This window comes from Drosophila takahashii, chromosome 2R (genome assembly GCF_030179915.1).
Source record: "Drosophila takahashii strain IR98-3 E-12201 chromosome 2R, DtakHiC1v2, whole genome shotgun sequence".
Taxonomy (NCBI): Eukaryota; Metazoa; Arthropoda; class Insecta; order Diptera; family Drosophilidae; genus Drosophila; species Drosophila takahashii.
In genome coordinates this window covers 11,166,907-11,238,995 of record NC_091679.1, presented here as the reverse complement: position 1 = coordinate 11,238,995, position 72,089 = coordinate 11,166,907, and the positions used below count along the sequence as shown (strand labels likewise).

Genomic DNA, 72,089 nt, shown 5'->3' with positions numbered 1-72,089 from the left:
ACTATTCAATGACCCAAAAAATAAAACAACAAAATACATGAAAAATTCAGAAAATAGTGAAATACTATTTTTCTGTGTTAATTTTACATAGTTTTTTTTTGTGTGTACTATAAATAGATCTAAGCGCGTGCGTTTCCGCTGTCTTCTTTTGTTTTCTCTTCTCGTGCGCTTTCGGCCTAAGATAAGCTTTATCACATTGATCATTGTTTTAGTAATTGTGTATATCTTCTGCTGCTGCTCTGTACACACAAAAAAAAAAACTATGTAAAATCAACTATTTAATAGTGAAAACTGCCCCAACAAACACAGGTAAAATACGTTTTGTTGTTGTTGTTGTTGTCAATTGTTGCTCTAGGGTCCCTTTATAAGGACATAGGACAATATTGGCAATATCCTTAAAGGATTAAAAGTTGTTGCTTGGTGAGTTTTATTTTGAGCGAAAAAAATAAAAATCACAAATAATCATTATTTTTGAGTTTTATTTTGTTTGCTCAAAAATAATGATTGTTTGTGATTTTTATTTTTTTTGCTCAAAAATAATGATTATTTGTGATTTTTATTTTTTTTGCTCAAAAATAATGTGTAACAATAGAAGAATAAATATAACAATTAAAAATTTAAAATCATCAAGGATATTCATAGTGTAGCCTTAAAGGATAAAAACGTGCTAGTCATGCTTGTTCTATGTTGATTGGAAGTGTATGATTTATTCATTTAAAAATAGTGAAAATAATCATTATTTACGGTCCCTGGTTCCTGCATACATAAATATGTTGGCTGGAACTTGATTTGTAGCATTATGTTTTGTTTTATGATTATCACTATGGACGGCAGTCCATGTAGTGACGAAGCGCACCAGGAGAGTGTGCGAAGGCGACTACTATTATATAGCCGCAAAATTGAAAATCTGCTGTGATAGTCCGATCGTAATGAGTAATACACCAATCGAAAGGTATTGCAAAAACTTAAAGGATTGCAAGAAAATTAAGAAGATTAAGAAAATCAATTGGCTTGGGAGAGAGAGCAGTTAAAGTGAAAAAGTGCAAATTACGAAATTTGGAGCTGTTGGGGCCGGTGGGGATAAATGCCCCCTCGCAACGTTTTTTTTTGTGTTCCTATTGATCACCCGTCGAATGAGGGGTCATATGATAAAATCCGACGCTCCGTTCAAAAGTTATAGCCAAAATAAGATTTTCTACGTCTTCCCAAAATGAAAATTTAATTCTGTTTGTCAGTTTGTCAGCTTGTCAGTCTGTCAGTTTGTCCAAAACATGTTTTTTAAGTTTTGAAAATTTGATATGACGTTCATCACATCGATATAAAAAACTTTTGTTCTACCACTTTTGGAAAAACTCGCTAGTTTAGCGGGAACACAGCTATAAATAGCTAAAATTCGGAAAGCCGTAACTTCTATACTACTAAGGCTACAGACTTGTGCTGCATCTCGTTTGAAAGGTATTTTAAAATGCTATAAACGCCTTCTATATGCAATCAAATAAAAACACCTCTTAACGAGGTAAAAAACTAGTGACGATCGCACCTTCAACGTACAAAAGTTCTGATATCAACTTTTGTGACGAAAAATGATTATAGATGCGACTAAATAAGTACGCTACCTAAAATTTACTCGTTCGACAAAAATTTTTTAAAACTTTTTTTAAGCTTTTTTTATTTTTCTCAAAAACGGCTCTAACGATTTTCTTGAAAACTTTAAACTGTATAGCCCTTGAGATTCCTTAAATTTTGGTATATAACACATTACTGTAAAAAGTCACGTTTAAGTTATTTTTATACGAAAATTGCCACTTTTGAAAGCTCGAACTACTAATGTTCCCTGAGTATTGAATTTTGTGTGAGGGTATCCGAACTGTATTTTACATGGAATCAGTAAATTTGCACTTAAGAGTTCCATATAGGAATCTTTTGTTCTACGACTTTTGGAAAAAGCCGCTACTGTAGCGGGAAAAAGTTAAAAATAGCTACATTTCGTTAGTTTGTAAGTTCTACACTACTAAAGGTACAGACATGTACTATACCTCGTTTAAAAGGTATTTTGAAATACTTCAACGCCTTTTTAACTTAATTCGTTAAAATACAATAGTTTAAAAATTATGATTTATGACCAATTTAAATTTTAATGTTTATATTAGCACCTATGAGAGCAAAAGTAAACAAACAAAAACTTCTGATATCAAATACAACAGAAAACTTTCGTGTAGATATTAAATGTTTGCTAAAGCGGGCCGAACGAGTAAATTTTAGGTAGCGTACTTATTTAGTCGCTTCTAAAATCATTTTTCGTCACAAAAGTTGATATCAGAACTTTTGTACGTTGAAGGTGCGATCGTCACTAGTTTTTTACCTCGTTTAGAGGTGTTTTTATTTGATCATACATACTCCTCATATCATCAATCATTTAAAGCAAATGATGAAATACGTATTTGTATTCAAAATCAGGACTTGTATGTACTCCCTCACGAAAGCTATCTTAATTTTCAAGGAGTTGTTAAGAGAGTAGCAGTCGATGGTACAAGCACCACTGATAATATCGATGTTACGTTTCGCAATAATTGTATGGCAAATTTTATTGATGAAATTAGATATGAAATAAATGGTTACGAAATTGATAGAACACGGTTTGTTGGCATGAGCAGCACACTTAAAAATTATCTATCGGAAAGTCATCAGGATAGTCGCAAACTTTTAAATGCTGGATGGAGTGGTGGAAATGATATTATTACAAAAGGTAATTTTAATTTCTCGCTACCCTTAAAAAATGTAATGGGGTTTGCTAAGGATTATAGAAAAGTTTTACTGAATTGTAAGCATGAACTTGTACTTTTGCTGACAAAAAATCTGGATGATGTATATGTTAAAAACAAAGCAAACCATACATATGTTTTGGAAATGACTAATATTAGCTGGAAAATCCCTCATGTAACACCCAGTGATGCTGCAAAAATTAAAATGTACGATATAATAAAGAGTGGCGTAAATTTACCGATAGCTTTCCGTATTTGGGATACATACATTAACTTAAAACTGATACAGGGCAATCAACACGTCTGGAACTTAAAGATAGGAAGTAATAGAGAACGACCGAGATTTGCCATTATAGCCTTTATGTTGAATGGAGAACTAATTACAAATAATTTATCCAACCTGAAAGTCCACTTGAATTCAGAAACGTATCCATATGATGACTTAAATGTAAACTTTGAAAATGATAAATATGCTCACCTTTATGATATGTATGCAATGTTTCAAAAGAGTTATTACAACCGCCCAGCAGAACCATTTTTATCACCGGCAGAACTTAAAAGTAAACCTATTATTGTAGTTGACCTTTCATATCAAAATGACACAGTTAAATCGGGACCTATCGACGTGAGAATTTCAATCGATTTGAAAAAAGCAAACAATGAAAACACTCAAGCATATTGTCTCCTTATTCACGATCGTTTAGTTGAGTATAGTCCTTTAAGTGGGTTAGTTCAAAGAATTGTCTAACAATATATCAATCACATAAAATGGAGAAAGATCTAGTTGCAATTGATGTACAAGTATTTTTTGATAACAACGACAAGTTCATTCTAAAGGAAATTGGAGTTGTGTTTAGCAAAGAAAATAAGTTTAACAATAATTTCGTTATACAACCTCCATTTGATTTCACTCGTCTTAATAACAAGTCCTGAAAAACTGCTCTCTGGTTTACCAAAAACCATCATACAATTTTTTGGAACGATGGAATAAACAACTTTAAGCAAACAAGAAAATATATTAAACAAATCACTTCGGGAAAGGTGGTTTTATGCAAGGGAATTGAAAAGAAACGTTTTCTAGAAATCTTTCTCAGATCACCGCACATAAGAGATGTTGAGGAATTGGGTTGCCCACCATTAAACACCGTAAACATAAACCAATTCCCATTTTGCTCAATACATATTAAAAGCGGTATTTGCGCTCTGAATAATGCGCACAATATTTTAAATTTTTGCAATGGAACTATGGTCTAACACATACATATACAATGGATAACAGACAAAGTGGATTAATAAACCGAATTAATAATTTCACATCCCAATTTGGTGAGGAAATTTTTAAAGAAGATTTAAAATATGTCATTGATACGAGGAATATGTTCATGGATAAAGGAGAAGACGATCTTAACAAAACGGTATATGGTAATCATTTTACGTTTTGTAATAATGGATTTGGCGAAGATACGTGTGCCTGCTTTTTCTATAAAAATCATCGAGACGGAGCCTTAAAACTAATGTCATCATATTTAGTGTATAAGAAAAGCCTGTTACAAATTTCCAAATAAACATGAGCTAAATTCATGACCTAAATTCAAATTTGTATCATCTTTTGTTTGAGGGATGGGTGATTTTTTCAGCTATTTCTTTCAGGTCAAAAAGTTAAAAAAATAAAAAAAATATACTTGAATTTAAAATTTACATATTCTTTTTGTTATTGGGGTGTGAGTTTGTTTCTCAGTGGCAAGCAAAGGGATCCCCTTTCAAGGGTGCTTGCTTTCAGCTGTTTCTTTGGGAGTTTGTTTCTCAGTGGCAAGCAAAGGGATCCCTTTTCAAGGGTGCTTGCTTTCAGATGTTTCTTTTGGACGTGACAACAGCCCGTGACATTCTATCACGTACCCGTGTGAGCACCACACTTTCTTAATCTAAGCAAAGGAAACCCGGCACACCCCAGTAATTTTTCCCCCATTAACTAGGATAACCCAAATATATCGCTATGATCACCTGACACACCCAGTAATTCTCCCCGTTTAACTAGGATAACCCAGATAAGCAAAGGACACACGCCACACCCCAGTAATGTCTCCCCCATTAACTAGGATAAGCCGAATATATCGCTATGATCACCTGCTACACCCCAGTAACTTCTCACCCGCTTAACTAGATTCCCTCCCCTCGTTTCACCCCATTTTTCTAACTTCTCCCACGTTCGATCCCGTCAACCTACTCGTCAACCACTTAAGCAGAATGCCTTCCTAGATACAAAAGCTGGATATAACTATTGTGGACCCTAATTTACGATCACCCGTCTCACCCCAGTAACTTCTTCCCGCTTAATAAGAGTCCCGATTTCTTAAACGAAATTCGGGGGGAGCGAATTCCTGAATACAATTCCTAGATATAAGCAACTTATCACCCTAATTAACGATCACCCGTCACACCCCAGTATCTCCCCCGATTAATTACAGTCCCGATTTCTGGACCGAATTTCAGGATTCCTGATTCCTGAATACAAATCCTAGATACAAAAGCTGGATATAACTATTGTGGACCCTAATTAACGATCACTCGTCACGCCCCAGTAATATCTCCCCCGATTAATTAGAGTCCCGATTTCTGGACCGAATTTCGGGATTCCTGATTCCTGAATAGAAATCCTAGATACAAAAGCTGGATATAACTATTGTGGACCCTAATTAACGATCACTCGTCACGCATCCATTAACTTTAATTACCCCCCACACCTGTCACATTGTCCTGATTTATTACCCTAATTAGCATAATTAATTACCTCCCCCTCCACTTTTGTATCCAGCCTTTGTATCCAGAACCCCCATTTATACACTACTCAACTCTCCCGCAAGTCTCCGCTGCTCTCTGGAGCCCTTAAGCTAAGTTAGGCTTAGGGAGTTCCTATTTTCAAGTGCACTAATAAACAGCCGCACGTCGCGCAAAACCCCGAAGTTTTTCCACCGTGTTTTTCGTTAACATTCTACGCGGATTTCCACCGCTTTTGCTGGGACGTCATCATTTCTTCAATCAAGCCACTCCCGCCCCAACAGGCGTCGAGTTTCAAAGACATGGGTAATGGTTGACAGGAATGTCGTGATGTATTGAGAGTAAATTTCAGCGATAATAAAAAAGGTTAGTCCAATTATATAGGCCACATTGTGTCGGCAAACATCGGTTTTTTTATTCTTAGCTATACCGCGGAACCTGTAGCTAATGGGACATAAGTTTGTATGGGACTTTTACTCAGGAGCACCCAATTATCATTGGAAATAATGCGTGGAAATTTTTGGCTATGTACCTGTGTATTCTCAGGTGTAGCCCTGTCAATCTTTCTATGGTATTTAGAAGGCCTAAATCTTTCGGTGTTGTGTGTGAGCCTTGGGCCTTGGGTATAAAAACTACTTTGGACGTTAGCCAAGAATCGGAAATTTTTTTGAGATAGCCCAGATTCGAGGATGACTTTGAGAGTACCTTTCGTAATCTTGCAGCTTCCGAAGAGGATTCAATTCTCGAGGAGAATTTTTTCCAATCCTAGTTTCCTAGCTTTTTGCCTGCCTAATGAGCTTTTTGAATTGAGCTAGACTGACAAGATTTGTTCACAACTTAGTCTTTTTTCTCTGTTGGTTTCCACCAGGGTGGCTTCCATTTGCCACTCGGCTTGCTGATTGGACAGGATGCTTTGTATGCATTTTTTGTCTCATGGTAGATTCGCAATTAGATTGAAAATTTTGAAAGTTATGCCGGTCCATAAAGGAGGTTGTAAATCTGATATTTCTAATTATAGGCCGATTGCTAAAATCAGCAACATTGCTAAATTGTTCGAAAGATCTATTTTTAAAAAAGTACAAAAAAGCTATAGCGATTAAACTTTCCCAAAAGTCTTCTTTCTATTGTAGGTGGTACATATGTCGGAACGATCCGGATCAGACCACAATATCTTATGGCTCCCATGGGAATAATCCATTTGATTTATGGCAATTTAAAAACCACATTTTAAATAGGCAATAATATATATGGAATTCCTGTTCATCCACTTATCACATCAATAACAACGCTCTTTTCTTGTTTTGAACGAAATAGTTGATCTGTGGGTATTATTTGATGACAAACATCTGAATTTCATATTACCAAAGGCATATGCTATGTTCGGCTTTGTTTAGCAAAACACTTTCTTATTGAAAGATCCATTCCAGATGGCCTGTATAATCTGAAACGGACAAACGTTCCAGGGTTGAATATGCTTCCCTTATGTGGAACCACTTAGGAAGTGTCTAGATCAATAGGATTGAGAGGTTGCAGAAAAAGCTTTTGAAATTAGCATTGCAGTCTTTGCATTTTACTAAACCCGCTCCGCCTTATGCTAGCCATTGTTCCCTGCTTTACACCTGTTCCTTTGAGGATCGCCGTGACATTAGGAAATATTGATTGTGATCGCCTGGTGGGAGGCATTAGTTTTAATGCTCTTGCCAGGGATCACCAAATATTTTTAAATTAGTTCGTAGTAATACCTATATATAACTATATCAATTGTAGCCAGATAAGGATTTATCCATTGGCAATAGACAAATAAATAAATTCATATTTATAAAATCAGTTGACGTTTTGGCTCCGCGGAGTTTAAACGTACTTTCGGCAACGTATTGCAAGTGATCGCAATACACAAGTCTTGTTTAAAAACAATGTTATTGTTATTATTTGATCAAAACAAAATCCAACACAATTACTGCACAGAACCCGTTAGAATAATATTAGACCACGGAGGGCTGCAACAAGCCTGAGGTGAAATGAACCGATCGCCGGACCTAAGCTACGAACCCAAACTTATTGTAATATCCAAATCCGAGGAGAACAGTTTTAAAAAAGTATACCCGCAGACTTAACTCAACAATTAAAGTAGTTTGTTCAAGCGACTTGCGAGCAGAGACCGTGACTTTAATGAGTTTTATGTTAAAAATCACATCTTAACAGTTATTATCGGATTCGTAAAGTAAAACTCAAAAAATAACCGTTATTTTTTGAGTTTTATAATAAAAGTTGACAAATAACAGTTATTCGTCGTACTCAAAAATAAAACTCAAACGTGATGTATGGCGATTTTGTGGGTAAAACAAATCAAAAAAAATATAGTTATACAAACTGCACGGCTGGCTTTTTTTTTAAAGATTTTTAGTAAGTTATATAAAACACGGTTAGCATGTTTTTTTTATTTATTTAATTTTTTTAAATGTCAAGGGAATAACTATTATACATAAAAATCAACAAATAAAAGTTATTTGTTGAGTTTTATTATAAAAATCAAATAAATAAAAATCATAACGAATTTGTAAACTACAATGGCTAAACAAAATAATGGTGTATTTAAAAAAATTTTAGGATTCTTCTAAGTGCATCATTTTTTTGGTAAGAAAAATTTACATTAACAGTTATTTTCGGTCCCTGGTTTGAAATACTACAAAAATACTAAAAAGTTGAATTTGATTTTATGGTGATGTCAGCATACAAGTATATTGAGGCTTAAAAATTCGCGTATAGATTTTGTTGATCTTCGTTTGGCCCAATACCCAATACGCCGAAGAACTCGCGGTTTAAACAAATTTTTTGTGAAACCAAAAAAGAATGACTAAAATATAAGTAATTAACTTTAATGTCCGTCCTCATCCACTTAACGCATAAAAAGTCGCGTATTTCTCATATAAAGTAAAAAGGGTGCCATTTTTATGTTAAAGAGTCATTTTTATTTTAGGCAAAGCCTCCCTTGCATTTTTTTCTCTCAAAAATCATCATGTTATACCAAACCAAATAAGTTAGCCTTTTCTTGTACGTTAATAAAGCGTGTTTCAAAACTATACGACACCATAAATTTCTTAAATAATTTATTTATTAAAAGTCGTATTAAGGTGATTGTGTTTATATTTAATCGTTATAACAAAACAAAGAATTTCATGTGATAACAATATAATATTTGCCTCTGAATTCTATTCAGTGCATTTCGTGCACCTCCAAAATCATTTTTTAAAGAACTGCCCGTTTCGAAAAAATCTTATTTATTCCAAAAATATTAGATTTTGGTCGATACTACGTCTTAAAATGAAGGAATTTGTTCTTCAAAACCTTAATTAACTTTTCACATTTAATGCTGGAACATTACAAAACGGGATGCCCTTTAGCTGAGTGACGGGTATTAGATAGCCGGGACATCAACCCGACTACACCGTTCTCTCTTGTTTTAACATTTATTTATTGTGCTTACAACTTTAAATATTAAGCATACTGCTGGTTAATGCTATGGCTTGTAACTGCCTTCGTATTTTTATTTTTCTAATAAAATTTACAGATAATATAATTATTATTACAATTGCTAAAATTAGGGATGCTTGTCCACTTAAATGGTGAAAATCTAATTCCCTCAATTCTAGCTTGTGAGTTTTTTTAAATATTGAATTTGCTTTGATAAACGATTGATTTCGTAATTGTTATTGATTGTAAGACAAAGCTAATGTTCCCTGATCTTCTAACTGAATACTGTGTTGAGCAACTAATATGACTTACTCTCTACAATCGATTTATACCTGCAGTTCGATGCCTTATTGGTTTTAGAGGTTTAATCTGTTATCTGTCTCCTTCAATTTATTTGATAGAGAAACATGTACGACGTACATGTACGTAGAAAAACATCAACGAATCTTGAGGCAAAGGGAGAGGGGCAATTGACCCGTTGACTCTCCGAAACAAGCAAAGGAATGTTCAATTTGAAGATCTTTTCGTTCAGAACAACGACCGCGATCAACCTACGAGTAACCCTACACCAGTAGCTGGCAATGTGCATCAGTCGGGCATTGACACCACCGATAGGGGAAATCATAGGTGGGAACACTTAAACAACCCAATCTATCACGGGGGCTCAGAAAAAGCTCTATACTGGTATAAAATATAAAAGACCGCAGCTGGATAGGGAAGGCAGGCAGGCGGACACCGCCGCCAATATCACCAAAACCGTGGAGAAGATCGGACATAAGGACGACATCTGGCAAGCGAACAATACTCCCATGTAAATTTCCGCAACACTCGCGATCCCCACGCTACTGAATTTGAAAAAGACGTTGCAGATATCCGCTTCGAGGCGTAGTGACCATTGCCACTTTGGAAAGAGTAGTGTCCGGTACCAAATGTGTTAAAACAGTGAAGCCCAAAACGAGTCAATGAAAATCAATGGCGAACTAGTGAAAATCAAGAGATCAGAATCATGATCCGTCAGCGCAAGTTTATTTCAGCCGAACGCCACGCCCCCTCTAACGCCCACAATCACCCACTAACGATTTTATAATGTGTCTGGCTCTCACACCTTTAACGATTTCCGAGAAGTATAAATGCAATTTTGTTGTGTATATTTATACCTATCGAATTGTAGAAGACATTTTTCAAATCGGACCATTCATTAAAAAGTTATACGCAAACAAAAAATCTTTTAAATATCCATCTCCCTCACACTCCCTTCCGCCAGTGACGGGATAGTCGGGACACCAACCCGACTATAGCGTTCTCTCTTGTTTTTTGTGAAGGTACATCTTTCTGACTAAGAAAAGTTCACTTACAATTTTTTGAATGGTACCAATTCTTTAAAGTGAAAAAACGTTTTTGACACTTTTTTAAATTCTAATTTGAGTTGTAATAAACTGATTTCCGCCATCAAAGACTCATTTTACAGGTAATAGAATACACAGCATTGAGATCCACTCATTAGTCATAAAACTAATTTCGATTTTTAGGCGTGTATTTTTAACGAAGCCATTAATGTTGAAGTTTACAAGTTATATCGTTCTACTTGCACATCTCTAAGCGATAGTTTCTCCTATTCCTTTATCTTCTTGTTTTCTCCCGCTCTATGATGCTTTGTACCTCTCACTCAATAAAATACGTTTGTCGTGTGCGCACGTAAATTCGGCGTTCTTTCTTGGTATTTGGTATCGGCTCGATTTCAGCATTAACATTGGTTATGGGCCCAGTCTCGCGAAACTAAGATGAGTGCGTATCAAATAGAAAAGTTAAGTGATCAGAATTACGATGTGTGGAGTATTCAGATGCGAAGTGTTCTGGTACACCAAGAACTTTGAGGCATCGTTAGTGGCAAGCTGAAGTTGACTAACGAGTCAACATCCGAGGAAGCTGCCAAATGGAACTTAATGGACGAAAAGGCATTGGCATGCATAATTCTTAATGTGAATGTGTCGCAGTTAAGTTATGTGAAAAATGCAACCTCAGCGCTAGCAGCATGGGCCAAGTTGCGCGAGGTGTATGTCTCAAGAGGACCACTTCGAAAAGTGTTGTTGTTTAAAAAACTGTTAAATTCGAAATACTCGGCAGATCAAAGCATGGTTCAATACTTGAACAATTTCGAGGAAATAATTGACAAATTGAACGAAGTGAACGTCGAAATACCCGAGGAGTTAAAAGTGATAATTCTAATGTCAAGTTTAAGTGCGGAGTATGAACATTTTGTTGTTGCTATGGAAACAAGAGATTCGCTACCGGTCTTTGAATCACTCAAGATCAAACTTTTGGCAGAGGCCGAAAGAATGAACGAGAAAAGTGAGAAGGATAGCAAGCAACACGCGTATTATGCTGGTTCGAGAAGCGAAAAACAAAACGCACATGCAAAGGAAAACGGTAAATTTAACGGAAAGTGTTTCGTGTGTGGCAAACGTGGCCACAAAGCAACGCAGTGTAGAGACAGAGGAAAAGACGGTAAAGGCAAATTTCAAAGCGAAGAGAGAAGCAATGAAAGATTATCGTTTTCGGTTTTTGCTGCTGTGAATCAGGAGAACATAACAAAACAGACTTGGTGCCTGGACAGTGGGGCAACTTCTCATATGTGCTGTGTGAAAAGTGCGTTTGTTTCGTTGGTCGAAGAAAAAGACAAAGTTATGTTAGCAGCGGACAAAATAATTGAATCGCCTGGCAAAGGAAACATCAAAATAAAAACCAGCGATTGTGAAATAACATTGCAAGACGTGTTGTATGTGCCAGATTTACAAATGAATTTCTTTTCCGTTAGCAAAGCAATGCAGTATGGGCATACCGTGTATTTTAAAGAAAATCGAGCGACAGTAACGGCAAAAGATGGAGCTGTTATATTAAGGGCGCAACTGCAAAACAATTTATTTTTGTTCAGTGACTTAAACGTGAACCGATTGTTCTCAGTGCAACAAAAGGCGGTCGTGTGGCATAATCGATATGGTCACCTTAATTATCGAAACCTTAAGGAACTGATAGTAAATCAACGTGTAAAAGGCATTGACGTTAATAACATTCCGGTTGAAATAAATTGCAACACCTGCAACAAATCCAAGATTTGTGTTTTGCCATTCCCTAAAAAAAGTCACGCGCGAGCAAATAACATTTTGGAACTAGTTCATTCGGACGTGTGCGGACCGATAAATGTGAAATCGATAAGTGGCGCAAAGTACTTTATAACCTTTATCGATGATTTTTCAAAGCGAGTGTTTGTTTACTTTATGCAAACCAAGGATCAGGCATTTGAAAAGTTCAAAATGTTCAAACAGCTAGTTGAAAATCAAACACAAAAGCGAATTAAAGCGATTCGCAGTGACAATGGCGGGGAGTATATAAACCACAAGTTCGACGAATATCTGCGTGAGTGTGGAATTAAGAGACAATTAACCGTGCCATACACCCCGCAACAAAACGGTGTGGCCGAAAGAGCGAATAGAACGCTTGTTGAGATGGCGCGCAGTATGATGCTGCACAAAAACATTGAGGAGCCATTGTGGGCAGAAGCTGTTGCAACTGCAAGCTACTTACGAAATAGATCTCCATCGCAGGCGCTCGACGGGATCAACCCTATGGAAAAGTGGAGCGGCAAGAAGCCTTCGGTCGCGCATCTACGGATTTTTGGTTCACCCGTATATGCACTGGATAAGATGCATCACCACAAGTTTCGTGCTAAGGGCAAGGAGTACACGTTCGTCGGCTACTCGCTCACCGCCAAGGCATATCGACTATTCGACAATGAGGCTCGACAAATCGTAGAAAAGCGGGACGTCAAATTTGTTGAAGGCGAAGAAGTATCGGGTAATCAACAGGCAAGCACTAACGATTTTACTTCATTTATCTTAGAGTTTCCACAAGCCGCAACAGATTCAGAAGAAGTCGGTGCAGCAGAGGGCGAAGTTGGAGAAGAAGCAGCTTCAGAAGAAGTCGGTGCAGCAGAGGGCGAAATAGCACAAGCAGCTCCAGAAGAAGTCAACGCGGAGAACTCAGTTCCAGAAGGCGAGCATCCAGATCCAGATGAGCAAAACTCTGATGGCGACGAGTTCGAGAGTTTTGAAGAAGATAATGCCAGTCCGCCAAGCAGCCCCGTTGATGGTGTACGTGCTCACCGTGGTCCAGGTAGGCCCAAGATTATACGCACTGGCCAGCGAGGTAGGCCAAGAAAAGAGTACAATATGGTCAACAATATTGTAAGCTATCATGACATTGAGACGCCCGACACAGTAAAACAGGCACTAACGGGCACGCATTCGTCTGAGTGGCAAAATTCTATGGAACGTGAATATGAGGCCCTTATCGAAAACAAGACTTGGTCTTTGGTAGATCTTCCTTCAGGTGCAAAAGCTATAGGATCCATGTGGGTGTTCCGAGTTAAGCGAGATGTTGAAGGAAATATCATAAGGTTTAAGAGCAGACTTGTAGCCAAGGGGTGCAGCCAGCAATATGGAATAAATTACTACGAAACCTTTTCACCCGTCATTCGATATGAGAATATAAGGCTTTTGTTGGCAGTAGCAGCAGAAAAGGAGCTATACCTTCATCAAATGGATGTTTCAAATGCATATTTGAACAGTAAATTGAACGAAATAGTATATATGAAGCAGCCAGAGAATTTCGTCAGCGATCAACATCCCAACCACGTGTTAAAGCTTAACAAAGCTATATATGGCCTCAAACAGTCTGGCAGGGCCTGGAATAGCACACTGGATGACACTTTAAAAGGATTGGGCTTTGAGGCTACTACAAGCGAGCCGTGTCTGTATTAGAAAATAAGTCAGAATTCGTACAATTTGATAGCCATATACGTCGATGACATCATATTAGCTTGTTCGCAAAAGAGTGATCTGGATAGTATCAAAAAGAAGTTGCACGAAAGTTTTAATATTCATGACAATGGTCCATTGCATCACTTTCTTGGAATGGAGATACAGCGACAGGGTGAGCGTGGTACAATTTCTGTGTGTCAGAAGCAGTACATTAAATCTCTACTTGAGAAGTACAACATGAATCAGTGCCGACCTGTTTCAACGCCGTTAAACCCTGGATTTCAAATTCGCTGCGATAGTGACAACTGTGCCGAAGTAGATACAACTGACTGTCAGTCACTTATCGGATCTATAATGTACCTGGCTATTTCAACGCGTCCTGACATCATGCACTCTATAAGCAAGTTAGCACAGCGAAACTCCAACCCACATGTCGAGCATGAGTCTGGCGCAAAACACATTTTGCGATATCTGTCGAAGACGATCGACTTAAAGCTACACTATCGCAAGACCGGTCAACGATTGCATGCGTTTGTCGATGCAGACTGGGCAAACGATAGTCTGGATAGAAAATCGTACTCTGGGTACTGTTTTTACCTGGGTGGATCAGCTTTCTCCTGGGAATCCAAAAAGCAAGGATTAGTCGCGCTCAGCAGCACCGAGACTGAATACATTGCTTTATCCACTGCATCCAGAGAAGCAATCTACTTGCGTCGTCTACTAAAAGAAATAGCATTTCATCCGAAAGCAGAGCCCATCGAGATAAACGGCGACAACTTAAGCGCACAGCAGATTGCATCGAATCCTGTGCATCACAAAAGGACCAAGCATGTCGACATCAAGTATCATCATATTCGCGAGTATCATCATATTACAGAAAGAAAAGCATAATAATTTTGTAAAGTCGCTTGGTTTAAATCAAAAATTGTAAGGAACAATCTAACTTGAGAAGAAGTGTTGAAGTTTACAAGTTATATCGTTCTACTTGCACATCTCTAAGCGATAGTTTCTCCTATTCCTTTATCTTCTTGTTTTCTCCCGCTCTATGATGCTTTGTACCTCTCACTCAATAAAATACGTTTGTCGTGTGCGCACGTAAATTCGGCGTTCTTTCTTGGTATTTGGTATCGGCTCGATTTCAGCATTAACAATTAATGCCAGCATTTTTGCATTTTTAGCTTTTTAAACTTTGACGAAGTGTAGCTTCTAAACTAATGAACTAAACTAAACTAATGGCTGCACATTTGTAATTGTTTTTAATTTTATCATACCCGGCATTAATTTTTAGGAAGGCAATTTTATATAAATTTATAGACGCAGTTATGTCTTTATTTAGAAATATGAGCGTTATTTTTAGTAGTTAGGCCTCTAAAATAATTTTGTATTGTTCATATTTGTTTATAGCACCGTATTAGTCGCAAAAGAATTGACAATTCAACAAAAAGAATCAAATCAATTTTAATTATTGATCCCATTTTACAGTATCTCTAATAAATGAGCAAAATTGAATTTATTAGATTCAATTTTGCTTCATTGCTCATCGGTCAAGGTAGTACCACATTGAGGCATTTTAAAATACCAAAAAAGTACCAAAAGTGCCCATCGCACAGTGGTAGAAATGACTGATTTAGCAGTAGTCGCTGCTAGTCGGTATCTGATGAGGAATCATTAGATAAGTCTTCCTTTACATCCTCATTTAAAAGGAGACTGATAACATTATTGCCTACTATTTCATTGCTTTTGTAAGGGGAAACTAAGCCTTTTGATAGCATGGTAATAAATGGATACGATGAAATAAACAATGCATTGGCCAAGTCTTCCATAGTGCTTTTTCGCGAATTTTTTCGAGTGTGATGTTAACGATGTTTACGCAAATATTTATTTCTGGCCTCGAGAGCTTCTTCTGACATCATACCTATCGGAAGGGCAAAATATTGTATTATTTCTGCACCATGCATTAAAATTTTATTGACAGATGTAGGCATGTAAAACCATGGATACAAGTCCACAAATATTATTGCGGTTTGATCAAAGCGCAAGCAAGCAAGTCGCGCGTCTGAGAAGCTCCGCCTTAAAACCGAATAAAACTTAAAACTCGGCTGAAAAAAAAACAAAAACTGCTAACTGCAGAAACATAAAAATCATTAAAATAATCTAAACTTATTTTTTGCCCGGAATAAATCGGTTTAAACTATTAAATCACTTAAAAAAAAAGGCGACAATCAGAAGTGCAACAACAAATATCCAAATTGAACTGTTACACTGCAACGAACACTCAAACTAGCCACAAAAACAGTGCCAAGCATAACACAAAGCATAGAGACAAAAAACACTCAACACAACAAAACGCTCAACCAAAAACACTCATTACCAATACCACTATGGCTTCAGCAGCAAAACGACTGAGGAAGGAAACTCACTCCGAACTGAAGGGAACCCGTGACTCCGATGTTCAGCTGCTGCAAACGATCGACCTCAAATTTTCCGAGCTCAAGGAGAGTCTTGCGGGGGAGATCCGAGATGGGGAGGCACGCATAACCGGCAGCCTGGAGGAAAAATTCAAGTTGATAGCGCTGATTGCAACAAGCTCTCTCTGCGAGTCACTCAATTGGAGAACGAGGTGAGAGAGATATGCACGTTGAAGCAACGGATCCAAGAACTGGAGGTGAAGCTGGCCAAAGACTGCCATACCCAGCGCGTCGAAGAGTTGGAGGCAAAGTGAGTCTGAAGTTGTCTGTGAATTGCGCTGGCATGGTGTCCCACAAGTCCAGGGGGAGAACGTGAGAGCACTTTTCAACGCACTGTGTTTCTTACTTCAACTGACCCCGCCGCCGAAAATACGATCCATTTTTCGAATGCGACTGCGACAGTCGGGGCATACAATTTTGGATCCAATTATTTTTATAAAAATGGAACACGTGCACGATAAAACAGCACTGCTGCGTGCGGTCGGGGCGTACCGGAGAGAGAAGAAAACGCAACTGAGCTTTAAGCTTATCGGCCTAGACTCGCCAGCGTTTATATATATAAACGAACAGCTGACGAAACCAAAACATAAAATTTTTAAGCGGGCGATGCATCTCAAGAGGCAAAAGCGACTAACATCTGTTTTCTCTAGGCGTGGAGATATTTACGTAAAGGAGAGAGTAGGAGGAGAGGCGATTTGCGTGCAGAGCTTGACTGAACTAGCTCAAATGGAAATTTGCACACCCGATGAACTGGTTGCCCTGGACACTGCTAGTTCTGGGGCTTTAACAGAAAATACTTATCGCGCCTAAAAGCTGTTTATATTTATATCCAACACACAAAATATTATCATTAACATTATTATATTTATTTAGGCATAGAATCAGTCGCTCTAATTTTAGTTTGTTTATCAATATGGTGTATCTTAGTTTCATGTCTATTTGTAAACAGCGTGCGCAGCTAAATTCTCAGATGAACAATTCAAAATGGGTGACAGCTATAATATAAATTCAAATCGATCAAACAGCCATGCGATGTTAAGGATTTTCGGAAAGAATAGATCAGGTCTAAGCATCTGTAATTTAAACGCCCAAAGCCTCACACGAAAAATTGAAGAATTTAGATACCTCTCTATCAATTCAAGCGTCGATGTTATGTGTGTGTCTGAAACTTGGTTTGTCCCAAAGTTATGTGATGTCTTAGTTGAATGTGATGGCTATAATTTGCATCGCTCTGACCGTGATAGTCAGGGGTGTGGGGTTGCAATATATGTGAGTAAAAAGTTAAGTTCCACGTTTGTTTGTAAACATCCGACTAGCAGTGTAATTGAATACTTGTTTGTAGAAATTATATGTCGAAGAAATGCCGATAAACTGCTAATTGTGTGTATATACCGACCAAATTGCCGGATTAACTATGAGCAGTTTTTAAATATTTTCCCAGACGTGTCATTAAATTATTCAGACGTAATTATAACAGGAGATTTTAATAGCGACATTATAAGGGAGTCCCACCTTGCAGAAAACATGAAATCGCTGGGCATGAAGTTAGTAAATTCCGTATCCCCAACACATTTTACCAAAACTCGCAACTCGCTCCTAGACCTATTTTTTGTGTCTGACACAGATAGAATAGCTAAATATGACCAACTTGTTGTCCCGTCCTTTTCAAAACATGACTTAATATTCTTGACTTATGCACTTGACCTACAATATTTTGACCATGCAATAGCTTTTAGGGATTTTAGAGGCATCAATTACGACCTTTTGGACTTAGCCTTTAACTTGTGCAATTGGAATAACATATATTTCCTTTCCGAAGTTGACGAACAAGTTAACCTATTACAACACAATATTTGTTATTTATATAACTGTCTTGTTCCTGTCCGTCAAAAAGTTATTCGTCCTTCTGAAAAACCATGGATCCATAAAATCATAAAAGACACAATACTACAGCGTGACGAAGCGTACAATAAATGGAAGAGATACAGGACACCTCAAGCCTACGCGGTGTTTAAGGCATTGAGACAAAAAGTGACCAAACTTTCTCAAACCGCCAAGAAAAATTTCTATTCCCGTAAATTCAATAATGCTTCTACTACTCAGACATGGAAAATAATCAAAAACCTTGGAATATGCAAATCCAAACCACGAGCTGAGCAAGAAATAGATGTTAATGATCTTAATAAAAAGTTCTTAAGCTGCACAGTACCTGAAATCTCTGAAAATAAGTACCTGAACCCACAATTTGTACCTGGAATAGGCTGTGATATTAGGTTTAGGTTTATGTGTGTTAACCAGTGTGATGTCCTACAAAGTATACTTAGAATTAAGAGTGACGCTACTGGGCTCGACAACATAAACCCAAAGTTTATAAAAATATTGCTGCCAAAAATCCTCCCATACATAACGCATACTTTCAATAGTGCATTGACAGCCTTCACATTCCCGGATTGTTGGAAAACGGCTAAAATAATTCCAATTCCAAAATCAAACAATGATTATAGGCCCATCTCCATTTTACCCTATCTTTCAAAAGTCTTTGAGAATTTAATGTCTGGTCAGATTAATAAGTTTATGTCTGACAATGCAATGCTAAACAATTGTCAGTCAGGTTTTAGGAAAAACTGAAGCTGTACCTCAGCTATTTTAAAAATTGCAGATGATCTAAGGGAACAAATAGACGACAATAATATTACACTCTTAGTTTTACTGGACTATAGTAAAGCCTTCGATACTGTAAACCATAATGTCCTTTGTGCCAAGTTACGTAACATGTTCATGTTTTCTAAAGCTTCTGTCAAACTTGTGTCTTCGTACCTACAAAATCGTCGTCAATCCGTTGTACTGTCTAGCGTCTCTTCTACGTTTGAAAATGTGAATCGTGGTGTACCCCAAGGGGTGTTCTTGGTCCCTTATTGTTTTCCTTATATGTTAATGACCTTCCCAATGCGCTGTCTGAATGCAATGTCCACTTGTATACGGATGATGTCCAAATGTATGTGAGTCGTCCATTAAACAGAATAAATGAGTGTATAGATGCATGAAGAGAACATGCATTGCGATGCGCAGGCGTTAAGAGCCATCGCCAGACAGTAATACTGGATTATCAATGATAAAATAAAATAATAAAATTCTAAAATCAAGCAATGATTATAGGCCCATCTCCATTTTACCCTATCTTTCAAAAGTCTTTGAGAATTTAATGGCTGATCAGATTAATAAGTTTATGTCTGACAATGCAATGCTGAACAATTGTCAGTCAGGTTTTAGAAAAAAAGGGGCTGCACCTCAGCTATTTTAAAATTGCAGATGATCTAAGGGAACAAATAGACGACAATAATATTACACTCTTAGTTTTACTGGACTATAGTAAAGCCTTCGATACTGTAAACCATAATGTCCTTTGTGCCAAGTTACGTAACATGTTCATGTTTTCTAAAGCTTCTGTCAAACTTGTGTCTTCGTACCTACAAAATCGTCGTCAATCCGTTGTACTGTCTATTGTTTTTATATGTTAATGACCTTCCCAATGCGCTGTCTGAATGCAATGTCCACTTGTATGCGGATGATGTCCAAATGTATGTGAGTCGTCTATTAAACAGAATAAATGAGTGTATAGATGTTTGTAACAGGGATCTTGCACGTGTAAGTGAGTGGGCCGGCAACAATGGACTTGGGATCAACCCATTAAAATCTAAATGTCTTATCATAAGTAAAAGGAAAATAGCTCTTAATAATTTAAAGCCTCTGAGCATAAATAACGCGCCACTTGAATATGTTGAAACAGCCATAAACGTAGGTTTCACTTTCAACAGGACCCTTACCTGGAATGATCACATAACAAAGGCTGTGGGAAAAACATATGGCATATTAAGAACATTATCCGTAACCAAAAATTGCCTGCCCACTCATATACGTTTAATGATGGCCAAAAAATTTATTGCTCCAGTGCTTTGCTATGGAATAGAAGTTTTTTCAAATTGTGACACGATCAGCCAAAACAAAATTAAGGTGGTATTCAATTGCATAGCAAGGTACATATTCAACCTACCACCAAGAAATCATGTCTCGGAATTTTCACAAAAAATATTTAATGTCGACCTTAATGAATGGATAAAGATGCGTATCTTAATTTATCTCCATAAAATTATTTTCGAAAAAGAACTTTCGTATCTATTTGAAAAACTCCAATTTACAGCCTCTAGAAGAGCAAACAACCTAACTTGCATAAGACCTAGATCATTGACAGCCGAGAGACAATTTGTAATAAATGCTATTCGATCATGGAATCAGCTCCCCAGCCATATAAAGAATATTAGCAGTGCTATGCAATTCAAAACAAAGCTACTCTCACACCTTAAAAACACTATTAGGTAAATTAAAGTAAAATTAGAAAGCGACTTAGGTTAGTTTTTCTTTTATATATAAAATTAGTTTTAAGTCATTTAATAAGTAAATATTTGCACCTATCTGTGACTAGCGCATTAATTTATAAGTTCCAAACTTGTAGCGTTAGGATGACACGTAATAATAAAATACAAATACAAAAATACAAAAAAAAAAAAATGCATAATGTCGAAAGGCTTCTGTATCAATTTTATATCCACATGCTAAGGTGCGTAAGATTACGCTGAATCGATAAATTAATACAGAGCTTACTCCTGTAATTTTGGCAGCCTTTTTTGGTTCTTGGAAATATCTTCTAGCTGTCTTGCCGTTATTAGTATCACCAGGCTTGGGAACATCCACCAATATGCCCATTTCCTTTCGCAAATTATCTTGTATTTCCTTTTTTCTAGCATCAACAGCTGATTTTTCCGCACTGCGAACTTGCCATTTTTTAAGAATAATTCTATAGCTAATATGTAGAATGCAATCAAGAAAACGAATTGTTACGTACGCCCTCTCCTTCAATTTATTTGATGGAGAAAGATGCACGTAGAAACCAACAACGAATCTCAAGGCAAAGGGAGAGGGGCAATCGACCCGTTGACTCACCGAAACAAGCAAAGGAATGTGCAATTTGACGATCTTTTCGGTCAGAACAACGACCGCGATCGACCTACTGGTAACCCTACACCAGCAGCTGGCAAAGTGCATCAGTCGGGCATTGACACCACCGATAGGGGAAATCATAGGTGGGAACACCTAAATAACCGAATCTATCACGGGGGCTGAGAAAAAGCTCTATACTGGTAATAAAGACCGTAGCCGGATAGAGAAGGCAGGCAGAATCTATTCTGGTCTCATACTGACGGTAGCCACTAGCTCCGAAGGAGGAGGATTTTCCTCACGGGCTTCGGGCATCTGCTCACGAAGTCCAATGCAACCAGGACACAGGACCCGTTACCCTCTTCAATTGTCCTCGATAAGGACACGCATTTTGATTAGCAAGGATCGGAAGAGACGAACACCGCCGCCAATATCACCAAAACCGTGGAGAAAATCGGACATAGGGACTTCATCGGACAATATACTCTGATGTAAATTTCCGCAGCGCTTGTGATCCCCACGCTACTGAATTTGAAGAAGACATAGCAGCGAGCTGTTCCGAGGCTCACTACTGGTCACTACCATTGCCCAATTTAAAAAAAATGAGTGTCCGGTACCAAATGTATTAAAAGAGTGAAGCCCAAAACGATCCAATGAAAATTAATAGTGAACAAGTGAAAATCAGGAGATCAGAAAAATGATCCGTCAATGAAGATAACCACGATAATAACTGAACGAATTGTGAAACAAGTTTGAATGCAAATTAACTGAACCGAATTAAAATGGCATGGAGGGCACCGTGATGAGTAATTTAAGAACCGATTCTCTCCACCAGCCGTTGAAGTCGACGCATGGAGCTAAAATAGTTTATATGTTTGTGTTTAAGTGAAAATCTTTCGCTCTTTCAGTGAACTGTCGTGTTTTTGTCTTGCGCTCCGAATTTTTGTTCTTTTTGTCCATAAACCATCGGGTATTAATTCATATTTTCTTACATTTATAAAGCTTTTTATGTCCCTAACAACATCCGTTCGCTTCGCGAGTGCATAGTGATTGTTTTGTGTTTAAATTAAAAAAATTAGTTTGCACGCTCACTCCCGCTCTCTTACTCTCGTAGCTTTTTTCTCTGTGTACTGTGGTTTAAAATATCGCGAATATCGGCTGTCTGTTGTTCGAAGAAATGCAAGTCATTCATTTTGCTGGACAGCAGAGCATTCCGTGCCATTTGTGCGATAGTATTTTTCATGCTAAATGCCTTGGCTATTCGGGCCTGGTTCGCGATGCAATCGACATGAGAAGTGGCTTGCGCTACTATTGTGAAGAATGTGTTGCTTATGAAACGCAGGCAATCTTTATAAGACGGCTCACAAAAACGGAATTAATACGTTACAGCCGTAGAAATACGGATCTTCTTGTGGCGCTTGATAGCCGTATGCTATCTGAGACCGATTCTCCGGTAGTCGCTAGTGAAACTCTCTCTGGCGATCCGGGGTCTGCAGCACAGCAGTCGACCTCAGCTGCCGCACAAATGGTACTCAGGTCGAAAGCTAAAAAAGATTCGGGTTCCGAATGCAAGGGACGTGAGATTTTGCCGCATGAGACACCCGAAAAATCTGTTGAAAAAAATACAGAAATGATTCCAACGCCGCATGTTGACTTAACGTCTGAAGTAGCGACTGCAACTCGTACTGCAGCCATAAATGCTGTAGTACCAAAACCTGTCACATGCGTGGTACCTAAAACAGTCACCTGTGTACCGCAACGGAAACAAATTTTTGTTTCTCGGCTGAATCCTGACCTTTCATCCTTGGACATTACGGCCTATTTCCGTAACAAAGTTCAGATTGATGATTTAAAGGTTGAACGATTTAATTTTTGCAACGATGTGCTCAGCCAATTTTTGGCCTGCAGGCATTTTTGTTAAAGTGTACGAAGTTAGAAAAAAGAAAATTCGTTCAAAGGAAGTTGGAAATCCCTTAAAAGAGCCATCCACATCTTCATCTTTATCTATCTCAAAACTTTTTTCCACTTTTCTATCAGAATACAAGAGGTTTACAAAGTAAGTTGACCAAATTGTATACCGATAGTTTTTCCTTGGCTTCCCATGTTACTGTGTTTACAGAAACTTGGTTAAAACCGGAAATTCTTAGTTCCGAAGTCTTTCCAAGTAAGTTCACAACGTATAGACTTGAACGTCCCTCCCGACGTGGAGGTGGAGTTATAATTGCAGTTGACTCAGAATTAGCGTCTGAAGAAATAACGTCCCACGAAATAATGGACATTAAATTTCTGTGCATATAACTATCCCTTCCGGACATTTCTATATACATAACATGTTCTTATATTCCGCCGTCAACTGAATTCCTAATATATGCAAATCATCTGTCCGATATCCAGTTTATTTTAAATAAACTACACTGTGCAACATTTTTAGGGTTATAAAATGTAACCGCAATTCTGATTTCATTGGCGGAAAGAACTCATCGAAATAAGCTAAAACCCATTTTGGTTTCTTTGGCTTAGCTCGCGTTTACCTTTTATAGCGAGTTAAAGTTTTACATACAAAATTTATTTGTAACGGCCATATCTTGTGAACCGATTAAAATTTTACTATCAAGTCTTCAGTGATTATGTAGCTATGAACCCAAGGAACAAAATTGACAAATGACTCTTGCGAAGACGTACACCTAGCGCGTTAAAAATTGAAAAATTAGGCAAATTTGTTTTTTAACGCGCTAGGTGCACTAGGTGCTAAGTGCGCAATAGTCATTTGTCAATTTAGTTCCTTGGGTTCATAGCTACATAATCACTGAAGACTTGATAGTGAAATTTTAATCGGTTCACAAGATATGGCCGTTACAAATAAATTTTGTATGTAAAACTTTAACTCGCTATAATAGGTAAACGCGAGCTAATCCAGAGAAACCCAAATGGGTTTTAGCTTGTTTCGATGAGTTCTTTCCGCCCATTAAATCAGAATTGCGGTTACATTTTTCATGTTGCACTGTGCTATCAGATAGGGATCAGTTAATTGTTTTAGGTGATTTTAATATACCGAGGGCGACATGGTCCACCGTTGAGACATCGAATATATTGTTACCTTCAACGTAGAATGATTTTCTTGATGTTTTGCTTGATATCTCATTGTCTCAAAAAAACCATGTTCAAAATTTGTTAGGACGATTACTGGATCTATGCTTTGTTTCAAATCCAGATTGTTAGTTAGAACCTCTGCAATTATTGTGCCAGAAGATCCATATCACACAACGCTGGAGCTGACTGTTGACACGGGTACAAAATTAATTGAAATATGTGAAAAGTCAGCTAAACGCATCAATAGCCTTATCGCTTGCTGGGATTGGTCTAATCTGCACTTATGTACTAATATGACTGAAGCTGTTAATATATTTTATAATGTACGAAACGCAGTTTTTGATACATGCGTTCCTACGTATTATCCTAACCAATCTAAGTGGTTTAGTAAAGAGTTGTCACGACTTAAAAATGTGAAGTTTCCGTATCACAAGCTGCCTTTTCCCGATTCTTAAGCTCTCTGTCGGATTTTACCGTGCTTAACGCTCAGTGTTACAAAAATTATTTAGCTCGCTGAAAGACGCAGTTTACACTGGATCCAAAACAGTTTTATAATTTTGTTAACAGAAAGCGTAAGTCTTCAAGTTACCCATCAACCTTTAAATTTTAAAATTCTGCCGCAAACACTGATAGCACATAGCCGATCTTTTTGCACAGTTTTTCCTAACCACCTGTTCAACATCAAGTCCGTCAGATCAGTCTTACCCATTTGACATTCCTAAGTCAAACTTTATTTTTTGTCCTGTGATAAGTGAAAGCTCATTTCTTTTGGATCTGCTAAGGGTCAAACCAGTCTACTCTCCGGGTCCTGACGGAGTCCCTGGATGTCTGCTCAAGTATTGCGCAGGGGCTTTGTGTATACCATTGCATAAACTTTTTACTTTGTCTTTAGAAAGAAGAAATCGTTTGTTATCCCGCTTCATAAAAAATTGAACGCATGTAACTACAGAGGTATTTCAAAGCTATCAGCTATTCCGAAGCTCTTTGAAAACATTATTACTCCCCATTTGCACCACAGTTGTAGGTCTCTTATTTCCTCTTGTCAGCACGGATTTATAACACGTAGGTCAACAACAACCAACCTTTTGAAGTTTACTTCATTTGTGCTAAATGATTTTAGAAAAAATTGTCAGACTGATGTGGATTACACTGATTTCAGTAAGGCGTTTGATTCTGTAAACCATACGATTTTAGTTCGGGAATTGGACCTCTTAGGGTTTCCTGATGATCTCCTCAGGTGGTTATTAAGTTATCTTAAGTTATCAAATCTTATCAATGGGTCATTTTTAAAACAAAATCACTAATCCGAGTTACGTCCGGTGTACCACAAGGAAGTCATCTTGGTCCGCTCCTGTTTACATTATTTATAAATGACTTTGCTCTAGCCCTTAGGAACTCACGTGTACTTATGTACGCAGATGACGTTAAGTTGTGCCTGCAATTTAATAATCCCGCACAAAGTTTAGCTTTACAATCAGATCTCAATGCATTTCAAACATGGAATTATTAGGAAAATTATTCATGGTAATGTGGAGAGCCCCGAATTACTGGGTCGCCTGCATTTTAATGTGCCTAATAGATTCACAAGAAACCATATTTTTTATATATTTGGGAGCGTGTGTTGATCGAGTGTATATATAGTTTATTTAACCACGAGTATTACCAAGATAGATGTGTTCTACATGAGAGTGTGTAGGGGAGAGTGGGGTAAATTCGTCACAGGGGCAATTTCGTCACCTGCAATATCTCGGAATCCATAAGTCTTAAAAATATATATTTTTTTTTTGTTTTAGTCCCTCAAGACGGCATGACACAACCAATGCATTTTTTTTGCACAGAAGGCCAGGATAATTAAGCTATAATATTAAATGTGTTTTAACAGTTCAAAAGCTACATTTAGTTCTCGACGAAATTTTTTCTGTATGCCACAATTCAAAAGGAATAAGATACACGATTATTTATTATTTATATATTTTATATATTTCTGCGTTAGTGATTTGTAACTTCGCGCCTAATTTCGGAAGAAAAATAATTATTTCTAAAAAAGTACTGTCTGGGGAAATTTCGCCACCCTATGCTTGGGGTAAATTCGCACCTATTTTAAATACTTATTTTTTTATTTGACGAGCTGGCTAACGAACAGACTACCGGCAGCAGCAACAAATATAGGACGTCAACAAAAATGGTACGCTTGATTAGTGTAGCATACTTACAGGCGTAAAGTTCCCTACATTTTTCAGGTGACGAAATTGCCCCAGTTGTGTGGCAATTTTACCCTCCAATGTGGCGAGATTGCCCCAGTATATTGGTTTTACTTTTTAATTTTTTATAAATCACAAAGGTAATTAAAAAAACAGGGGAATGTCACATTTTAAAGCTAGGTGCTAACCGCATTCAACAATAAAAATAGAAATATGATAACGTGTCTCAAGATGGACAAAAAATAGCTTTGAAAAAATGTTGACGAAATTACCCAACTCTCCCCTATATGAAAAATCCTGGAAAGCTTAAGGCTTAACGCCAGCAGGAGTATGTACGCATTTATGAGTACTGCCTAATGCCAAGATCAGAGCTGCCAACTTTGGCCGCGGCAAATACATAACAATTTTACTCTAGTTTTAAATAGTTGTATCTCTAATTATGCAATGCATGAACCTTTTAGAGTACTCTGCAATGACTATAACAGACTATACCACCAAATATCTACTACCGACTCACTGCCTATCTTTAAATCAATAATATTATCCTACTTACTTTTACTTTATGTATCTTTACTATTCGTATTTTGACCTGAATGTATTTTTTATTGTCTATTGTGAATTTGTCTTTTCTTTGTCCGCGATTTCGTTTACTCGCCCAAAACGGTGTAGGGCTCCGCGCGTAACAAGCATTGCTTGGTGTAGTAAGAGCCACTTTTTCTGTACTGACCATAGTGCATCAACGTCTAGAAATTATAAAAAAAAAATAATAATGGAGTAATTTGTAATGTAATGTAGAGCAACAGTGGTTTATATATATTTTTTATATATTTGGGAGCGTGTGTTGATCGAGTGTATATATAGTTTATTTAACCACGAGTATTACCAAGATAGATGTGTTCTACATGAGAGTGTGTAGGGGAGAGTGGGGTAAATTCGTCACAGGGGCAATTTCGTCACCTGCAATATCTCGGAATCCATAAGTCTTAAAAATATATATTTTTTTTTTGTTTTAGTCCCTCAAGACGGCATGACACAACCAATGCATTTTTTTTGCACAGAAGGCCAGGATAATTAAGCTATAATATTAAATGTGTTTTAACAGTTCAAAAGCTACATTTAGTTCTCGACGAAATTTTTTCTGTATGCCACAATTCAAAAGGAATAAGATACACGATTATTTATTATTTATATATTTTATATATTTCTGCGTTAGTGATTTGTAACTTCGCGCCTAATTTCGGAAGAAAAATAATTATTTCTAAAAAAGTACTGTCTGGGGAAATTTCGCCACCCTATGCTTGGGGTAAATTCGCACCTATTTTAAATACTTATTTTTTTATTTGACGAGCTGGCTAACGAACAGACTACCGGCAGCAGCAACAAATATAGGACGTCAACAAAAATGGTACGCTTGATTAGTGTAGCATACTTACAGGCGTAAAGTTCCCTACATTTTTCAGGTGACGAAATTGCCCCAGTTGTGTGGCAATTTTACCCTCCAATGTGGCGAGATTGCCCCAGTATATTGGTTTTACTTTTTAATTTTTTATAAATCACAAAGGTAATTAAAAAAACAGGGGAATGTCACATTTTAAAGCTAGGTGCTAACCGCATTCAACAATAAAAATAGAAATATGATAACGTGTCTCAAGATGGACAAAAAATAGCTTTGAAAAAATGTTGACGAAATTACCCAACTCTCCCCTATATGAAAAATCCTGGAAAGCTTAAGGCTTAACGCCAGCAGGAGTATGTACGCATTTATGAGTACTGCCTAATGCCAAGATCAGAGCTGCCAACTTTGGCCGCGGCAAATACATAACAATTTTACTCTAGTTTTAAATAGTTGTATCTCTAATTATGCAATGCATGAACCTTTTAGAGTACTCTGCAATGACTATAACAGACTATACCACCAAATATCTACTACCGACTCACTGCCTATCTTTAAATCAATAATATTATCCTACTTACTTTTACTTTATGTATCTTTACTATTCGTATTTTGACCTGAATGTATTTTTTATTGTCTATTGTGAATTTGTCTTTTCTTTGTCCGCGATTTCGTTTACTCGCCCAAAACGGTGTAGGGCTCCGCGCGTAACAAGCATTGCTTGGTGTAGTAAGAGCCACTTTTTCTGTACTGACCATAGTGCATCAACGTCTAGAAATTATAAAAAAAAAATAATAATGGAGTAATTTGTAATGTAATGTAGAGCAACAGTGGTTTGGCGCACTTATATACAGGGGTGGTCAAAAGTATTTTCACAAATGTAAATGTTAACTGTACTTATATTTTGAACTAATAATATAAACTTTTGGCACCTATAAAAAGAGCACTTCAATTCCGTTTAAATGACACAAAAATGTTCTTAACCCATTAAGACCCCTTTGAAATGTGAGCAAATTTTGCGAAAGTCAAATTTTCAACTTTTTTCCTGGGGCTTAAAACAAAAATGTTTTGATGCAAAGTTGTTCCCCAATCAAAATTATTAAAAACTGCAAAAAAAAAGATTTCAAAATATTTTTCCTTGTATTTTTTATGATTTTTTGAATGGAGACATCTCAGTAAAATTTTGTATGAAAAGGAAGAAAAAGCGGCTAAAATAGCTATTTTCAAAAAATCATAAAAAATACAAGGAAAAATATTTTGAAATTTTGTTTTTTGCAGTTATTATTAATTTTGATTGGGGAACAACTTTGCATCAAAACATTTTTGTTTTAAGCCCCAGGGAAAAAGTTGAAAATTTTATTTTAAAAAAAAATTGTCTAATTTGCTCACTTTTCAAAGGGTGCTTAATGGGTTAAGAACATTTTTTTGTCATTTAAACGGAATTGAAGTGCTCTTTCCATAGGTGCCAAAATGTTTATATTATAAGTTCAAAATATGGGTACAGTTAACATTCAAATTTGAGAAAATACTTTTGACTAGGGTTGTATATAAATTATAATACCTTCCAAAGCCCAGGATCCGGAGCGTCGAGATCTCATCCCATGACTTAAAGGGGTAAGTTTGTCGGAACACGATTCCTTTCTATCCACTATATATACATATATTTTCGTGCCTTTGTTTGACTATCTGAAGTAAATTAAGTAAGTACGGGTGGTAAATTCGATACTCTCCGCTAACAAACTTTGTTGAACATCGGTTGTCTTTCTCTTACTTGCTTTAATTTTTAAACCTTACATTCTCAACATCGGTCAATGCTTTTTCCATTTGTTTTATGTTTTCCTGATAGTCTTTTAAATTAATGACATGGTTAAATACCTTTGATCCTATAATGACTCTCGCTCTCCCCAAATCCATTTTGCGATCAACTCTCCTTCCTCTAGCCTTCGAATGTCCAGGGTCTGTCCAATTGTAGACATATAACTGTAATAATTAAAACGGTTACTGTAATTTGCGAATTATTTTTTTTTCTCCTACAAGTAAACCACATGTCTTGCTCGATTTCATGAGCTGTAAACCTGGGTGTTAACTTGTTTCTTCTATTTTCTTTCCTATAGACAATATCTCCATCCTATAATTCTATTGGTTCCTCTCTTTCCTTATTTAAATTCTCCGTCCTTCTTTGCTTTGCCACCTCCAACTTTCTTATACATCTCCTCTCTATATTCGTTAAGCTTTTTTAAATACGCATGCCTGTTTCAAAACTTATTTCCCTTTCAAAAACATAGGTCCTGCCCGAAAAAAGTTCGAATGGCTTCAATCGTGTGGCTGTTATATATTTTAAATGTGAGGAACACCACGTCTAGAATTTCCTCATGTTCGCATTCCAATTTTAAGTCTTTTATGGTCTTCAAGATTATTCTAATTACCTAATTAAAATCACTAATTAACAAAAAGGGAGACACGCCCTATAACAATCGCATAATGCAAATTGCATTAAAAAATTCGTTCGTTTCGAATACAACAATTAAGTAATTAGTTGTTGTTATTCACGTCAAAAAATTGGGAAACAGATTGTTTCCAAACAGACAACGAATATAGCTTTCACACACTTTAGAAGTTTTGCGACGAAGCTTTGACGTAAGTCACACCTATAAGTATGTAATGCTTAATTAAATTATTCCTAGATGTGGTATAAATAGAAGATTCGACGCTCAGTTCACATCCTCTTCTCTGGCTGATGAGGTAGCGTTGACGACCTACCGAAATTTTCAAATCCCAGACAGTCCGAAGTTCACACCTCACCGAATGCAGTATGTTGAAATGCTAGACTGTTGAATTTTAAACTCAACTTCTAAAAATGACCACGAGTAAGCTAACGCACTCAAAATTTGAATATTTTATTTTTAAGCTGAGAGTAGGGGAGAGTGGGGGAATTTCGTCAGCATTTTTTCAAAGCTATTTTTTGTCCATCTTAAGACACGTTATCATATTTCTATTTTTATACCCTTGCAGAGGGTATTATGATTTCAGTCAGAAGTTTGCAACGCAGTGAAGGAGACGTTTCCGACCCCATAAAGTATATATATTCTTGATCAGCATCACTAGACGAATCGATCTAGCCATGTCCGTCTGTCCGTCCGTCTGTCCGTCCGTTTCTACGCAAACTAGTCTCTCAGTTTTGAAGCTATCGCGATGAAACTTTCCCAAAAGTCTTCTTTCTATTACAGGTAGTATATAAGTCGGAACCAACCGGATCGGATAACTATATCTTATAGCTCCCATAGGAAGGAAACGTTAAAAAAATTCTAGCTTCGGTGTTTTTTGAAAAGAAACCTTCTACTCTTGGAAATATTATTTTTTAAATATTTCAGAATTTTGAATAAAATATTTTAAAAATCGGACGACTATATCATATAGCTGCCATAGGAACGATCGGAAAATGAATGGGAAAGTTACACAGAAATAAATTTTAGCTATTTTGGTTTTTATTGTATTCTCTTCTACTTTAGAACATGACTCTTTTTAAATATTTCCGAATTTCAATTTTCATTTTATCAAAATCGGACGACTATATCATATAGCTGCCATAGGAACGATCGAAAAATTAATGGGAAATTAATTGGAAACAAATTATAGCTCCGTTGGTTTTTATTGTATTCTCTTATACTTTTGAATTAAATTTAACAAAAATCGGACGACTATATTATATAGCTGCAATAGCTGCAAAGTCATATTAAAATAATACGAAATTTAAAATTTTTGCGATTTGTAAGTTAATAGGAACGATCTGCAAGGGTATATAAGCTTCGGCTGGCCGAAGCTAGCTTTCTTTCTTGTTATTGTTGAGTGCGGTTAGCACCAAGCTTTAAAATGTGACATTCCCCTAATTTTTTAATTACCTTGGTGATTTATAAAAAAATAAAATGTAAAACCAATATACTGGGGCAATCTCGCCACACAGGGGGGTAAAATCACCACACCACCGGGGCGATTTCGTCACCTGAAAAATGTAGGGAGCTTAACGCCTGTAAATATGCTACACTGATCAAGCGTACCATTTTTGTTGACGTCCTATATTTGTTGCTGCTGCTGGTAGTCTGTTCGTTAGCCAGCTCGTCAAATATAAAAATATGTATTTAAAATAGGTGCGACCCTACCCTTAGCGTAGTGTGGCGAAATTTCCCCAGACAGTACTTTTTTAGAAATAATTATTTTTCTTCCGAAATTAGGCGCGAAGTTAAAAATCACTGACGCAGAAATGCACATTATAGCACTGTGTATTATATAAAAAATCGTGTATCTTATTCCTTTTGAATTGTGGCATACAGAAAAAATTTCGTCGAGAACTAAATGTAGCTTTTGAACTGTTAAAACACATTTAATATTATAGCTTAATTATCTTGGCCTTCTGTGCAAAACAAATGCATTGGTTGTGTCTGGCCGTCTTGAAGGACTAAAACAAAAAAATTATATATTTTTACGACTTATGGATTCCGAGATATTGCAGGTGACGAAATTGCCCCTGTGACGAAATTCCCCCACTCTCCCCTACAATTTTTTAGGTGAAAAACGCAATTTTGACTTTGGACTTTCGAAACAAATGTTAAAATAAAAAAATTAAAAATAGACTTCCCAGGTGTCGGGTTTTTTTAATTCTTAAGCGAAATATAAAAACAAAATGGAAATCAGATCATTTTCAGCGGAGGTACAGTGAACACCGTAAAACGCCTTTTCTTAATAGTGTTTCAGCAATCGCTTTGGCACCGATATATAAGCCGATAGTATCGGCTATAAAACTTAGTGGATGTTATTTAAATGACTCTTAAAAATATATTAAAGGTTTGAATTAAATTCATCCAACCAGTTTTTATAGAAAAAGTGTAATGGTGGACGTGGGTTGTTGAGTTTTAGCGGTTATTTTCCAAAAAAGTAGTAGTGTAGGCAACGAGCAGCTTCTGTTCTTGATCGCGAGTCCTATTAGAATTCGTTGTACCCACCTAACACTTCCGCTCTCTCCAAAATTTTAAAGCCGGCGGGACCCGTCTTAGGGCTAGCAGTCTGTCGGGACGGGGTAAGTTCTTGATAATCAAACTCTGAAAGTCGATCACACTAATATAATTACAGAGTCCCTCTATCATTAACTTTAACCTTTGATTTTCACTATTGTTTACTAATAAAATGGATGACTAAGGTGTGGTGTGTATCTATATTCTTTAAAATCACTCTCTGATGTTATTGAGAGGCTGGCTCTTTACCGTCCCTGCCATGGTTTCCTTAGCCGAGTTGTGCGAAACCCCTAATACAAATGCTACCGAATTATCTCAACCCATGCTTCCTGCTGTAGAAACCAAGTTTACCAAATCATTCTTATATTCTCAACAATTTAAATAACAATACTAATCGCTTCAATGTTTATTATAAAGTTTTATTATAAACTAATGTACTTTGCAGAATTTGTTTCTGAAAATTCAAATAATCAGTTTTCTTTAACAGTATACAAGACTATCGAACCTTTTGTGAACCTCTGATTATCTATCTAGCTTCCGTTTCAAACTCCCATTGAAAGCTCTTTTACACTATAATACGCACAATATATGAATGGCAATTTTTAGACATGGTTTCACTAACCCATTCCTGTTGCAGTGTTTAAAGGTCTTTCCACGATGCTGTTGGGAAATAGAATTATTGCATTCGTTTGTGCGGGACTTTCTGGTTAGCTAAATTCATTCTTTTTCGTAATCTATTTGTTTATATTCATGGTTCTTATTTCTTTAATTACACAGAAAAAAAATTGATATGAAATTGCACTCAAGTTAACAAGCAACATTGATATTTCGAACATATCAAGTTGATATTTTTAAATATCAATTCAATCTTAAGAAAGATTAATTTTTAAAATAACATTTGAACTTTTTGGTCATCAAAATGACCAATATCATTGGTCATCAAGATGAGCAGGAACATCGAATTGATGTCGATTACAAGATAAAAATTGAATAAGAAAAGGAAAAGAAAAATTGGGGAATCGGGAATTATCCCTGCTGCACCCTCTCCTGTCAGTCGGTGCTGTTGTTGGTTCCTGTTTCTCAACTTATTTTTTCTCTCGTTTATTTAAACACATGTCACTATGTTCGTACATAAACAACTTTTAGTTACACACTTTATCTGAAATAATAACTAAGTTTATTGTATAATTAACAAATTATGAATATAAAAATCAAATAACTTACTATCTTGAGAAAAACATTTTGGTCGCTCGTGGGAATCGAACCCCTTGCCTCACAGTTTGCATTCAAACACTCTACTAGCTGCGCCAGGGAAGCATCACATGAGGCGCTGTACAAAGTACATTCATATTTTGTTCTCTTGGGTTTGAGGTTTTTATCACATCGCTCAATTAGTTCGCGGCCCGACATATAAGGAGCAGTAGTAAGCAAGGTTAGGTTAGGTTAGAAACGGCTGCCAGACTAACGTCTGACACACTTAGACCTCTGTGGGTCCATTGTGGTACCGTGTGATCTCTTTCCCTTATTTGGGGTCCCCTGTCTATTTTTATTTTTCCTCTCGTCCTAGAAAATTTGGATACTTAGCATGTCTTCCACCCGGAAGATTTAACGAAAGAGTTTATACTTTTAAGGTTGATCTCCGATATTTCGGTTAGATCGCTAATGAAGGGTTTTCCTAAGTGTTTCAGCCTTAGTCTGCATAGGGCTGGGCAGAAACATAGGAGATGCTCCACCGTTTCTTCCTCTTCCTCGTCTCTGCAGCTTCTGCAGAAATCATTGTACGGGGCTTTTAGCCTGCCGGCGTGTGTGCCGACAAGCCAGTGGCCTGTAAGGACTCGAACTAGCATACCGCACTCTGTGCGACTAAATTTGAGTAATTCCGATGTTTTTTTACTGTTTATCCCAGGCCAGGTCTGGTGGGTGATACGACACTGCGGTGCATTTTGCCACCTAGTGTTGGCTAGTTTGATGAAGTAGTTTTTGATATTTAGCTTGCAAGTTGCCATGGGCATACCGACACTCTCCTTTTCTGGAAGGAGAGGCATGATGGTGCCTTGCCTGGCTAACTCGTCCGCTATGCAGTTGCCTACGATGTCCCGGTGACCCGGGACCCATATTAGGCTTATAGTAGACTGACTAGCTATCTCGTGGAGAGATATGCGACAGTCTGCTATTGTTCGGGAGTTGGTGCTTGTCGAATAGATTGATTTAATAGCCGCCTGACTATCACTATATATGTTTATGTGTCTGTCTTGGGTGTTTATGTCCCTTATACAGACGAGTGCTTCTTTTATAGCATGCACTTCCGCTTGGAAGACGCTGCAGTGGTCAGGGAGTCTAAAAGACTGCCTGATCTCTAGTTCTTCGGAGTATATGCCTCCGCCGACGTGTCCGTCTAGTTTGGAGCCGTCTGTATATAAGCAGATAGCGTCTATTGTGCCCGGTCGGCCCCGATCCCATTCTTCCCTACCTGGGATCAGAGCCTCGAAGGGTGTGTGACTATATTCACGGGTTTTACATAGATCCGTTCTTGACGGTATCGATTTGTCATGCTGAAGAATTTTAGCGTGACCGTAGAGCTGGGCTTTCCATTGCCCTGTATCCCTCAGTCGAATAGCTGCCGATTTGGCCCTTTCCATGCCTGCTAAGTCCAGGCTCTGGAGGTTCAAGATCGCATTCAGCGCTTCGTTTGGGGTAGTTCGAAGGGCTCCACTGATACACAAAGCCGCCATTCGCTGTACTTTGTTTAGGGGAGTTAAGATGCATTGTTTTTGTAGAGCGGTCCACCATAGAGCCACCCCGTATAGAAGGATTGGCTTTACCACCGCTGATAAGTAGTAAGCAAATATAGATATTTTTTATCGAAAGTGTCGATTATCATAAGCTCTGTGTAAAAATTATACAACTCTGTGACCACGTGCTTTTAAGTTACAAATTTTTAAGTAATACAACCTTTGGGTTTTTCTACAATATGGAAAAAAAGGAGTTTCGTGTCCTGATTAAGCACTGTTTTTTGATAGGAAAAAATACAGTAGAAGCAAAAGCTTGGCTTGATAAACATTACCCAGATTCTTCTCCGGGAAAATCAACCATCAAAGATTGGTATAATGAATTTAAACGTGGTCGTGTGGACATCAAAGACGCTGAACGCAGCGGTCGCCCAAAAACAGCTGTTACGCCAGAAAATGTGGCAAAAATCCGAAAAATGGTATTGACCGATCGCAAATTGAAATTAAGTGGGTGCCGCGATTGCTAACATCGGACCAAAAGCAACAACGCATCGATGCTTCCGAGACGTGTTTAAGCATGTTGAAGCTCAATAGGACCGACTTTTTTCGCCGTTACGTAACCATGGATGAAACCTGGATACACCACTATACTCCAGAATCCAGTCGTCAGTCTTCTGAGTGGGTGGTAGCCGGTGAAAGCCGTCCGAAGCGTCCCAAAACACAAATATCTGCGGGTAAGGTTATGGCTTCTGTATTTTGGGATGCACATGGGATTTTATTTATAGACTACCTGGAAAAAGGTAAAACAATAAACAGCGAATATTATATAAAACTGCTGGATCGATTGGATCGCGTTATCAAAGAAAAACGTCCACATATGGCCAAGAAGAAACCACTGTTTCATCAGGATAATGCACCATGCCACAAGTCTATGGCAACAATGGTGAAATTGAGTGAATTGAGGTTCGAACTTCTGTCGCACCCACCTTATTCTCCAGATATGGCCCCCAGTGACTACTGGCTTTTTTCAGATCTCAAAAAGCACCTCCAAGGCAAGAGATATCGATCAAATGAGGAGGTGATTGTCGATACTGAGACCTATTTTGAGGGTAAAAGTTCATCTTTCTACAAAAATGGCATAGAAAGGTTGGAGAAGCGCTGGACTGAGTGTATAGCCGTAGATGGAAACTATATTGATGAATAAAACAAAATTTTCAAAAAAAAAAGTGTTTTTCCTTGTTAGGCCGGGAACTTATTGAGGGGTGTGATACTCTTACTTAGCCATTCATGTGTGTGTTACATAAACTAAATCTCAATTTGTATTAAATATGAATATTATTGAGTAAAAAAAAAAATAAAAAGACGCAAAGAAGGAAGTTCCCTACGTGGGACTGAACACACACTTCCGACTATACGCTTACATAACATATAATCCGCACGCTTTAGTCCCCTAGGCTACCGATTAGGGCACTTCCTACAAATTTTTGATATTTTATCATATCTGTGTCATATGATTTCATATAAATTAAAAATATACTTGTTTAAAATACCGAAGTCAGTATTTTTCGAACAAATAATATGAAATAAGATCAAAATAATATTTTTTTATGTTAGAATGATATGACAAAACTTGATCTTAAAAAATATCAAAATGACCAACACTTATCAATTCGATACTTTGTCATATTTTTTTCTGAGTATTTACGTTACGTTACTTAAAGAAAAATTCTAATTGAAAAACTACATCCGTTACTACTGATCAGCCATCGCAGGACTGCGTTTGTTTTAAAACAAAGTTTTTCTGTTTTATACCCGTTACTCGTAGAGTAAAAGGGTATATTGTATTCGTGCAAAAGTATGTAACAGGGAAAAGGAAGCGTTTCCGACCCTATATAAAAGTCTAAAGTTTTTTCTCAAATTTGAATGTTAACTGTACTCATATTTTGAACTTATAATATAAACATTTTGGCACCTATGGAAAGAGCACTTCAATTCCGTTTAAATGACACACAAATTTTACTTTTTGCACGTTCTTTGTCGTCTTTGTGCTCGTGAAAAATTGTTTTTCTAAATTAACATAATGGAACGCTACAACCGCGTCTATAGAGATCCTGCATCCCCACTGGCGCCTTTAACTCCCCTTACTACCGAAGCTTTTACATTTGACCATGTCACGCCCACCAACTGCGGCGGCGGTAGGAAGGGTCAGGCCAAATGTGGACTGTTCGGGATCCCGAAGGCCAATAATCTTACGGTCCCATCCTGTCGACCATCCTCAGCCTCGAAACGCTCATCAGATGCTAGTTTGCCGCCTCGGCGTTATTCCCAAAAATTCATGCGCACACGATCTGTGTTTTCGCCAACTAGTCAAAGTACCCTGCTAAATGGAGGAACCACTCTATCGAGCGCGACTAGGCCGAAACCGGATATCCGATTGCAGCAGGAAACGCGGCTGAAGCTGGAGGTATCCAAGTTGAAAAGGGAGAGATCCAAGTTAAAAATGGAAGACCACAAGAGTCCCACACCGAGTATCATTCATCCACGCTATAGACCCAGCTCCCCGGTGGAGCACCCCACATTGAGTCCCCGTGTTAAGTCCCTACTCAATGGCACTGGGAATGATCATCTTACTGAGCTTTTCACCCGCCAGGAGATTGACATCGAGGTGCTCATCCAAATGACCCTGGAGGATTTGGTGGCGCTGGGCGTCCGTGGCGCTCGGGAGATAAGATTGGCCATGAACATCATCCAAATGGCCAAGCAGCTCTTTTAATTTATGTATCTCCCCTGAAGTCACTATAATTTTTTAATGTTTGATGTCATGTCAAATTTTTTAATATGTATGTGGGATTTTAATAAATGTTTAATGTGGTCTTAAAAAAAAAAAAAAAAAAAAATAAAACCCATTAAGCACCCTTCACTTTTCAAAGGGGTCTTAATGGGTTAAGAACATTTTTGTGTCATTTAAACGGAATTGAAGTGCTCTTTCTATAGGTGCCAAAAGTTTATATTATTAGTTCAAAATATAAGTACAGTTAACATTTACATTTGTGAAAATACTTTTGACCACCCCTGTATATTCTTGATCAGGATCACTAGCCGAGTCGATCTAGCCATGTCCATCTGTCCGTCTGTCTGTCCGTCTATCTGTCCGTCTGTATAAACGCTGAGATCTCGGAAACTACAAAAGCTAGAAGGTTGGGATTTCCTACACATATTCTTGGGCTTCCTACGCAGCGCAAGTTTATTTTATCAAGGTGGCACGCCCCTTCTAACGTCCACAAAACGCAAAAAGCCGTGGCGCCCACAGTTTTGTGTACAAACAGTACCAATTCCGTGCCATAGATGGCGCCGTCTCAGCGTGTTCAACACTCCTGCTGGTGCTGGAAAAAAACTGGTCACTCTAATTTGGAATATGTGAATGCAAAATGTAAATTATTTGAAATGGGGCGCGCAAAAAACATACAAGAAGGCATATTTATATTAAAGTTGTAAAGCTGAGTAGCGGGTATTTACTCGACTATAGCGTTCTCTCTTGTTTCACATTAAATTGAATCTAAATTTCGTTCGCAATCACAATTGATTTATGAGCGCTGTCTAACAAAAAGGAACCTTCACGTTCTGCATCGGTATGTCTGCCGTCTTAATTTACACAAAATTAAGAATGGTCATGCAAAACCAAAACCAAAATGCTGCTACGTCTCCTAGCATGTGTGCGTTGCTGCCCTCCGATCCATGATCCGATGTGTCCATGTGCCGAAATTAACCTCACTTATGCACGCTTCGAGTTTAACCTTACTCGGGTCTGCTGCACATGTCGAATTTAACCACACTGTGGCTTCTAGTGGGTTCTATGCTCAGGGACGCTGGCGATGTGATTCTCCGATCGATTCGCTCTCTATACGTTCGTTTTTACAGCTCTCCCATGTTCGCTGCTTTACGCCTAGAGACACCACTTGGGCTTCCCACTAGGGTCTGTTTTGACGAGAGAAAACGCCCAAGAACTGTTGTTTTCCTTTTCGTGCAAATCCGTGTGGATTGCAATAAATCAGTGAAATACACGATTGTATCAGCACTTTTACCGTAGGCGGAAGTTTACCAAATTCAAGTAATTATGCACTTGGAGCGCGTATTTGTATGCGAAATACACGAGCTCTTTTACCGTAGGCGGACGTATAAACTGGGATTACGCTGTTAAACGCGTATTTGTAGAAAAACCACGTGCTCTTTTACCGTAGGCGGACGAATTAAAACTTTTGGGTTTTCGCTGGAGAAAAATCTAGAACTTTTGTTCTGTTCGCCGATCGTGGGAAAGTGAAAAAGTATTCCCGCAGTCGCGTGGCTCTAGCTTTTAGCAAGTTGGCAAGGCTCGTAAGTAAGTCGTAGCGTTGCGTTTCGATATTGGAAGTCTGTTCCAATATTGCTAACTGTCACAAGCTGTTTGCTGCCAACTTCCAATGGTCGTTATAAATTTGAATTTCGCCCATTACATAACCGGATAACTTTCCATTTCTCTACCAAATTAGAAAGAAAAGGGCGTTTAGACTCGAATGTCTTTAGCAGAATAGGTGCCTACTAGCTTGCCTTGCAAGTCTTCAAGGATATACATACTTGCTCCAACTTTCTCTCTAATTCCAGATTTTATAAAGACTGGGCCTAGTTTCGCATTGAAATTCTTTCTAAAATTGCTTTGAGCTAAGTTTCGCCAAAAAACATTGTATAAAGCTGTATAGATATGACGAATACCTAGTCTAATGAGAAATGCAATAAACTCTGAACACTTAAATTGTGATCCGTTATCACTTACAATAACTTCTGGTACACCGCAACAGGGAAATATGTCTTGACCTAAGAAGTCTTGAATGAGATTCGCTGTAAATTTTTGTAAAGGACAAAGCCAATGGAATTTTGACATGTGGTCCAAAACAATCAAGAGTCCTATGTGACCTCTCTTGCTGCGTGGATATGGTCCAAGTAGATCAATATAAAGCCTTTGAAAGGGTCTTTCTGTTTCTACTGATATTCCCATAGGAGATCGAAAAATCATATTTGGAGATTTAGTAGCTTTACATATGTCACATTGTTGTATATAGAAACGAACATCTTTGACCAGTCCAGGCCAGAAAAAGTTTCTGCGAATTAACTCTACAGTTTTTCCGATGCCTCCATGAGCTGCTACTTGTGGATTGTGTGCTCTACCTATCAATTCTGAACGTAACTGTTGAGCAACCCATAACTTCCAGGATGTGTTTTCTTGTTCTGTATTACCCGAAGCATGTTCACGCCTTGCATATTCAAATTCATGCACTATTTTGAGATGCTGCTTACTTTGGTTAGACCTAATTCGTTTTTTCAGTAACTGATGGTCTTCATCTGAAAAATAAATTGACTCTAAGTTGATTTCAGGTCCTATATCTACTATTGCTGCAATATCACTTTCTGGTATGCGCGACAGTGCATCTGGTACTATATGATCTCTACCTTTTCTGTGACGAACTGGAAATTTGTAATGCTGAAGCTTCATAGCCCATCGAGCTAGTCGTCCTTTCAAGTTGGGTTGTTCTCTTAACCAGACAATACTCGAGTGATCTGTAATATCCTCGAAATCTTGCATTTCAATGTAACAACGAAATTTTTCCAATGCTTCAAACACAGCATAGCATTTACGCTCGGTTACAGACCAATTTCGCTGTGCGGATGAAAGTTTTTTAAAATAAAAGTAAATGGGTCGCTCCTCCCCTTCAGCTGATAATTGTAAAAGGACAGCTCCGATTCCGAAGTCACTCGCTTCGCAATGGACATAGAACTTTCTGGAGAAGTCTGGATTTACAAGCACAGGTGGAGAAGTCAACGCTTTTTTCAGCTTATGAAAGGCTCCTTGAGCTTCGGAAGTCCATACAAACTTCTTTTTGCCTTTTAGAGTTTCAGTTATATGAAAAGTCAATTCCGAGGCAACCTGCGAGACCTAAAAATCCTCTGACCTGACGAATATTCTTTGGTACTGGCCAATCCTGGCCAACTTCCTTATAGAGAATTTTCTCTACTGCCGGAGAAAGAGGGTAGAAACGTTGCTTAATGAATTTAGCATCGTCAACCTCAATGTCATGTTCGATAAGTTTAGTTCGGCCTAGTCCTTTGTCAACAAAGCTTGGAAACAGCTGTTTAATAGCCTCTAACTGCTGCTTTTGTGCATCTGTTAAAGGACTGTCTGCACTTTCTGACTCCTTCGGTGAACTTTCGATAGTACTAATGGATGGAATAACGTTCGGCGCTAAGTTGAACGTCTTCCAAAAATCAATCCCTAGGATCAATCTTTGCGAAATGGCTGGGATAATGTACAGCTTTATGGGTCGCTTCTTAGATTTATATAGAATATCAACAAGTATCCATCCTTTCACTTCATGCGATTTACCATCGGCTGTGTTTACACGACTGGAAATTCTGTTAAAGTGTTTCAACTGTGAAAAGTTTTCTTTGGCTAGATTAGACCCGATACAGCTTATACTAGCCCGGGTATCTAATAAGCCTTGCTCTTGATATCCAAGAAACTGTACATCTGCATAGATTTGAATGTCCGATTTATTTGATACTAGTGAAGCTACTAATAATTTCAGAGTCACTTTTATATTCTTAAAAAATGTTCTTATCCTTATAGTGCTTCTTTTACTACATACATTATTTCTTAAATCTTGAAATATCCTACTTCTTACTTTATTATAATTTTGTAGACGTAAATGATATGGTATAAAATTATGTCCTACGTTTTTAAACTTCGTTATTTCTTCTTTAACGATTTTTGATGACTTGACTGTGGTGAGCACATCGGTTGGCTGGCTTTCTAACGGCTTATTGTCTGCGGTTGTATCCTGGTATTGTTGGACACAACCCTCTTCCGGTTTTCCGAATTATTTGGAAAACATCGACTAGAGTTGGGCCTATGAACATTTGGTTCACCGCAACCGTAGCAGAAGACGGATTTTGGCTAAACACAATTTTTCCAAACGTGTCCTTCGCCGTTACAGTTATAGCATTTTATGAATTTTAATGCTGCAATAGATTCAGAATCATTTTCTCCCACTGATTCATCTTCCTCTACTGACGCGATATGTCCTTTCATTTTGTTTTGGTATCTATACATGGCTGGAGATACTTCTTCTGCAAGAAATCTTTCTCGTTTCGCAAAAAGCGAAGGCAAATGAGCTACGGAATGAACGCTGACATATAACAAGTCTTTTTTTACTTCTCTAAGAACGTTTCGTTTTAGTATTTCAAGCAACTCATCATCCGGAAAGGAACTGAAAGTCTATCTACCATTATCATAATTGACTCGTAGAAAGCTTCAAACGATTCTTTCGGTTTTTGTCGTCGTTGATCTTTATATTCCATTTTAATTTCCATACAAGAAGACCTAAATCTTCTTGTAGGCTTTCCTTCGGTAATGAGCGAATTTGATAAATAAATTCATCTACACTTAATCGTTGATTCGTTCCGTCAAATTTGATATGCCAATTTTGTACAATAGTCGTCACCTTCTCAGTAGGGGAGAGTGGGGGAATTTCGTCACAGGGGGAATTTCGTCACCTGCAATATCTCGGAATCCATAAGTCGTAAAAATATATAATTTTTTTGTTTTAGTCCTTCAAGACGGCCAGACACAACCAATGCATTTGTTTTGCACAGAAGGCCAAGATAATTAAGCTTTAATATTAAATGTGTTTTAACAGTTCAAAAGCTACATTTAGTTCTCGACGAAATTTTTTCTGTATGCCGCACGATACACGATTTTTTATATAATACACAGTGCTATAATGTGCATTTCTGCGTCAGTGATTTTTAACTTCGCGCCTAATTTCGGAAGAAAAATAATTATTTCTAAAAACGTACTGTCTGGGGAAATTTCGCCACCCTACGCTAAGGGTAAATTCGCACCTATTTTAAATACATATTTTTATATTTGACGAGCTGGCTAACGAACAGACTACCAGCAGCAGCAACAAATAAAGGACGTCAACAAAAATGGTACGCTTGATCAGTGTAGCATATTTACAGGCGTTAAACTCCCTACATTTTTCAGGTGACGAAATTGCCCCGGTGGTGTGGGGATTTTACCCCCCTGTGTGGCGAGATTGCCCCTGTATATTGGTTTTACTTTTTAATTTTTTATAAATCACCAAGGTAATTAAAAAAATAGGGGAATGTCACATTTTAAAGCTTGGTGCTAACCGCATTCAACAATAAAAATAGAAATATGATAACGTGTCTCAAGATGGACAAAAAATAGCTTTGAAAAAATGCTGACGAAATTCCTTCACTCTCCCCTACTGAGCGACGAAATATTTCGTGCATTTCTATGAGAACTAACATGTGAACTTCTAGAGCTAAAACTACTCCTACTTTCCGGTCTATCAGCTGCTGTGTTTGCTGGTGGTACGTTGATATTATGGCTTCTCGGTCGTCTATTTGTTCTAGCGTTAGAGGGACCTGCTGGTTTAAATTGTAATATATTTGTAATGGTGGACGTGGGTTATTGAGTTTTAGCGGTTATTTTCCAAATAGGTAGTAGTGTAGGCAACGAGCAGCTTCTGTTCTTGATCGCGAGTCCTATTAGAATTCGTTGTTCCCACCTAACACTTCCGCTCTATCCAAAATTTTAAAGCCGGCGGGACCCGTCTTGGGGCTAGCAGTCTGTCGGGACGGGGAAAGTTCTTGATAATCAAACTCTGAAAGTCGATCACACTAATATAATTACAGAGTCCCTCTATCATTAACTTTAACCTTTGATTTTCACTATTGTTTACTAATAAAATGGATGACTAAGGTGTGGTGTGTATCTATATTCTTTAAAATCACTCTCTGATGTTATTGAGAGGCTGGCTCTTTACCGTCCCTGCCATGGTTTCCTTAGCCGAGTTGTGCGAAACCCCTAATACAAATGCTACCGAATTATCTCAACCCATGCTTCCTGCTGTAGAATCCAAGTTTACCAAATCATTCTTATATTCTCAACAATTTAAATAACAATACTAATCGCTTCAATGTTTATTATAAAGTTTTATTATAAACTAATGTACTTTGCAGAATTTGTTTCTGAAAATTCAAATATTCAGTTTTCTTTAACAGTATACAAGACTATCGAACCTTTTGTGAACCTCTGATTATCTATCTAGCTTCCGTTTCAAACTCCCATTGAAAGTTCTTTTACACTATAATACGCACAATATATGAATGGCAATTTTTAGACATGGTTTCACTAACCCATTCCTGTTGCAGTGTTTAAAGGTCTTTCCACGATGCTGTTAGGAAATAAAATTATTGCATTCGTTTGTGCGGGACTTTCTGGTTAGCTAAATTCATTCTTTTTCGTAATCTATTTGTTTATATTCATGGTTCTTATTTCTTTAATTACACAGAAAAAAAACTGATATGAAATTGCACTCAAGTTAACAAGCAACATTGATATTTCGAACATATCAAGTTGATATTTTTAAATATCAATTCAATCTTAAGATTAATTTTTAAAATAACATTTGAACTTTTTGGTCATCAAAATGACCAATATCATTGGTCATCAAGATGATGTCCTCTTGGTTTCAACATCGAATTGATGTCGATTACAAGATAAAAATTGAATAAGAAAAGGAAAAGAAAAATTGGGGAATCGGGAATTATCCCTGCTGCACCCTCTCCTGTCATTCGGTGCTGTTGTTGGTTCCTGTTTCTCAACTTATTATACCCGTTACTCGTAGAGTAAAAGGGTATATTGTATTCGTGCAAAAGTATGTAACAGGGAGAAGGAAGCGTTTCCGACCCCATAAAGTATATATATTCTTGATCAGGATCACTAGCCGAGTCGATCTAGCCATGTCCGTCTGTCCGTCTGTCCGTCTGTCCGTCTGTCTGTCCGTCTGTCCGTCTGTCCGTCTGTCTGTCTGTATGAACGCTGAGATCTCAGAAACTATAAAAGCTAGAAGATTGGCATTTTGCATGCAGATTTTAGGAGTTCCTACGCAGCGCAAGTTTGTTTCAAAATGGTGCCACGCCCCCTCTAACGCCCACAATCGCTTATATACGATTTTAAAAATTTTAATATTTTGGAAAAGTAAAAATGCAGTTTTATTGTGTTTATCAATACCTATCGAAATGTAGAAGAAATTTTTCAAATCGGACCATTCGTTAAAAAGTTATGCGTGATCAACGTTTTCTATCTCTATCTCCATCTCCCTCGCACTCCCTTTACCTGAGTAACGGGTATCTGATAGTCGGGGAATCCGACTATAACGTTCCCTCTTGTTTTTTCTCTTGTTTATTTAAACACATGTCACTATGTTCGTACATAAACAACTTTTAGTTACACACTTTATCTGAAATAATAACTAAATTTATTGTATAATTAACAAATTATGAATATAAAAATCAAATAACTTACTATCTTGAGAAAAACATTTTGGTCGCTCGTGGGAATCGAACCCCTTGCCTCACAGTTTGCAGTCAAACACTCTACTAGCTGCGCCAGGGAAGCATCACATGAGGCGCTGTACAAAGTACATTCATATTTTGTTCTCTTGGGTTTGAGGTTTTTACTCTTACTTAGCCATTCATGTGTGTGTTACATAAACTAAATCTCAATTTTTATTAAATATGAATATTATTGAGTAAAAAAAAAAATAAAAAGACGCAAAGAAGGAAGTTCCCTACGTGGGACTGAACACACACTTCCGACTATACGCTTACATAACATATAATCCGCACGCTTTAGTCTCCTAGGCTACCGATTAGGGCAATTCCTACAAATTTTTGATATTTTATCATATCAGTGTCATATGATTTCATATAAATTATAAATAGACTTGTTTAAAATACCGAAGTCAGTATTTTTCGAACAAATAATATGAAATAAGATCAAAATAATATTTTTATACCCGTTACTCGTAGAGTAAAAGGGTATACTAGATTCGTGCAAAAGTATGTAACAGCTAGAAGGAAGCGTTTCCGACCCCATAAAGTATATATATTCTTGATCAGGGTCACTAGCCGAGTCGATCTAGCCATGTCCGTCTGTCCGTCTGTCTGTCTGTCTGTCTGTCTGTCCGTCTGTCCGTCTGTCCGTCTGTCCGTCTGTCCGTCTGTATGAACGCTGAGATCTCAGAAACTACAAAAGCTAGAAGGTTGAGATTTTCCACACATATTTTTTGGCTTCCTACGCAGCGCAAGTTTATTTTAGCCGAGCGCCACGCCCCCTCTAACGCCCACAATCGCCCACTAACGATTTTAAAATGGGTCCTGCGCCCACATCTTTAAAGATTTTCGAGAAGTATAAATGCAATTTTGTTGTGTATATTTATACCTATCGAAATGTAGAAGACATTTTTCAAATCGGACCATTCATTAAAAAGTTATACGCAATCAAAAATTATATATCTATCTCCCTCGCACTCCCTTTATCTGAGTTACGATTATTAGTCGGGACACCAACCCGACACAGCGTTCGCACTCCCTTTAGCTGAGTGACGGGTATTAGATAGTCGGGACAACAACCCGACTATAGCGTTCTCTCTTGTTTTATGTTAGAATGATATGACAAAACTTGATCTTAAAAAATATCAAAATGACCAACACTTATCAATTTGATATTTTGTCATATTTTTTTCTGAGTATTTACGTTACGTTACTTAAAGAAAAATTCTAATTGAAAAACTACATCCGTTACTACTGATCAGCCATCGCAGGACTGCGTTTGTTTTAAAACAAAGGTTTTCTGTTTTATACCCGTTACTCGTAGAGTAAAAGGGTATATTGTATTCGTGCAAAAGTATGTAACAGGGAGAAGGAAGCGTTTCCGACCCTATAAAAGATATACAACCCTAGTCAAAAGTTTTTTCTCAAATTTGAATGTTAACTGTACTCATATTTTGAACTTATAATATAAACATTTTGGCACCTATGGAAAGAGCACTTCAATTCCGTTTAAATGACACACAAATTTTCTTAACCCATTAAGCACCCTTCACTTTTCAAAGGGGTCTTAATGGGTTAAGAACATTTTTGTGTCATTTAAACGGAATTGAAGTGCTCTTTCTATAGGTGCCAAAAGTTTATATTATTAGTTCAAAATACAAGTACAGTTAACATTTACATTTGTGAAAATACTTTTGACCACCCCTGTATATTCTTGATCAGGATCACTAGCCGAGTCGATCTAGCCATGTCCATCTGTCCGTCTGCCTGTCCGTCTATCTGTCCGTCTGTATAAACGCTGAGATCTCGGAAACTACAAAAGCTAGAAGGTTGGGATTTCCTACACATATTCTTGGGCTTCCTACGCAGCGCAAGTTTATTTTATCAAGGTGGCACGCCCCCTCTAACGTCCACAAAACGCAAAAAGCCGTGGCGCCCACAGTTTTGTGTACAAACAGTACCAATTCCGTGCCATAGATGGCGCCGTCTCAGCGTGTTCAACACTCCTGCTGGTGCTGGAAAAAAACTGGTCACTCTAATTTGGAATATGTGAATGCAAAATGTAAATTATTTGAAATGGGGCGCGCAAAAAACATACAAGAAGGCATATTTATATTAAAGTTGTAAAGCTGAGTAGCGGGTATTTAATAGTCGAGGAACTCGACTATAGCGTTCTCTCTTGTTTCACATTAAATTGAATCTAAATTTCGTTCGCAATCACAATTGATTTATGAGCGCTGTCTAACAAAAAGGAACCTTCACGTTCTGCATCGGTATGTCTGCCGTCTTAATTTACACAAAATTAAGAATGGTCATGCAAAACCAAAATGCTGCTACGTCTCCTAGCATGTGTGCGTTGCTGCCCTCCGATCCATGTTCCGATGTGTCCATGTGCCGAAATTAACCTCACTTATGCACGCTTCGAGTTTAACCTTACTCGGGTCTGCTGCACATGTCGAATTTAACCACACTGTGGCTTCTAGTGGGTTCTATGCTCAGGGACGCTGGCGATGTGATTCTCCGATCGCTTCGCTCTCTATACGTTCGTTTTTACAGCTCTCCCATGATCGCTGCTTTACGCCTAGAGACACCACTTGGGCTTCCCACTAGGGTCTGTTTTGACGAGAGAAAACGCCCAAGAACTGTTGTTTTCCTTTTCGTGCAAATCCGTGTGGATTGCAATAAATCAGTGAAATACACAATTGTATCAGCACTTTTACCGTAGGCGGAAGTTTACCAAATTCAAGTAATTATGCACTTGGAGCGCGTATTTGTATGCGAAATACACGAGCTCTTTTACCGTAGGCGGACGTATAAACTGGGATTACGCTGTTAAACGCGTATTTGTAGAAAAACCACGTGCTCTTTTACCGTAGGCGGACGAATTAAAACTTTTGGGTTTTCGCTGGAGAAAAATCTAGAACTTTTGTTCTGTTCGCCGATCGTGGGAAAGTGAAAAAGTATTCCCGCAGTCGCGTGGCTCTAGCTTTTAGCAAGTTGGCTGTTCCAATATTGCTAACTGTCACAAGCTGTTTGCTGCCAACTTCCAATGGTCGTTATAAATTTGAATTTCGCCCATTACATAACCGGATAACTTTCCATTTCTCTACCAAATTAGAAAGAAAAGGGCGTTTAGACTCGAATGTCTTTAGCAGAATAGGTGCCTACTAGCTTGCCTTGCAAATCTTCAAGGATATACATACTTGCTCCAACTTTCTCTCTAATTCCAGATTATATAAAGACTGGGCCTAGTTTCGCATTGAAATTCTTTCTAAAATTGCTTTGAGCTAAGTTTCGCCAAAAAACATTGTATAAAGCTGTATAGATATGACGAATACCTAGTCTAATGAGAAATGCAATAAACTCTGAACACTTAAATTGTGATCCGTTATCACTTACAATAACTTCTGGTACACCGCAACAGGGAAATATGTCTTGACCTAAGAAGTCTTGAATGAGATTCGCTGTAAATTTTTGTAAAGGACAAAGCCAATGGAATTTTGACATGTGGTCCAAAACAATCAAGAGTCCTATGTGACCTCTCTTGCTGCGTGGATATGGTCCAAGTAGATCAATATAAAGCCTTTGAAAGGGTCTTTCTGTTTCTACTAATATTCCCATAGGAGATCGAAAAATCATATTTGGAGATTTAGTAGCTTTACATATGTCACATTGTTGTATATAGAAACGAACATCTTTGACCAGTCCAGGCCAGAAAAAGTTTCTGCGAATTAACTCTACAGTTTTTCCGATGCCTCCATGAGCTGCTACTGTTGAGCAACCCATAACTTCCAGGATGTGTTTTCTTGTTCTGTATTACCCGAAGCATGTTCACGCCTTGCATATTCAAATTCATGCACTATTTTGAGATGCTGCTTACTTTGGTTAGACCTAATTCGTTTTTTCAGTAACTGATGGTCTTCATCTGAAAAATAAATTGACTCTAAGTTGATTTCAGATCCTATATCTACTATTGCTGCAATATCACTTTCTGGTATGCGCGACAGTGCATCTGGTACTATATGATCTCTACCTTTTCTGTGACGAACTGGAAATTTGTAATGCTGAAGCTTCATAGCCCATCGAGCTAGTCGTCCTTTCAAGTTGGGTTGTTCTCTTAACCAGACAATACTTGAGTGATCTGTAATATCCTCGAAATCTTGCATTTCAATGTAACAACGAAATTTTTCCAATGCTTCAAACACAGCATAGCATTTACGCTCGGTTACAGACCAATTTCGCTGTGCGGATGAAAGTTTTTTAAAATAAAAGTAAATGGGTCGCTCCTCCCCTTCAGCTGATAATTGTAAAAGGACAGCTCCGATTCCGAAGTCACTCGCTTCGCAATGGACATAGAACTTTCTGGAGAAGTCTGGATTTACAAGCACAGGTGGAGAAGTCAAAGCTTTTTTCAGCTTATGAAAGGCTCCTTGAGCTTCGGAAGTCCATACAAACTTCTTTTTGCCTTTTAGAGTTTCAGTTATATGAAAAGTCAATTCCGAGGCAACCTGCGAGCCCTAAAAATCCTCTGACCTGACGAATATTCTTTGGTACTGGCCAATCCTGGCCAACTTCCTTATAGAGAATTTTCTCTACTGCCGGAGAAAGAGGGTAGAAACGTTGCTTAATGAATTTAGCATCGTCAACCTCAATGTCATGTTCGATAAGTTTAACTCGGCCTAGTCCTTTGTCAACAAAGCTTGGAAACAGCTGTTTAATAGCCTCTAACTGCTGCTTTTGTGCATCTGTTAAAGGACTGTCTGCACTTTCTGACTCCTTCGGTGAACTTTCGATAGTACTAATGGATGGAATAACGTTCGGCGCTAAGTTGAACGTCTTCCAAAAATCAATCCCTAGGATCAATCTTTGCGAAATGGCTGGGATAATGTACAGCTTTATGGGTCGCTTCTTAGATTTATATAGAATATCAACAAGTATCCATCCTTTTACTTCATGCGATTTACCATCGGCTGTGTTTACACGACTGGAAATTCTGTTAAAGTGTTTCAACTGTGAAAAGTTTTCTTTGGCTAGATTAGTTAGATTAGCTTATACTAGCCCGGGTATCTAATAAGCCTTGCTCTTGATATCCAAGAAACTGTACATCTGCATAGATTTGAATGTCCGATTTATTTGATACAAGTGAAGCTACTAATAATTTCCGAGTCACTTTTATATTCTTAAAAAATTTTCTTATCCTTATAGTGCTTCTTTTACTACATACATTATTTCTTAAATCTCGAAATATTCTACTTCTTACTTTATTATAATTTTGTAGACGTAAATGATATGGTATAAAATTATGTCCTACGTTTTTAAACTTCGTTATTTCTTCTTTAACGATTTTTGGTGACTTAACTGTGGTGAGCACATCGGTTGGCTGGCTTTCTAACGGCTTATTGTCTGCGGTTGTATCCTGGTATTGTTGGACACAACCCTCTTCCGGTTTTCCGAATTATTTGGAAAACATCGACTAGAGTTGGGCCTATGAACATTTGGTTCACCGCAACCGTAGCAGAAGACGGATTTTGGCTAAACACAATTTTTCCAAACGTGTCCTTCGCCGTTACAGTTATAGCATTTTATGAATTTTAATGCTGCAATAGATTCAGAATCATTTTCTCCCACTGATTCATCTTCCTCTACTGACGCGATATGTCCTTTCATTTTGTTTTGGTATCTATACATGGCTGGAGATACTTCTTCTGCAAGAAATCTTTCTCGTTTCGCAAAAAGCGAAGGCAAATGAGCTACGGAATGAACGCTGACATATAACAAGTCTTTTTTTACTTCTCTAAGAACGTTTCGTTTTAGTATTTCAAGCAACTCATCATCCGGAAAGGAACTGAAAGTCTATCTACCATTATCATAATTGACTCGTAGAAAGCTTCAAACGATTCTTTCGTTTTTTGTCGTCTACTCCGAATTTCTTTCTTAAGATCCGTCTGTGAACGTTGATCTTTATATTCCATTTTCATTTCCATACAAGAAGACTCCCACGTGATTCTGCCTGCCCTTTTATGAAATCGCCAATACAAATCTAAAGCGTTTCCTTTAAGAAGAACTGGTAAATTCTTACACACGAGACCTAAATCTTCTTGTAGGCTTTCCTTCGGTAATGAGCGAATTTGATAAATAAATTCATCTACACTTAATCGTTGATTCGTTCCGTCAAATTTGATATGCCAATTTTGTACAATAGTCGTCACCTTCTCAGTACTGAGCGACGAAATATTTCGTGCATCTCTATGAGAACTAACATGTGAACTTCTAAAGCTAAAACTACTCCTACTTTCCGGTCTATCAGCTGCTGTGTTTGCTGGTGGTACGTTGATATTATGGCTTCTCGGTCGTCTATTTGTTCTAGCGTTAGAGGGACCTGCTGGTTCAAATTGATTCGTAGCGTTGGAACCTAATTCTGGGTGCTGTTTGCATATATATCTATATCACTAACAACGGTTAGTTTCCACTTTTCTTCAAGGGTTTCTAAAAACAATCTGATCACTAACAACGGTTATTATATATCAGCATCAGGCCTTAGGGTGTCATTCGTTTAATTTCAGCTTGCCAATAATTATATTGGTAACTGCCAAAATTTTACTAGTGACCAGCCTTGCGTTGTTGAGCGCCAATATTTGTATTGGTGCGTGTGCCTGTATTTGTATCGATGTTAGCCCTCAAGTTGGGTACTAATAATTATAACGTCATTAGGCCATCATGTTGGGCACTAATAATTGTAACGTCATTAGGCTCCACGTTGGGCGCCAATATTTGTAATGGTGGACGTGGGTTATTGAGTTTTAGCGGTTATTTTCCAAAAAGGTAGTAGTGTAGGCAACGAGCAGCTTCTATTCTTGATCGCGAATCCTATTAGAATTCGTTGTGCCCACCTAACACTTCAGCTCTATCCAAAATTGTAAAGCCGGCGGGACCCGTCTTAGGGCTAGCAGTCTGTCGGGACGGGGTGAGTTCTTGGCAATCAAACTCTGAAAGTCCATCACACTAATATAATTACAGAGTCCCTCTATCATAAACTTTAACCTTTGATTTTCTCTATTGTTTACTAATAAAATGGATGACTAAGGTGTGGTGTGTATCTACATTCTTTAAAAGCACTCTCTGATGTTATTGAGATGCTGGCTCTTTACCGTCCCTGCCATGGTTTCCTCAGCCGAGTTGTGCGAAAACCCTAATACAAATGCTACCGAATTATCTCAACCCATGCTTCCCGCTGTGGAATCCAAATTGTTCACGCCAAAAAGGCGTTTAATTTCTGAAGGCAGTGTTGAGCGGCAGTTTTCTCCAGGTGTCCACATCTCGCTTGCTCGCACTGCCCTTCGCTCTCCCTCTCCAACTCTCCCGCAAGTCTACGCTCCTCTCTGGAGCCCTTAAGCTAAGTTAGGCTTAGGCAGTTCCTATTTTCAAGTGTCCAATAAACACACGCACGTCGCGCAAAACCCCGAAGTTTTTTCCACCGCGTTTTCGATACTATTTCTGCGCGCATTTCCACCGCCGCCTTTCCTGGGACTTCAGCATTACTTCAATCAAGCCACCCCCGCCGCAACATTTGGTCCTTCGAGCCGGATCTTTGGACTTCCACTCCTGGTTTTTCCGAAGATTATCTCCAGCGCCTACGGTGGCTTGAACCGCTTCAGCTAAGTTCCATTTCCAATTGTTATTATTTGCCGGTCATACAGCCAGTTGTTCGAACCCCATTTCGTTCAATTTGTTGTATGATTTCTTGTCTAAGGGCCGGTTTCTCGAGTGCCGGCTAACATTTCTCGAACAGATAAAGTCCCTGCTAAGGCATTTTGGCTTTCTCGAGCATAAATGTGAGAGCTAACTTTGACGGACTCGGAGTCCCTGTTAAGCGTTTTCGGCTCGATAGAATGACAGTTGATTTCCCAAAGCCAACTATGAAGAAGAAACGAAATCACAGTTGACTTTTCCTTTGAATTATACCCAAACAGCTGATAAAATAATCGAAGCATGCCATTTTTTGCACTTTACAGTGCGTTAACAGCACTCTGTAATTGTTTCTCGTTCAGATAAATTAAAGCAGTCGAGAAAGCGGATTTGCTTTTACGAACAATTTATCTGGTCTTTAAGTTTTTCGAACAGATAGCTATCAGGGACTTTGACAGGGACTCGAGAAAGCGGCCCTTAATCGAAAAGCGATTAAATCCGACGCAACGACATTTAATATATTATTCAATTCCTTTTGTTTGTGTGGCATTTTTTCCATTCCCGTATGCCGTACACTTCAAAAAATTCCGTGCAAAGTTGCAAGTCCATAGTGCCAAATTATTTCAATTAAAAATAAAAATATTTCTAAATACTCCAAGTGTGTGTAAAAATATAACCCAGCCGCAGTAAAAGTAAAAATTGCACTCTGCATTTTTTACTCTGTTCCTGGTGCGCGTACATATTCACATAAATATATATCTATACATAAATATTCTAATACAGTTTACTTATACTACTCTGCATTTATAAATCAAATCCAAGACCCTAATATATTTTCGTGGTCAATAAACTACATTTTTCCGTGTGTAAAAAATATAATGCCAGCCACAGTGAATATTTCAAAATCAAAGTGATCCGCCGAAATTGGCAGCTTTTGAGATTTTACTGTGTTTCCTGCTGCGTGCATATATTTTTACATTAATATTCCAAAATACAGTCCACTTCATCGACATACATTTTTGAGCTAATTGTTTCAATAAAATCCCGCAAACATATTTTGCATTTCAAACTATTCCGCTATTCGCAATAAGTCTCCAGAACTCCCGCAATCGGTGACTTACAATACCCAGCTGTTAACTAGCCACATACATACATACACACAGCTACGTACTCTCCAAGTATTCGGCAGCGCACAGTGGGTCAAGTGCTTACAATAATTATTAAAAAAAAAAAACGACCATAAATCCGAATTTAAATATTGTTAAACAATTAATATTTTTTTTCCAGTGTGACCATATTTTCCCTTTGCATAATTTAATAATAATTTATTCTGTGCATACACTTAAATAGGGGAGTGTAGGGTAAGGTGACGAACGATTCGTTTTTTGTATTTGTATTTGTATTTGTATTTGTTTATTTAAAGCAATGTACTGCTCAAAAGACTTAAAATTATATACATAGCATAAAAATATCATAAATGTAAAAAAAAAACAATAAGTAGGAGAACTAATTAAGTCGATGTAGAAAGGAACGCAATGACTTTTAGCGAATTAGCCTTGAATGTAACTTTTGTAAAAATCACTATTTTTCAAAAGTGTAAACGCAGAAAGTTGCTTACATCTACTGAGCATATTCCTGTAAAATTCGAAATTCGAAATTCCAATGCAGCTAAATCCCACAGCGTTTGGCGTGAACCCTACTTTTTTTGCACTTTCAAAAGTTGTAGGGTAATGTGACGAACGATTTGTTCTTTAATGTAACTTCTCCAAAAATCAATATTTTTTAAAAGTGTAAAAGCAGAAAGTTGCTTACATTTACTGAGCATATTTCTAAAAAAATTTGGATTCGAAATTTCAACGTAGCCAAACCCCACAGCGTTTGGTGTAAACCATCCTTTTTACAAACAAAAAAATACATTTTTTTGTATATTATTTACGGAAAGGTTATTTTCGATACGGAAAAGAAAAAAGTAATAAGATAATACCCAAACTTACAAAAAAAAAATGGTCAAAGTGCAAATTTTTTTTAAATTAAATTAAACTGACGTCTCTATTAAAAACAACAATAAAACTGCAGCAGTAAATGTTATATGGTATTATTATATTTTTTTTACAAATAATCAACGATAACAGTTAAAATTCTTGAATAAAAAAAGTTCGTCACAATACCCTACAAAAAGTTCGTCACGATACCCTACAAGGTAGACTTGGAGAAAAAACGGTGTCACTCTCAAACGGCGCAAAAGAAAAAAACGCGAGGGACCAAAAACTGTTGATAAAGATCTCATGTATACGTGCATATATTTGCCTGATTTTATTTTCCACTCATCTTTGCTCTGGCACTGCTGAAACACAAGTAAATTGAATGGGTTTGCTAGTTTGCGCACCACATTTTTAGCGAAAATTACCTCACGAACAAATTACGGGACTTCTTATTAATATTACTGTAAATACATTGTCGACACGATAAGGGGAGACGACTACATTTATTTGGAATTTTTGTCGTGACGTCATATGTGAGATTCGACGAGTTCGTCACATTACCCTACTCGTCAAATTACCCTACACTCCCCTACTTATTTTCGAAATTATTTCGGAAAAAAATCAATTAAATCGCCATACAGTTTCCTTCACACAATCAAGTGTGACCGTATATCCCTACGGACTTCCAATTGGTTCCTAAATTCCAATTCACAATAATTTCCGGGTAAACGATTTCGCAATAAATTTTAAACTCCTGTCCGTAATGGCTTCTCAAGCAAAAACCGTCCTTAATAAATTTATGGTCACAGCTGACACTCTGAGCCAAAGTGGCTTCAAACTTTAAACTTTCCGGGTGCACCCACACCAACGTTATCCGCAAAATATAACGAAACGTATTCCATATACGAAAGATTTGCTGCTCAGATCCTCGAGCAAATACAACAGGGCTCCCCCAAATCATCTCAACCTCCAGCATCGTCTCCCCAAGACTACATTTCGTTTGGCTGTCAGCTTCCTCCGATCGATACGAAAATCTTCTCAGGCGATAATCTTCGCTGGCCGACTTTCCGGGACCTTTTCACGGCGATCTATATAGACAATCCGAGTCTGACGCCCGTTGAAAAGCTGTACCATTTAAATGCCAAAACTAGTGGCGAAGCTCGTTCTATAGTTTCCAAGTCCCCACTCAAAAATGATGGCTTCCGCTCAGCTTGGACAAATTTATCTGAGCGTTTCGAAAACAAGCGATTTCAGGTGAACAGCCACCTAAAAACATTGTTCAATGTGCAACCCATGGCACAAGAGTCTGGGGCAGCCTTAAAGGAACTTCAACACACCATTCAAGGATGTTTAACTGCCTTAGAACTATCCAGCATTCAAATTGAGAATTGGGACCCTATTCTAGTCTACATTTGCTCTACAAAGCTACCAAAGCTCACGCTCTCATTATGGGAGCAATCCATTCATGATAAAGCCAAAATTCCTACTTGGCTCGAGCTTAATTCCTTTTTAACACAACGTCATCGAACTCTAGAGGCCGTTGATAGCATCCGGCCTGTTAATTTACTCCAAGTCCATTCCAAAGCCACAAATGTGTTGGCAGAACTTCCTAAGATAAATTCTTTCACTACGAGGGTACTTCTATTACCCAAAGGCTGCGATTTGTGTTTAAAAGAGAAACACCCCATGCGTATATGTCCACGCTTCCTAAAGATGACGGTAAATGATCGTTCAGCCTACATCCAAAATAAGCAATTATGTTCCAATTGTTTCGCAAGCAGCCATAAATTGCTGAATTGCACAATTATTCCACACAAAATTTCGTCCTTCTCAGCGCGTGTTTCCAACGTGCATGGGATTAACCGAATTTCTGATCCCGATCCGATTATAAGGGTCCTTCCTACAACAAATTCTGACTATTGGGTTCCATATGCCGCCTTGGATGGCAGGCGTTCCCGAGGTATTAAATCCTACCAATGCCGAGTCTGCCAAAAAATCCATCCTCTACGGAAGTGCCACCGCTTTCTGACGCTAACTGCCGAACAACGGATCTGCATCAATATTGCAAAAATTGTTTGGCCCACCATCATTCAGGATCTTGCCGTAGCGACCATAGATGCCACAAGTGTGGGAAAGACCACCACACTTTACTACATAAGGACGACCGATCTTATCTTTGGACGTTTTCCTCAGTGTACAATCCTGAAGTTCTTGCTACGGATGTCCTCGCAAGGGGGGGGGGGAATGTTCACGCCAAAAAGGCGTTTAATTTCTGAAGGCAGTGTCGAGCGTTTTCTCCAGATGTCCACATCTCGCTTGCTCGCACTGCCCTTCGCTCTCCCTCTCCAACTCTCCCGCAAGTCTCCGCTCCTCTCTGGAGCCCTTAAGCTAAGTTAGGCTTAGGCAGTTCCTATTTTCAAGTGTCCAATAAACACACGCACATACGCATCAAGTTAGCAGAACAACTTTGGAAATTGCAATTTTTTTCTTATTGACAATTTGCCGTTATTTATCCGTAAATTATTCGTGAAACAATAAATTTTGCCGCTCAACTATTTTAAAAGTTATAGGATGTTCTGCTAACTTGATATCAAGTTAGCAGTACAACACCTTAAATGTTAACTTTTCCAAAATGTTTTTAAATGGGATTATGCCGTTATTTATCCGTAAATTATTCGTGAAAGAAAAAATTTTGTCGCTCTTAATTTAAGATTTTTTTTTTTAAAAAACATAGTTGTTCTGCTAAGTTGATATCAAGTTAGCAGTACAACTTTTCAAATGTTAACTTTTTCGAAATGTTTTTAGCTGACATTTTGCCGTTATTTATCCGTAGATTATTCGTGAAAGAAAAAAATTTGTCGCTCTTAATTTAAGATTTATTTTTTAAAAAAACATAGTTGTTCTGGTAAGTTGATATCAAGTTAGCAGAACACCCCCACTAAAGTTCAAAATTTCCGAAATCTTTTCTAATGGGAATTTGCCGTTATTTATCCGTAAATGATTCGCGTAAGGAAAAATTTAGTTGCTCTTGTTTTAACATTTTTTTTAATAATAGTTGTTCTGCTAACATATGTATGCACAACGCGGACGGTAGCAGAGCTCTGCTGACGTCGACGTCAAATGCGTAAAATTTCTGCGAATTCTGCGTCCTGGAGGTTTATTAATTTCTGCAGTGATTCTGAGTCAATATTATTTACAGAATTACACAAAATCAAAAGTTAAAAATGTTAAAGCATGAAAAATGGATGTTGCTTCTCACAGAAGCAGAATTCGCAGAAATTTTACGCATTTGACGTCGACGTCAGCAGAGCTCTGCTACCGTCCGCGTTGTGCATACATATGTTAGCAGAACAACTATTATTAAAAAAAATGTTAAAACAAGAGCAACTAAATTTTTCCTTACGCGAATCATTTACGGATAAATAACGGCAAATTCCCATTAGAAAAGATTTCGGAAATTTTGAACTTTAGTGGGGGTGTTCTGCTAACTTGATATCAACTTAGCAGAACAACTATGTTTTTTTAAAAAATAAATCTTAAATTAAGAGCGACAAAATTTTTTCTTTCACGAATAATCTACGGATAAATAACGGCAAAATGTCAGCTAAAAACATTTCGAAAAAGTTAACATTTGAAAAGTTGTACTGCTAACTTGATATCAACTTAGCAGAACAACTATGTTTTTTTAAAAAATAAATCTTAAATTAAGAGCGACAAAATTTTTTCTTTCACGAATAATTTACGGATAAATAACGGCATAATCCCATTTAAAAACATTTTGGAAAAGTTAACATTTAAGGTGTTGTACTGCTAACTTGATATCAAGTTAGCAGAACATCCTATAACTTTTAAAATAGTTGAGCGGCAAAATTTATTGTTTCACGAATAATTTACGGATAAATAACGGCAAATTGTCAATAAGAAAAAAATTGCAATTTCCAAAGTTGTTCTGCTAACTTGATGCGTATCTTAACCAAATAAAAACACCTCTTAACGAGGTAAAAAACTAGTGACGATCGCACCTTCAACGTACAAAAGTTCTGATATCAACTTTTGTGAGGAAAAATGATTTTTGATGCGACTAAATAAGTACGCTACCTAAAATTTACTCGTACGGCCCGCTTTAGCAAATATTTAATATCTACACGAAATTTTCTGTTTTAGCGTGCCGAATGAACAAATTTTAGCCTTAGTAGTATAGAAGTTACGGTTTTAGTGAATTTTAGCTATTTATAGCTGTTTTCCCGCTAAACTAGCGAGTTTTTCCAAAAGTGGTAGAACAAAAGTTTTTTATATCAATGTGATGAACGTCATATCAAATTTTCAAAACTTAAAAAACATGTTTTGGACAAACTGACAATCTGACAAACGGGGTAACTACTTAATTCCTCCGACATAATTCCTCCGTTTTTAAACGACATAATTTCGCGCGATCTTATGACGTTTGAGAACGCCATAAATCCTCCGCAGAAAAAACGACATAATTTCTCCAGCCGAGAAATTATGTCGCTGCCAAACGACATAAGTTTGCGCAAAATTATGTCGTTTCAAAATTAGATATAGAGAACTTATGACGTTTAAAAGTGACATAAGTCCTCCGAGGAAAAAACGGCATAATTTCTCCAGCCGATAAATTATGTCGCTGCCAAGCGACATAAGTTCGCGCGAAATTATGTCGTTTCAGAATTAGATATGGCGAACTTATGACGCTTTAAAGTGACATAAGTTCGCGGCAGAAAAACGACTTAATTTCGCCGGCACATGTATAGTTATATATATATATGTAAAACATAGTTCACGATATCAATAGCTGTCATCGGCCAGGTCAGCTGTGCTTCGGTATGGACGGTGTGGCCAGATCGGAAAGAGATAAGAAAGACTGGGGCAAGAAAAGTGGAAGGAACACACAGAGGGTGTGGACCGGAGGGTCTATCGCAAATCCAGTTGAATTCAAGTCGTCAAGAGTCATTACATTCCGTTGCTCTAAGTGTCGTCGCTCTAAGTTCCGTTCTTCGAAATCGTTTCGTAACCAACTACCATTGATTTATCATTATTCCATACAAATATCTTATGTACTATTAAGGGCCGGTTTCTCGAGTGCCGGCTAACATTTCTCGAATAGATAAAGTCCCTGCTAAGGCATTTTGGCTTTCTCGAGCATAAATGTGAGAGCTAACTTTGACAGGGACTCGGAGTCCCTGTTAAGCGTTTTCGGCTCGATAGAATGACAGCTGATTTCCCAAAGCCAACTATGAAGAAGAAACGAAATCACAGTTGACTTTTCCTTTGAATTATACCCAAACAGCTGATGAAATAATCGAAGCATGCCATTTTTTGCACTTTACAGTGCGTTAACAGCACTCTGTAATTGTTTCTCGTTCAGATAAATTAAAGCAGTCGAGAAAGCGGATTTGCTTTTACGAACAGTTTATCTGGTCTTTAAGTTTTTCGAACAGATAGCTATCAGGGACTTTGACAGGGACTCGAGAAAGCGGCCCTAAATAAACCAGGCCCAGTACCTTACATATACTATATATATCAGGGACCGAAAATAATCATTATTTGAGATTTTTATTTTAAAAGGCCTACTGAGGTTTTTACATATTTTAATCAACAATTTAACTGCTTTTTATGCACTTTATAGACATGAACAAATAACAGTTAATTTGCTTTCCAGATTTGTTGAAATGCATATACTTTGTGGACAAGAGTAAAAAGAACGTTGTTTTTGACGTTTAAAACAAAATATCACAGTAGTCTTTTTAAAATAAAAATCTCAAATAATGATTATTTACGGTCCCTGATATATATACCTATATATGTATGGTATACTCATTTTTAAACGACATAATTTCGCGCGATCTTATGTCGTTTGGCAGCGACATAATTTCTCGGCTGGAGAAATTATGTCGCTTTTTTCTCGGAGGACTTATGTCACTTTTAAACGTCATAAGTTCTCCATATCTAATTTTGAAACGACATAATTTCGCGTAAACTTATGTCGATTGTTGAATGCGGTTAGCACCAAGCTTTAAAATGTGACATTCCCCTATTTTTATACCGGTTACTCGTAGAGTAAAAGGGTATATTAGATTTGTGCAAAAGTATGTAACAGCTAGAAGGAAGCGTTTTCGACCCCATAAAGTATATATATTCTTGATCAGGGTCACTAGCCGAGTCGATCTAGCCATGTCCGTCTGTCCGTCTGTATGAACGCTGAGATCTCAGAAACTACAAAAGCTAGAAGGTTGAGATTTCCCACACATATTCTTTGGCTTCCTACGCAGCGCAAGTTTATTTCAGCCGAGCGCCACGCCCCCTCTAACACCCACAATCGCCCACCAACGATTTTAAAATAGGTCTTGCGCCCACATTTTTAAAGATTTCCGAGAAGTATAAATGCAATTTTGTTGTGTATTTTTCAAAATGGACCATTCATTAAAAAGTTATACGCAATCAAAATATCTACATATATCTAACTCCCTCGCACTCGCTTTAGCTGAGCTACGATTATAGTCGGGACACCAACCCGGGTACAGCGTTCGCTTTAGCTGAGTGACGGGTATTAAATAGTCGGGACACCAACCCGACTATAGCGTTCTCCCTTGTTTTAATTACCTTGGTGATTTATACAAAATTAAAAAGTAAAACCAATATACTGGGGCAATCTCGCCACATAGGGGGGTAAAATCGCCACACCACTGTGGCAATTTCGTCACCTGAAAAATGTAGGGAACTTTACGCCTGTAAGTATGCTACACTGATCAAGCGTACCATTTTTTTTCACGTCCTATATTTGTTGCCGCTGCCGGTAGTCTTTTCGTTAGCCAGCTCGTCAAATAAAAAATATGTATTTAAAATAGGTGCGAATTTACCCTAAGCATAGGGTGGCGAAATTTCCCCAGACAGTACTTTTTTAGAAATAATTATTTTTCTTCCGAAATTAGGCGCGCAGTTAAAAATCACTAACGCAAAAATGCACATTATAGCACTTGTATTATATAAAAAATCGTGTATCTTATTCCTTTTGAATTGTGGCATACAGAAAAAAATTCGTCGAGAACTAAATGTTGCTTTTGAGCTGTTAAAACACATTTAATATTATAGCTTAATTATCTTGGCCTTCTGTGCAAAAAAAATGCATTGGTTGTGTCATGCCGTCTTAAGGGACTAAAACAAAAAAAATTATATATTTTTAAGACTTATGGATTCCGAGATATTGCAGGTGACGAAATTGCCCCTGTGACGAAATTACCCCACTCTCCCCTACATCCCAAGTCATAACATTACATAAATTGTCCAGTTCATTTAAACGCTTTATTTGTATCTATATGGTATGCTATGCTTTCTATACCCAATGATAGCAACAATAGATACCATTTCGCTGATTTGAAAGAAATTTTCAAAAATCTATATCAAAACTGAAATTTTTAAGAATGTTTCGATAAACGTTTCAGTTATTTCTTTTGAGTGCATTGAAGGTAATGCATCTGCGGAAAATTTTAGTCAGTTAAGGAGACCCTTCCAGCCTTTGTTTTTGTTTATGTATTAAAACATGGATTTCAGTCGAAATGCTCTTTTTTTATATATAATTTATATCGCACAAAGTGCAAATCTCTAAAGATTATAAAATGAAAGACCGATTTTTAGGGGGATACGACCACAGCCTAAACCATAAGAGCTAGAGCAGCCAAATTTTTTCACAGTATTCCATTGGGGGCGTAAGCGCCGACTAAGGTCCGACATGTCCCCCCAGTGGCCCCAAACAGCTCCAATATCCATATTTAGAGCAAAAAATCATTAGATTTACTTAAGCTTAGCTTCTAAAGTGGTTGGAATTTCGAAATTTTGATTTTGCAGAATTTTTGGTCTTGAAAGGGCCTAATTAGAAATCTAAAAGAAATTTCGATATCCCCCATAATTTGGGGGCTACATTTAAAATTAACTTTTCGATTTAAAAAATCTAAACCGCTGCTCCGATCGAGATGATTTTTTGGTAAATGGTTATTCTATGGCCCAAATGCATAAGTTTAATTTTTTAAGTTTTTAACATTTTTATACCCGTTACTCGTAGAGTAAAAGGGTATATTGTATTCGTGCAAAATTATGTAACAGCTAGAAGGAAGCGTTTCCGACCCCATAAAGTATATATATTCTTGATCAGGATCACTAGCCGAGTCGATCTAGCCATGTCCGTCTGTCCGTCTGTCTGTCCGTCTGTCTGTCTGTCTGTCTGTCTGTCTGTCTGTCTGTCTGTCTGTCTGTCTGTCTGTCTGTCTGTCTGTCTGTCTGTCTGTCTGTCTGTCTGTCTGTCTGTCTGTCTGTCTGTATGAACGCTGAGATCTCGGAAACTATAAAAGCTAGAAGATTGGCATTTTGCATGAATATTCTAGGAGCTCCTACGCAGCGCAAGTTTGTTTCAAAAAGGTGCCACGCCCCCTCTAACGCCCACAAGCCCCCTTTAACGCCCACAGTTTTGAAGCTATTATGAAAATAGTAACTGATATGTATTCGCTTCGTCAATACCTATCGATTGGCCAAGTAAAAAATTGCCACGCCCACTCTAACGCCCACAAACCCAATAAACGCTTAAACCTGGCCAGCGCCTACATTTCCGCCTTTCATGACCAGTAGTACCAATATCTGGCGGTAGATGGCGCAATACAATATACACTAGCGCCATCTAGGAAATGGCATTGGAAAAAATCTGCGTTTTTTTCTGTGGTCACTCTAATTCACATTATGTTAATGCAAATTTTAAATTATTTGAAATGGGGCGCGCATTTTGTCTCTTTTTGCTCGTATACGTTTTTTACAGGTGCATTTACCTGCGCTAGAGAGAGACGGAAGATGTGCTAGGCAGAATTAAAAGTTCTAGAAAGCCTCTTCTAGAAAGAGATCCCTGGGTAAAAATCGAGCGGCGAAAAACATATAAGAAGGCATATTTCTATTAAGTTGTTTAGCTGAGTAACGGGTATAGCGTTCTCTCTTGTTTTAAAGTATTTTTAACGAATTTATTTAGATTTCCTAAGTTATTGCGTTGCATTTTGTGGGAGCCCGCCGAGAGAGCGAAACCCAGACAGCGGTTGGCAAGAGAGCGACGGCCGAGAGAGCAGCAGCAAAGAAAACTGTCGATGGGGAGGGTAGTGCTGTGCGGAAGAGGGAGGGGATCAGGGCAATTTAAGTTAAAATTTGTTTTGAATTTTAAAAACTTTAACTGCTGTTCCGATCAATACGATTTTCGATCAAAAGTCAGTCCTGTGGATCAAATCATTAGGTTTTATTTAAAAAAAAATTTTTTTCATTTTGTAGCAGAAGTAAGAGCCTTATTTAATTTCCACCATGGAAGAAGATAAAAAATTACTACAAATTCTGTAAACAAATTTGTAATTATCAATTATAAGTTAGTTCGTATACATATTTGTGCGCAAATTAAAATTGCCTTGATATTTATTTATTTATTAATGTTTTTTCCTAGCGCGACAAGTGATTTCTTATATTTATAGCGCTAGTCACAATGAATGGTATACAAAATATAACTTTAGCTTATAACTTCTATGCTTACTGTTAACCTTATACATTTCATTAGATTTCATTAAATATTATTCTATTATTATTATTTAAAATTATTTAAAATTATTATTATTTTTTTTTGGAATTTTGAATTTATATTTTTATTTTTTCATTTTATTATTTTTTTTTTTTTGATATATATTTATTTATTTCTAATTTTTGTAGTGCGTCAATAAGGCATGTTTAAATTGTGGAACACTCTTAATTGTTTTGATTTTCAGAGACTGACAGTCTATATCTGCGACATATTACATTATTTGTCCTTCGGGAAGATGTAAAAATCAGTTCTTCATACAAATAGTTAGGCTCCTTGGTATTTATAATTTTATGAAGAAGCAATAATGCCCTAAGTTTAATCCAGTCGGACAGGTGAAGATCAAATATTTTATGGGAGAAACGCGAGATGGAGTGCCCCCTTTTTACATTAAACACATATCTAGCAACACTATTAAATACAACATTTAGCTTTTTCTTACTTTGAGCATCACTATTACCAAATATTTCAACTCCATAAAATAAAATCGGGGTGACTATGGCCTTTGCAATTAAAAGACGGCAGTTCTCTGGTATGAAAGACTGGGTATAATTAAGAGCCCTAAGGCATCCATATATTTTCCCTACAACCTGAGTGATATGGTCATTCCACTTCAAACTTTTATTAAAAGTAATACCTAAATTTTTTACTTTTTCCACATACTCAATGGTTTCATTCCCTATTTTAAGTGGTGCCAAAACGCTTGTGTCTATTTCGGTTTTATGAATTACAACGCATTTAGTTTTGCTAGGGTTAAGCTGGAGACCGTTTTTGAAAGACCAATTTTTTAAAACAGCTAGCTCCTTGTTGACTACAGAAACACATTCATCAATTTTGCACAACGGACGAGATACATACATCTGAACATCGTCTGCATACATATGGACATTACACGAAGATATTATATTAGGAATTTCATTAACATACATGGTAAACAACAAAGGACCTAACACTGACCCCTGAGGGACACCCCTTGTCAGCACAAGGAAGGATGAGCTTTCCGTTGGTGTTACAACTGCCTGCCTTCTACCAGTCAAATAGGAACGAATTAACTTCTGTGCCGTATTAGAGAACATGAACTTATTCGCTAGTTTTGAACATATAATATCGTGATTCACGGTGTCAAAAGCTTTGCTATAATCCAGCAGTGTCAGTAGTGTTACGTTACCCTCGTCTAGTCTTTTCCTAATGTCTTCTACAATTTTTAATAGAGCTGTCGTACAGCTCCTCGATTTCCTAAAACCCGACTGAGCCTTATTTAAAAAATTCTGTTCTTCAATATACTTATTTATTTGGTCAGCAATTAAACGTTCGCCGACTTTAGCCAAGAATGGTAGGACTGATATTGGACGAAAATCTTTGTTCGCTTTCGGAATAGGGATGATTCTTGCATCCTTCCATTGATCAGGGAAATGTGATGTAGTGAACATTGTATTTATTATGAACGTTATGTGGGGTAAAATTTTTGGTAAGATAATTTTTATAAATTTCGGGTCTATTCTATCAAGTCCGACAGCATTCGAGTGAATGTTTAAAACAGATTGCAGGACATCACACTCATTAACACAGGAAAAACTAAATCTACTATCACAGGATATATCACAGTAATCATTATATTCAGTATGCTCAGACAAGTCAGTATAGGAAACCTCAGGTACTTCACATTGCACGAATTTCTTATTTAGCTCATTAACGTTTATATCCAGGTCAGCGATAGCTTTTTGTTTTCCTATTCCTAAATCCTTAAGTTCCTTCCAGGTTTTACCTGCCACTAGAGCATCTTTAAACTTTCTATTATAGTAGTCACTTTTAGCGGTATATATCAGTGTTGACATTTTTCCTAGCAGTCTTAAATTGATTGCAAAAGTTACTAGTTTTATACCGTTTCAATTTCTCATGGGCCTCATCTCTCTGCCTAATTGCTATACAGATTTTTCTGTTAAACCATTCGTGCTTAAATCGTTTAAGAGTTATAATTTAACGGGAACACACAAGTTATACAGACGCAGGACATTTTCTTGGAGAACATCTATTTGTTCTGCCTGCTCCGCAAAGCGTTTGGATAGGAGATCGAGAAACATTGGAGACAGTGCTTCAGAGTCGTGGCCTCCCTTAAGATCAGTTGTAGTTCGCTGACGTTTGGGCGGTGCTGGTGCCATTATTGTTGTTTTTTTTGTGCACTGAGTGAGATTTTGAGTGGCTTGAGTTGTTCTTTCTTTTCGTGTTTGACGTTTGTCGAGTGTTCGTAATTGCGGCGTTAGAAAACGGATTAATATGTATGTAAGTTTATTTGTTTGCTGCGCCGAGTCTCACAAGTTATGAATTTGTTTAAAATACGCAAAACAAATTGTTTTCCTTTCTCACAGTGATTGGAAATGAAAAAGGCAACTTTTGTTTACAGTTTTATCGCGATTTTAACATTTTTAAGCGTTATTTAAACTTGTTTTGGTGCTTTGTTCACGGAGCGTGTGTCTTACTTCCTCGCACAGCGATGATTCAACTTTAAAGTCCATTGTAACTGATAAAAAAATATACAAGTTAACCACTTTTACTTGGATCACATTCATTTATTATATTTGTTTAAACAATCTGAATTTAATATATGTTTTTAAGGAATCTAAAAAGATGATATATATTTTCATCGACGATTTAACATCGCAAGTATTAGAAGAGGCGTATGCAAAAAATACACTTGCTCTCCTTTGCCACAATTCGATGTTTGTGAGTGAGAAGCAGGCAATTAGAAGAGGGCTATTTTTATTATTATACATATTAAACTTCCTTTGGAGTTAGTTAATTTAGAAACACCTCATTGCTCTATTTCAAAGCAATGTAATATGACTGCGGTGTTTAAAGATTGTAAGTTTATTGTTTGGGATGAGTGCACCATGTCACATAAAGGTGGGCTTGAAGCCAAAAATAGAACCCTGCAAGATATTAATGAGAGTACTATGTTGATGGGTGGTATTACAGTCCTGCTAGCTGGAGACTTTCGCCAAACCCTTCCTGTTGTGCCAAGAGGTGCAAGAGCTGACGAAATAAAGGCCTGTTTAAAATCTTCATTTTTATTGCCACAGATAAAAAAACTAGCGCTCACGAAAAATATGCGAGTGCACTTAACTGCAACGGAACTGTCTCCGCAGGAATTTTTGCCGAAACTCTTTTACAAATTGGGAATGGCGTCCATCCAACAGTTGATGGAAAAATAGTTATACCATCACGCTTAGGAAATGTAGTCAAAAACGTTCAAGATCTTACATCCAAAATATTTCCTGACATTTCTAACATATCAAGTAAAAGCTTAGATTGGCTATCTGAGCGCGCCATTTTGACAACGAAAAATGAAAGAGCAACCACTATTAATAATTTATTGCTAAACTCATTTGATGGTTTAGAATGAATGCTGTTCATTACCCTGCTGAATTTTTAAATTCTTTGAATCCCCCAGGAATTCCTCAGCATAATCTGTCTCTTAGGATTGGAGCACCCGTAATGTTATTGAGAAATTTAAGACCCTAAAGTTATGCAATGGGACACGATTGCAGATAAAAGGTCTTCATAAGAATGTAATCGAAGCAACAGTATTTACGGGATGCGCGAAGGGGAAAACAGTGTTTATACCCAGGATCCCATTAATACCATCCAGTCTGCCGTTTCAGTTTAAAAGGCTACAATTCCCTCTAAAAGTTTGCTTTGCAATAACTATAAATAAATCGCAGGGGCAGACTTTGAAGCTGGCTGGACTAGATCTTAGAGAAGATTCCTTCTCTCATGGACAATTTTATGTCGCATGCTCTAGAGCTATCTCTGCCAGTAGCCTTATTATTCTCGCTCCTGAAGGATCTTCTAAAAATGTTGTTTACACAGAGGTTTTAAAGTAATCGACTCAAAACTAATTTTAAGCGAACGAAGTCGCGCCGTGTCAGAGACTGACAGTCTATATCTGCGACATATTACATTATTTGTCCTTCGGGAAGATGTAAAAATCAGTTCTTCATACAAATAGTTAGGCTCCTTGGTATTTATAATTTTATGAAGAAGCAATAATGCCCTAAGTTTAATCCAGTCGGACAGGTGAAGATGAAATATTTTATGGGAGAAACGCGAGATGGAGTGCCCCCTTTTTACATTAAACACATATCTAGCAACACTATTAAATACAACATTTAGCTTTTTCTTACTTTGAGCATCACTATTACCAAATATTTCAACTCCATAAAATAAAATCGGGGTGACTATGGCCTTTGCAATTAAAAGACGGCAGTTCTCTGGTATGAAAGACTGGGTATAATTAAGAGCCCTAAGGCATCCATATATTTTCCCTACCACCTGAGTGATATGGTCATTCCACTTCAAACTTTTATTAAAAGTAATACCTAAATTTTTTACTTCTTCCAGATACTCAATGGTTTCATTCCCTATTTTAAGTGGTGCCAAAACGCTTGTGTCTATTTCGGTTTTATGAATTACAACGCATTTAGTTTTGCTAGGGTTAAGCTGGAGACCGTTTTTGAAAGACCAATTTTTTAAAACAGCTAGCTCCTTGTTGACTACAGAAACACATTCATCAATTTTGCACAACGGATGAGATACATACATCTGAACATCGTCTGCATACATATGGACATTACACGAAGATATTATATTAGGAATTTCATTAACATACATGGTAAACAACAAAGGACCTAACACTGACCCCTGAGGGACACCCCTTGTCAGCACAAGGAAGGATGAGCTTTCCGTTGGTGTTACAACTGCCTGCCTTCTACCAGTCAAATAGGAACGAATTAACTTCTGTGCCGTATTAGAGAACATGAACTTATTCGCTAGTTTTGAACATATAATATCGTGATTCACGGTGTCAAAAGCTTTGCTATAATCCAGCAGTGTCAGTAGTGTTACGTTACCCTCGTCTAGTTTTTTCCTAATGTCTTCTACAATTTTTAATAGAGCTGTCGTACAGCTTCTCGATTTCCTAAAACCCGACTGAGCCTTATTTAAAAAATTCTGTTCTTCAATATACTTATTTATTTGGTCAGCAATTAAACGTTCGCCGACTTTAGCCAAGAATGGTAGGACTGATATTGGACGAAAATCTTTGTTCGCTTTCGGAATAGGGATGATTCTTGCATCCTTCCATTGATCAGGGAAATGTGATGTAGTGAACATTGTATTTATTATGAACGTTATGTGGGGTAAAATTTTTGGTAAGATAATTTTTATAAATTTCGGGTCTATTCTATCAAGTCCGACAGCATTCGAGAGAATGTTTAAAACAGATTGCAGGACATCACACTCATTAACACAGGAAAAACTAAATCTACTATCACAGGATATATCACAGTAATCATTATATTCAGTATGCTCAGACAAGTCAGTATAGGAAACCTCAGGTACTTCACATTGCACGAATTTCTTATTTAGCTCATTAACGTTTATATCCAGGTCAGCGATAGCTTTTTGTTTTCCTATTCCTAAATCCTTAAGTTCCTTCCAGGTTTTACCCGCCACTAGAGCATCTTTAAACTTTCTATTATAGTAGTCACTTTTAGCGGTATATATCAGTGTTGACATTTTTCCTAGCAGTCTTAAATTGATTGCAAAAGTTACTAGTTTTATACCGTTTCAATTTCTCATGGGCCTCATCTCTCTGCCTAATTGCTATACAGATTTTTCTGTTAAACCATTCGTGCTTAAATCGTTTAAGAGTTATAATTTAACGGGAACACACAAGTTATACAGACGCAGGACATTTTCTTGGAGAACATCTATTTGTTCAGCCTGCTCCGCAAAGCGTTTGGATAGGAGATCGAGAAACATTGGAGACAGTGCTTCAGAGTCGTGGCCTCCCTTAAGATCAGTTGTAGTTCGCTGACGTTTGGGCGGTGCTGGTGCCATTATTGTTGTTTTTTTTGTGCACTGAGTGAGATTTTGAGTGGCTTGAGTTGTTCTTTCTTTTCGTGTTTGACGTTTGTCGAGTGTTCGTAATTGCGGCGTTAGAAAACGGATTAATATGTATGTAAGTTTATTTGTTTTCATCGACGATTTAACATCGCAAGTATTAGAAGAGGCGTATGCAAAAAATACACTTGCTCTCCTTTGCCACAATTCGATGTTTGTGAGTGAGAAGCAGGCAATTAGAAGAGGGCTATTTTTATTATTATACATATTAAACTTCCTTTGGAGTTATTTATTTATTTATTTATTTATTTATTTAAAGTTAGCAAATATCTGCCAACATAAACATAGTACCCTACTCACATCAAGTGGAAGGGGGCAGGGACAGGTAGGTTAGGATGTTTGTTACAATTAAATTAACAGAGCATTCCGAGAATATCAAAAAATACAGTTCATTATATTGCGAACATAAAACGCGAAATGGATCATGTAACTCAAAGTTAGTTTTACAAATATCGAGGGCAATTGGTCGAAAGTGCCGAGTAGACCTTACAGGAATGGAGAAACGAATTTGACCAAGAAGGTAGCTTGAATTTACAAGTCCAGTAATTAATTTGTGCAGGAACATAACACCATGGCACGTTCGACGATCCTTGAGGGAGGGCAGGTTAAGTAGACGCAGTCTATCCACGTACGATGGCAGGTGTCGATGTGTTTCCCAGTTTAAACCACGTAGAGCAAACAAAAGGAACTGTTT

General features: G+C 37.5%; 2 protein-coding genes across 2 annotated transcripts; both read left to right on the top strand.

Moving 5' to 3' along the window:
• The first annotated feature begins 13,978 nt into the window (after positions 1-13,978).
• Positions 13,979-14,716, top strand: LOC138912112 (uncharacterized). The gene has a single exon (XM_070211968.1). The coding sequence runs from the start codon at positions 13,979-13,981 to the stop codon at positions 14,714-14,716; it is 738 nt and encodes a 245-aa protein (XP_070068069.1).
• Positions 14,717-37,727: 23,011 nt separating this feature from the next.
• Positions 37,728-38,587, top strand: LOC138912451 (uncharacterized). The gene has a single exon (XM_070213336.1). The coding sequence runs from the start codon at positions 37,785-37,787 to the stop codon at positions 38,475-38,477; it is 693 nt and encodes a 230-aa protein (XP_070069437.1). The 5' UTR covers positions 37,728-37,784; the 3' UTR covers positions 38,478-38,587.
• The last annotated feature ends 33,502 nt before the right edge of the window (positions 38,588-72,089 follow it).

Bases quoted from the DNA above. Each gene is read 5' to 3' on its own strand.
- LOC138912112 (XM_070211968.1), top strand. From the start codon at position 13,979: ATGGAGATACAGCGACAGGGTGAGCGTGGTACAATTTCTGTGTGTCAG.
- LOC138912451 (XM_070213336.1), top strand. From the start codon at position 37,785: ATGGAACGCTACAACCGCGTCTATAGAGATCCTGCATCCCCACTGGCG.